Source organism: Urocampus carinirostris, unplaced genomic scaffold (genome assembly GCF_059441175.1).
Source record: "Urocampus carinirostris isolate Australia breed hairy pipefish unplaced genomic scaffold, RoL_Ucar_1.0 HiC_scaffold_39, whole genome shotgun sequence".
NCBI classification, from domain to species: domain Eukaryota; kingdom Metazoa; phylum Chordata; class Actinopteri; order Syngnathiformes; family Syngnathidae; genus Urocampus; species Urocampus carinirostris.
In genome coordinates this window covers 7,985-80,073 of record NW_028283146.1, presented here as the reverse complement: position 1 = coordinate 80,073, position 72,089 = coordinate 7,985, and the positions used below count along the sequence as shown (strand labels likewise).

Below are 72,089 nucleotides of genomic sequence, written 5' to 3'. Positions count from 1 at the left end.
CCGCAAAAACAAAACCGGAGGGCACTCATTAAATCGGCGGCCGTTCATTTCGAACGGCTGGATGTATTTCCAATGGTAGCTGCATTGCCGCAAAATACCACTATAGGGAACACATTGAATGGGCAGGTGTTCATTTCGAAAGGTTGGATGTATTTCCAATGGTAGCTGCATTGCCACAAAAACGCCACCGGAGGGCACTCATTAATTCGGCGGCCGTTCATTTCAAATGGCTAGATGTATTTCCAATGGTAGCTGCATATCCGCAAAAACGCCACCGCAGGGAGCTTATTAAATCGGCGGCCGTTCATTTCCAACGGCTCAATGTATTTTTAACGGTGGCTGCATTGCCCCAACAACGCCACCGGAAGGCAATCTTTTAGTCAGCAGCCATTCATTTCGAACGGCTGGATGTATTACCAATGGTAGCTGCATTGCCCCAAAAACGCCACCGGAGGGCACTCATTAAATCGGCAGACGTTCATTTCCAACAGCTCGATGTATTACCAATGGTAGTTGCATTGCCCCAAAAACGCCACCGGAGGGCACTCATTAAATCAGCAGCGATTCATTTCCAACTCCTCGATGTATTTCCAATGGTAGCTGCATTGCCGCAAAAACAAAACCGGAGGGCACTCATTAAATCGGCGGCCGTTCATTTCGAATGGCTGGATGTATTTCCAATGGTAGCTGCATTGCCGCAAAAACGCCACCGGAGGGAACTCACTAAATCGGTGGGCGTTGATTTCGAATGGCTGGATGTATTTCCAATGGTAGCTGCATTGCCGCAAAAACGCCACCGGATGGAACTCACTAAATCGGCGGGCGTTCATTTCCAACGTCTCAATGTATTTTCAATGGTAGCTGCATTGCAGGAAAAAGGCAACCGGGGGGCTCTCATTAAATTGGCGGCCGTTCATTTCCAACGGCTGGATGTATTTCCATTGGTAGCTGCATTGCCGCATAAACGCCACCCGAGGGCACTCATTTAATCGGCGGGCGTTCATTTCGAACGGCTGCATGTATTTCCAATGGTAGCTGCATTGCCGCAAAAACGCCACCGGATGGAACTCACTAAATCGGCGGGCGTTCATTTCCAACGTCTCAATGTATTTTCAATGGTAGCTGCATTGCAGGAAAAAGGCAACCGGGGGGCTCTCATTAAATTGGCGGCCGTTCATTTCCAACGGCTGGATGTATTTCCATTGGTAGCTGCATTGCTGCATAAACGCCACCCGAGGGCACTCATTTAATCGGCGGGCGTTCATTTCGAACGGCTGGATGTATTTCCGATGATAGCTGCATTGACGCAAAAACTCCACCGGGGGGGCAGTCATTAAATCGGCGGCCGTTATTTTCCAACTGAGGGGACTCATTAAACTGATGGCTGTTCATTTTGAATTGCTGGATGTATTTCAAACGGTAGCTGCAATGACGCAAAAACGCCACCTGAGGGCACTCATTAAATCGGCTGGCATTCATTTCCAACGGCTGGATGTATATCCAATGGTAGCTGCATTGCCACAAAAACGCCACCGGAGGGCAGTCATTAAATCGGCGGCCATTAATTTCCAACGGCTGGATGAATTTCCAATAGTAGCTGCATTGCCGCAAGAACGCCACCGGGGGGCACTCATTAAATCGGCGGCCGTTCATTTTGAACGGCTTGATGTATTTCCATATGTAGCTGCAATGCCGCAAAAACGCCACCGGAAGGCACTCTTTAAATCGGTGGCTGTTCATTTCCGACGGCTGGATGTATTTCCAATGGTAGCTGTTTTTGGGCAAAAATGCCAACGGATGGCACTCATTAAATGGCGGCCGTTCATTTCCATCGGCTCAATGTATTTTTAATGGTAGTTGCATTGCCCCAACAAAGCCACCGGAGGGCACTCATTAAATCGGCGGCTGTTCATTTCCGACGGCTGGATGTTTTCCAGTGGTAGCTGATTTGGGGCAAAAATGCCAACGGAGGGCAAACATTAAATGGGCGGTTGTTCATTTCCAAAGGCTGGTTGTTATTCCAATGGTAGCTGCATTGCCGCAAAACGCCACCGGAGGACACTCATTGAATTGGCGGTTGTTCATTTCGAACGGCGGGATGTACTTCCAATGGTAACTGCATTGCTGCAAAAACGCCACCTGAGGGAACTCATTAAATGGGCAGGCGTTCATTTCGAAAGATTGGATGTATTTCCAATGGTAGCTGCATTTCCCTAACAATGCCACAGAGGGCACTCATTATATAGGCGGCCATTTATTTCGAATGGCTGGATGTATTTCCAATGGTAGCTGCATTGCCGCAAAAACACCACGAAAAGGTCACTCATTAAATCAGCGGCCGTTCATTTCGAATGGCTAAGTGTATTTCCAATGGTAGCTGCATTGCCGCAAAAACGCCACCGGAGGGAGCTCATTAAATCGGCGGCCGTTCATTTCCAACAGCTCAATGTATTTTCAATGGTAGCTGCATTGCCCCAACAACACCACCGGAAGGCACTCTTTTAGTCGGCAGCCATCCATTTCGAACGGCTGGATGTATTTCCAATGGTAGCTGCATTGCCACAAAAACGCCAACTGAGGGGACTCATTAAATCGGTGGCCGTTCATTTTGAATGGCTGGATGTATTTCCAATGGTAGCTGCATTGCTGCGAAAACGCCACCGGAGGGAGTTCATTAAATCGGCGGCCGTTCATTTCCAACGGCTCTATGTATTTTCAATGGTAGCTGCATTGCCCAAACAACGCCACCAGAGGGCACTCTTTAAGTCAGCTGCCATTCATTTCGAACGGCTGGATGTATTTGCAATGGTTGCTGCATTGCCGCAAAAACGCCACCGGAGGGCACTCATTAAATTGGCGGCCGTTCAATTCCAACGGCTGGATGTATTTCAAATGGTTGCTGCATTTCCGCAAAAACGCCACCGGAGGATCCTCATTAAATCGGCGGCCGTTCATTTCGAACGGCTGGATGTTATTTCAATGGTAGCTGCATTGCCGCAAAACGCCATCGGAGGACACTCATTGAATTGGTGGTTGTTCATTTCGAACGGCGGGATGTACTTCCAATGGTAACTGCATTGCCGCAAAAATGCCACCTGAGGGAACTCATTAAATTGGCAGGCATTCATTTCCAACGGCTGGATGTATTTCCAATGGTAGTTCTATTTGGGCAAAAATGCCAACGGATGGCACTCATTAAATCGGAGCCGTTCATTTCCAACGGCTCAATGTATTTCCAATGGTAGCTGCATTGCCACAACAACGCCAACTAAGGGGACCCATTAAATCGGTGGCCGTTCATTTTGAATGACTGGATGTATTTCCAATGGTAGCTGCATTGCCGCAAAAAAGCCACTGGAGGGAGCTCATTAAATGGCGGCCATTCATTTCCAACGGCTCAATGTATTTTTAATGGTAGCTGCATCGCCCCAACAACGCCACCGGAGGGCACTCATTAATTCGGCTGCTGTTCATTTCCGACGGCTGGATGTATTTCCAATGGTAGCTGCATTGCCCTAACAACGCCACAGAGGTCAATCATGATATAGGCGGCCATTCATTTCGAATGGCTGGATGTATTCCCAATGGTAGCCACATTGCCGCAGAAACGCAACCGGAGGGCACTTATTAAATAAGCAGCCGTTCATTTCCAACGGCTGGATGTATTTTCAATGGTAGCTGCATTGCCCCAAAATACCACTGGAGGGAACACATTAAAAGGGCAGGCGTTCATTTCGAAAGGCTGGATGTTTTTCCAATGGTAGCTGCATTGCCGCAAAAACGCCACCGGAGGGCACTCATTAATTCGGCGGCTGTTCATTTCGAATGGCTAGATGTATTTCTAATGTTAGCTGCATTGCCGCAAAAACGCCACCGGAGGGAGCTCATTAAATCGGTGGCCATTCATTTCCAACGGCTCAATGTATTTTTAATGGTGGCTGCATTGCCCCAACAACGCCACCAGAGGGCACTCTTTAAGTCAGCTGCCATTCATTTCGAACGGCACGATGTAATTGCAATGGTTGCTGCATTGCCGCAAAAACGCCACCGGAGGGCACTCATTAAATTGGCGGCCGTTTAATTCCAACGGCTGGATGTATTTCAAATGGTTGCTGCATTTCCGCAAAAACGCCACCCGAGGGTACTCATTAAATTGGCGGCCGTTCATTTCGAACGGCTTGATATATTACCAATGGTAGCTGCATTGCCGAAAAACGCCACCGTAGGACACTCAAAAAATTGGCGGTGTTTCATTTCGAACGGCGGGATGTACTTCCAATGGACGCTGCATTGCTGCAAAAACGCCACCTGAGGGCGCTCATTAAATTGGCAGGCATTCATTTCCAACGGCTGGATGTATTTCCGATGATAGCTGCATTGCCGCAAAAACTCCACCGGAGGACAGTCATTAAATTGGCGGCCGTTAATTTCGAATGGCTAGATGTATTTCCAATGGTAGCTGCATTGCCGCAAAAACGCCACCGGAGGGAGCTCATTAAATCGGCGGCCGTTCATTTCCAATGGCTCATTGTATTTTCAATGGTAGCTGCATTGCCCCAACAACACCACCGGAAGGCACTCTTTTAGTCGGCAGCCATCCATTTCGAACGGCTGGATGTATTTCCAATGGTAGCTGCATTGCCACGAAAACGCCAACTGAGGGGACTCATTAAATCGGTGGCCGTTAATTTTGAATGGCTGGATATATTTCCAATGGTAGCTGCATTGCTGCGAAAACGCCACCGGAGGGAGCTCATTAAATCGACGGCCGTTCATTTCCAACGGCTCTATGTATTTTCAATGGTAGCTGCATTGCCCAAACAACACCTCCAGAGGGCACTCTAAGTCAGCTGCCATTCATTGTGAACGGCTGGATGTATTTGCAATGGTTGCTGCATTGCCGCAAAAACGCCACTGGAGGGCACTCATTGAATTGGCGGCCGTTCAATTCCAACGGCTGGATGTATTTCAAATGGTTGCTGCATTTCCACAGAAACGCCACCGGAGGGTACTCATTAAATTGGCGGCCGTTCATTTTGAACGGCTAAATGTATTACCAATGGTAACTGCATTGCCGCAAAACGCCACCGTAGGACACTCAAAAAATTGGCGGTTGTTCATTTCGAACGGCGGGATGTACTTCCAATGGACGCTGCATTGCCGCAAAAACACCACCTGAGGGCACTCATTAAATTGGCAGGCATTCATATCCAACGGTTGGATGTATTTCCGATGATAGCTGCATTGCCGCAAAAACTCCACCGGAGGACAGTCATTAAATCGGCGGCCGTTAATTTCCAAAGGCTGGATGAATTTCCATAGGTAGCTACATTGCCGCAAAAACGCCACCGGAGGGCACTCATTAAATCGTCGGCCGTTCATCTTGAACGGCTGGATGTTTTTCCAATGGTAGCTGCATTTCCTCAAACACGCCACCGAAGTGAACTCATTAAATCGGCAGCTGTTCATTTCCGACGGCTGGATGTATTTCCAATGGTACCTGTATTGGGGCAAATATGCCAACAGAGGGCACTCATTACATCGATGGCCGTTAATTTCCAACGGCTCAATGTATTTCCAATGGTAGCTGCATTGCCACAAAAACGCCAACTGAGGGGACTCATTAAACTGGTGGCCGTTCATTTTGAATGGCTGGATGTATTTCCGATGGTAGCTGCATTGCTGCAAAAACGCCACCTGAGGGCACTCATTAAATTGGCGAGCATTCATTTCCAACGGCTGGATGTATATAATAATAATAATAATAATAATAATTTCCTTGTATTGTCATTCTGTGTAACAATGTACACAGAACGAAATGTCGATTGCACCTGACCCGTTGTAGCGAGCCGATGCAGCCGCAGCCAACAGAGGGCGCCGCCGACCACGTTATCCAATGGTAGCTGCATTGCCACAAAAACGCCACCGGAGGAGACTCTTTAAATCGGCGGCAAAAATGCCAACGGATGGCACTCAATAAATCGGAACCGTTGATTTTCAACGGCTCAATGTAATTCCAATTGTAGCTGCATTGCCACAAAAACGCCAACTGAGGGGACTCATTAAATCGGTGGCCGTTCAATTCGAATGGCTGGATGTATTTGCAATGGTTGCTGCATTGCCGCAAAAACGCCACCGGAGGGCACTCATAAAAATGGCGGCCGTTTAATTCCAACGGCGGGATTATTTCAAATGGTTGCTGCATTTCCGCAAAAACGCCACCGAAGGGTACTCATTAAATCGGCGGCCGTTCATTTCGAACGGTTTGATATATTACCAATGGTAGCTGCATTGCCGCAAAACGCCACCGTAGGACACTCAAAAAATTGGCGGTTGTTCATTTCGAACGGCGGGATGTACTTCCAATGGACGCTGCATTGCCGCAAAAACGCCACCTGAGGGCACTCATTAAATTCGCAGGCATTCATTTCCAACGGCTGGATGTATTTACGATGATAGCTGCATTGCCGCAAAAACTCCACCGGAGGACAGTCATTAAATCGGCGGCCGTTAATTTTCAAAGGCTGGATGAATTTCCAAAGGTAGCTACATTGCCGCAAAAACGCCACCAAAAGGTCACTAATTAAATCAGCGGCCGTTCATTTCGAATGGCTAGATGTATTTTCAATGGTAGCTGCATTGCCCCAACAACACCACCGGAAGCCACTCTTTTAGTCGGCAGCCATCCATTTCGAACGGCTGGATGTATTTCCAATGGTAGCTGTATTGGGGCAAAAATGCCAACGGATGGCACTCATTAAATCGGAACCGTTGATTTTCAACGGCTCAATGTAATTCCAATGGTAACTGCATTGCCGCAAAACGCCACCGTAGGACACTCAAAAAATTGGCGGTTGTTCATTTCGAACGGCGGGATGTACTTCCAATGGACGCTGCATTGCCGCAAAAACGCCACCTGAGGGCACTCATTAAATTGGCAGGCATTCATTTCCAACGGCTGGAAGTATTTCCGATGATAGCTGCATTGCCGCAAAAACTCCACCGGAGGACAGTCATTAATTTGGCGGCCGTTAATTTCCAAAGGCTGGATGAATTTCCAAAGGTAGCTACATTGCCGCAAAAACGCCACCGGAGGGCATTCATTAAATCGGCGGCCGTTCATTTTGAACGGCTGGATGTATTTCCAATTGTAGCTGCATTTCCGCAAACACGCCACCAAAGTGCACTCATTAAATCGGCAGCTGTTCATTTCCGACGGCTGGATGTAATTCCAATGGTACCTGTATTGGGGCAAAAATGCCAACAGAGGGCACTCATTAAATCGGTTGCCGTTAATTTCCAACGGCTCAATGTATTTCCAATGGTAGCTGCATTGCCACAAAAACGCAACCGAAGGGCACTCATTAAATCGGCGGCCGTTCATTTTGAACTAATTAAATAAGCAGCCGTTTATTTCCAACGGCTGACTGTATTTCCAATGGTAGCTGCATTGCCCCAAAATACCACTGGAGGGAACACATTGAATGGGCAGGCGTTCATTTCCAACGGCTGGATGTATTTCCAATGGTAGCTGCATTGCTGCAAAAACTCCACCGGAGGGCACTCATTGAATTGGGCGCTGTTCATCTCCAAAGGATCGATTTATTTCCAATGGTAGCAGTGTGGCCGCAAAAACGCCACCAGAGGGCACTCATTAAATAGGCGGTTGTTCATTTCAAACGGCGGGATGTACTTCCAAGGGTAGCTGCACTGCCGCAAAAACGCCACCTGAGGGCACTCATTAAATTGGCGGGCGTTCATTTCCAACGGCTGGATGTATTTCCAATGGTAGCTGCATTGCCGCAAAAACGCCACCGGAGGGAGCTCATTAAATCGGCAGCCGTTCATTTCCAACGGTTCAATACAGGGAGTGCAGAATTATTAGGCAAATGAGTATTTTGACCACATCATCCTCTTTATGCATGTTGTCTTACTCCAAGCTGTATAGGCTCGAAAGCCTACTACCAATTAAGCATATCAGGTGATGTGCATCTCTGTAAAGAGAAGGGGTGTGGTCTAATGACATCAACACCCTATATCAGGTGTGCATAATTATTAGGCAACTTCCTTTCCTTTGGCAAAATGGGTCAGAAGAGGGACTTGACAGGCTCTGAAAAGTCAAAAATAGTGAGATATCTTGCAGAGGGATGCAGCACTCTTAAAATTGCCAAGCTTCTGAAGCGTGATCATCGAACAATCAAGCGTTACATTCAAAATAGTCAACAGGGTCGCAAGAAGCGTGTAGAAAAACCAAGGCGCAAAATAACTGCCGTGAACTGAGAAAAGTCAAGCGTACAGCTGCCAAGATGCCACTTGCCACCAGTTTTGCCATATTTCAGAGCTGCAACATCACTGGAGTGCCCAAAAGGTGTGCAATACTCAGAGACATGGCCAAGGTAAGTAAGGCTGAAAAACGACCACCACTGAACAAGACACATAAGCTGAAACGTCAAGACTGGACCAAGAAAAATCTCAAGACGGATTTTTCTAAGGTTTTATGGACTGATGAAATGAGAGTGAGTCTTGATGGGCCAGATGGATGGGCCCGTGGCTGGATCGGTAAAGGGCAGAGAGCTCCAGTCCGCCTCAGACGCCAGCAAGGTGGAGGTGGGGTACTGGTATGGGCTGGTATCATCAAAGATGAGCTTGTGGGGCCTTTTCGGGTTGAGGATGGACTCAAGCTCAACTCCCAGTCCTACTGCCAGTTTCTGGAAGACACCTTCTTCAAGCAGTGGTACAGGAAGAAGTCCGCATCCATCAAGAAAAACATGATTTTCATGCAGGACAACGCTCCATCACACGCATCCAAGTACTCCACAGCGTGGCTGGCAAGAAAGGGTCTAAAAGAAGAAAAACGAATGACATGGCCTCCTTGTTCACCTGATCTGAACCCCATAGAGAACCTGTGGTCCCTCATCAAATGTGAGATTTACAAGGAGGGAAAACAGTACACCTCTCTGAACAGTGTCTGGGAGGCTGTGGTTGCTGCTGCACGCAATGTTGATCGTGAACAGATCAAAGCACTGACAGAATCCATGGATGGCAGGCTTTTGAGTGTCCTTGCAAAGAGAGGTGGCTATATTGGTCACTGATTTGTTTTTGTTTTGTTTTTGAATGTCAGAAATGTATATTTGTGAATGTTGAGCTGTTATATTGGTTTCCCTGATGAAAATAAATAATTGAAATGGGTATACATTTGTTTTTTGTTAAGTTGCCTAATAATTATGCACAGTAATAGTCACCTGCACACACAGTATTATAAAATAGCTAAAACTAAAAAAGCCCCACTCCAACTTCCAAAATATTCAGCTTTGATATTAATGAGACTTTTGGGTTCATTAAGAACATGGTTGTTGTTCAATAATAAAATTAATCCTCAAAAATACAACTTGCCTAATAATTCTGCATTCCCTGTATATTTCCAATGGTAGCTGCATTGCCCCATCAACGCCAACAGAGGGAACTCTTTAAGTCAGCTGCCATTCATTTCGAAACGGCTGGATGTATTTGCAATGGTAGCTGCATTGCCACAAAAATGCCACCGGAGGGCACTCATTAAATTGGCGGTCGTTCAATTCCAACGGCTGGATGTTTTTCCAATGGTTGCTGCATTTCCGCAAAAACGCCATCAGAGGGCACACATTAAATGGGCGGGCGTTCATTTCGAAAGATTGGATGTATTTCCAATGGTAGCTGCATTGCCCCAACAACACCACAGAGGGCACTCATTATATGGGCGGCCATTCATTTCGAATGGCTGGATGTATTTCCAATGGTAGCTGCATTGCCCCAAAAACGTCACCGGAGGGCACTCATTAAATAAGCAGCCGTTCATTTCCAATGGATGGATGTATTTCCAATGGTAGCCTCATTGCCCCAAAATACCACTGGAGGGAACACATTAAATGGGTAGGCGTTCATTTCGAAAGGCTGGATGTATTTCCAATGGTAGCTGCATTGCCGCAAAAACGCCACCGAAAGGCACTCTTTTAGTCGGCAGCCATTCATTTCGAACGGCTGGATGTATTTCCAATGGTAGCTCTATTGCCACAAAAATGCCAACTGAGGGGACTCTTTAAATCGGCGGCTGTTCATTTCCGACGGTTGGATGTATTTCCAATGGTAGCTGTATTGGGGCAAAAATGCCAACGGATGGCACTCATTAAATCGGAACCGTTGATTTTCAACGGCTCAATGTAATTCCAAATGTAGCTGCATTGCCACAAAAACGCCAACTGAGGGGACTCATTAAATCGGTGGCCGTTCATTTCGAATGGCTGGATGTATTTGCAATGGTTGCTGCATTGCCGCAAAAACGCCACCGGAGGGCACTCATTAAAATGGCGGCCGATTAATTCCAACGGCTGGATGTATTTCAAATGGTTGCTGCATTTCCGCAAAAACGCCACCGGAGGGCACTCATTAAAATGGCGGCCGATTAATTCCAACGGCTGGATGTATTTCAAATGGTAGCTGCATTGCCGCAAAAACACCTCCGGAGGGCACACATTAAATGGGCGGGCGTTCATTTCCGAAGGCTGGATGTATTTCCAATGGTAGCTGCATTGCCGCAAAACGCCACCGTCGGACACTCAAAAAATTGGCGGTTGTTCATTTCGAACGGCGGGATGTACTTCCAATGGACGCTGCATTGCCGCAAAAATGCCACCTGAGGGCACTCATTAAATTGGCAGGCATTCATTTCCAACGGCTGGATGTATTTCCGATGATAGCTGCATTGCCGCAAAAACTCCACCGGAGGACAGTCATTAAATCGGCGGCCGTTAATTTCCAAAGGCTGGATGTATTTCCAAAGGTAGCTACATTGCCGCAAAAACGCCACCGGAGGGCATTCATTAAATCGGTGGCCGTTCATTTTGAACGGCTGGATGTATTTCCAATGGTAGCTGCATTTCCGCAAACACGCCGCCGAAGTGCACTCATTAAATCGGCAGCTGTTCATTTCCGACGGCTGGATATATTTCCAATGGTACCTGTATTGGGGCAAAAATGCCAACAGAGGGCACTCATTAAATCGGTTGCCGTTAATTTCAAACGGCTCAATGTATTTCCAATGGTAGCTGCATTGCCACAAAAACGCAACCGAAGGGCACTCATTAAATCGGCGGCCGTTCATTTTGAACGGCTTGATGTATTTCCAATGATAGCTGCATTGCCGCAAAAATGCCACTGGAGGAGACTCTTTAAATCGGCGGCTGTTCATTTCCGACGGCTGGATGTATTTCCAATGGTAGCTATATTGGGGCAAAAATGCCAACGGATGGCACTCATTAAATCGAAACCGTTGATTTTCAACGGCTCAATGTAATTCCAATTGTAGCTGCATTGCCACAAAAACGCCAACTGACTGGACTCATTAAATCGGTGGCCGTTCATTTCGAATGGCTGGATGTAATTCCAATGGTAGCTGCATTGCCGCAAACAGGCCACCGGAGGGAGCTCATTAAATGGCGGCCGTTCATTTCCATCGGCTCAATGTATTTTTAATGGTAGCTGCATTGCCCAAACAAAGCCACCGGAGGGCACTCATTTAATCGGCGGCTGTTCATTTCCGATGGCTGGATGTATTTCCAATGGTAGCTGTATTGGGGCAAAAATGCCAACGGAGGGCACTCATTAAATCGGTGGCCGTTACTTTCCAACGGCTCAATGTATTTCCAATGGTAGCTGCATTGCCACAAAAACGCCAACTGAGGGGATTCATTAAATCGGTGGCCGTTCATTTCGAATGGCTGGATGTATTTCCAATGGTAGCTGCATTGACCCAAAAACGCCACCTGAGAGCACTCATTAAATGGGCGGCTGTTCATTTCGAATGGCTGGATGTATTTCCAATGGTAGCTGCATTGCCGCAAAAACGCCACCGGGGGGGTATCATTCAATCGGCTGCCGTTCATTTCCAACGGCTGGATGTATTTCCAATGGTAGCTGCATTGCCCCAAAATACCACTGGAGGGAACACATTGAATGGGCAGGCGTTCATTTCCAACGGCTGGATGTATTTACGATGATAGCTGCATTGCCGCAAAAACTCCACCGGAGGACAGTCATTAAATCGGCGGCTGTTAATTTTCAAAGGCTGGATGAATTTCCAAAGGTAGCTACATTGCCGCAAAAACGCCACCAAAAGGTCACTCATTAAATCAGCGGCCGTTCATTTCGAATGGCTAGATGTATTTTCAATGGTAGCTGCATTGCCCCAACAACACCACCGGAAGGCACTCTTTTAGTCGGCAGCCATCCATTTCGAACGGCTGGATGTATTTCCAATGGTAGCTGTATTGGGGCAAAAATGCCAACGGATGGCACTCATTAAATCGGAACCGTTGATTTTCAACGGCTCAATGTAATTCCAATGGTAACTGCATTTCCGCAAAACGCCACCGTAGGACACTCAAAAAATTGGCGGTTGTTCATTTCGAACGGCGGGATGTACTTCCAATGGACGCTGCATTGCCGCAAAAACGCCACCTGAGGGCACTCATTAAATTGGCAGGCATTCATTTCCAACGGCTGGATGTATTTCCGATGATAGCTGCATTGCCGCAAAAACTCCACCGGAGGACAGTCATTAAATCGGCGGCCGTTAATTTCCAAAGGCTGGATGTATTTCCAAAGGTAGCTACATTGCCGCAAAAACGCCACCGGAGGGCATTCATTAAATCGGTGGCCGTTCATTTTGAACGGCTGGATGTATTTCCAATGGTAGCTGCATTTCCGCAAACACGCCGCCGAAGTGCACTCATTAAATCGGCAGCTGTTCATTTCCGACGGCTGGATATATTTCCAATGGTACCTGTATTGGGGCAAAAATGCCAACAGAGGGCACTCATTAAATCGGTTGCCGTTAATTTCAAACGGCTCAATGTATTTCCAATGGTAGCTGCATTGCCACAAAAACGCAACCGAAGGGCACTCATTAAATCGGCGGCCGTTCATTTTGAACGGCTTGATGTATTTCCAATGATAGCTGCATTGCCGCAAAAATGCCACTGGAGGAGACTCTTTAAATCGGCGGCTGTTCATTTCCGACGGCTGGATGTATTTCCAATGGTAGCTATATTGGGGCAAAAATGCCAACGGATGGCACTCATTAAATCGAAACCGTTGATTTTCAACGGCTCAATGTAATTCCAATTGTAGCTGCATTGCCACAAAAACGCCAACTGACTGGACTCATTAAATCGGTGGCCGTTCATTTCGAATGGCTGGATGTAATTCCAATGGTAGCTGCATTGCCGCAAACAGGCCACCGGAGGGAGCTCATTAAATGGCGGCCGTTCATTTCCATCGGCTCAATGTATTTTTAATGGTAGCTGCATTGCCCAAACAAAGCCACCGGAGGGCACTCATTTAATCGGCGGCTGTTCATTTCCGATGGCTGGATGTATTTCCAATGGTAGCTGTATTGGGGCAAAAATGCCAACGGAGGGCACTCATTAAATCGGTGGCCGTTACTTTCCAACGGCTCAATGTATTTCCAATGGTAGCTGCATTGCCACAAAAACGCCAACTGAGGGGATTCATTAAATCGGTGGCCGTTCATTTCGAATGGCTGGATGTATTTCCAATGGTAGCTGCATTGACCCAAAAACGCCACCTGAGAGCACTCATTAAATGGGCGGCTGTTCATTTCGAATGGCTGGATGTATTTCCAATGGTAGCTGCATTGCCGCAAAAACGCCACCGGGGGGGTATCATTCAATCGGCTGCCGTTCATTTCCAACGGCTGGATGTATTTCCAATGGTAGCTGCATTGCCCCAAAATACCACTGGAGGGAACACATTGAATGGGCAGGCGTTCATTTCCAACGGCTGGATGTATTTCCAATGGTAGCTGCATTGCCGCAAAAACTGCACCGGAGGGCACTCATTGAATTGGGCGCTGTTCATCTCCAAAGGCTCGATTTATTTCCAATGGTAGCAGTGTGGCCGCAAAAACGCCACCAGAGGGCACTCATTAAATAGGCGGTTGTTCATTTCAAACGGCGGGATGTACTTCCAAGGGTAGCTGCACTGCCGCAAAAACGCCACCTGAGGGCACTCATTAAATTGGCGGGCGTTCATTTCCAACGGCTGGATGTATTTCCAATGGTAGCTGCATTGCCGCAAAAACGCCACCGGAGGGAGCTCATTAAATCGGCGGCCGTTCATTTCGAATGGCTGGATGTATTTCCAATGGTAGCTGCATTGACCCAAAAACGCCACCTGAGAGCACTCATTAAATGGGCAGCTGTTCATTTCGAATGGCTGGATGTATTTCCAATGGTAGCTGCATTGCCGCAAAAACGCCACCGGGGGGGTATCATTCAATCGGCTGCCGTTCATTTCCAACGGCTGGATGTATTTCCAATGGTAGCTGCATTGCCCCAAAATACCACTGGAGGGAACACATTGAATGGGCAGGCGTTCATTTCCAACGGCTGGATGTATTTCCAATGGTAGCTGCATTGCCGCAAAAACTGCACCGGAGGGCACTCATTAAATAGGCGGTTGTTCATTTCAAACGGCGGGATGTACTTCCAAGGGTAGCTGCACTGCCGCAAAAACGCCACCTGAGGGCACTCATTAAATTGGCGGGCGTTCATTTCCAACGGCTGGATGTATTTCCAATGGTAGCTGCATTGCCGCAAAAACGCCACCGGAGGGAGCTCATTAAATCGGCGGCCGTTCATTTCCAACGGCTCAATATATTTCCAATGGTAGCTGCATTGCCCCATCAACGCCAACAGAGGGCACTCTTTAAGTCAGCTGCCATTCATTTCGAAACGGCTGGATGTATTTGCAATGGTAGCTGCATTGCCCCATCAACGCCAACAGAGGGCACTCTTTAAGTCAGCTGCCATTCATTTCGAAACGGCTGGATGTATTTGCAATGGTAGCTGCATTGCCGCAAAAACGCCACCGGAGGGCACTCATTAAATAAGCAGCCGTTCATTTCCAACGGATGGATGTATTTCCAATGGTAGCTGCATTGCCCCAAAATACCACTGGAGGGAACACATTAAATGGGCAGGCGTTCATTTCGAAAGGCTGGATGTATTTCCAATGGTAGCTGCATTGCCGCAAAAACGCCACCGAAAGGCACTCTTTTAGTCGGCAGCCATTCATTTCGAACGGCTGGATGTATTTCCAATGGTAGCTGCATTGCCACAAAAATGCCAACTGAGGGGACTCATTAAATCGGTGGCCGTTCATTTTGAATGGCTGGATGATTTCCAATGGTAGCTGCATTGCTGCGAAAACGCCACCGAAGGGAGTTCATTAAATCGGCGGCCGTTCATTTCCACCGGCTCAATGTATTTTCAATGGTAGCTGCATTGCCCCAACAACGCCACCAGAGGGCACTCTTTAAGTAGCTGCCATTCATTTCGAACGGCTGGATGTATTTGCAATGGTTGCTGCATTGCCGCAAAAACGCCACCGGAGGGCACTCATTAAATTGGCAGCCATTCAATTCTAACGGCTGGATGTATTTAAAATGGTTTCTGCATTTCCGCGAAAACGCCACCGGTGGGTCCTCATTAAATCGGCGGCCGTTAATTTCGAACGGCTGGATGTATTACCAATGGTAGCTGCATTGCCGCAAAAACGCCTCCGGAGGACACACATTAAATGGGCGGGCGTGTATTTCCAATGGCTGGATGCATTTCCAATTGTAGCTGCATTGCCGCAAAATGCCACCGGAGGGCACTCATTAAATTGGGGGTTGTTCATTTCGAACGGCGGGATGTACTTCCAATGTTAGCTGCATTGCCGCAAAAACGCCACCTGAGGGCACTCATTAAATTGGCGCGCAATAATTTCCAACGGCTGGATGTATTTCCAATGGTAGCTGCATTGCTAAAAACGCCACCGGAGGGCAGTCATTAAATCGGCGGCCGTTAAATTCCAACGGCTGGATATATTTCCAATGGTAGCTACATTACCAGAAAATACGCCACCGGAGGGCACTCATTAAATCGGCGGCTGTTCATTTCCGACGGCTGGATGTATTTCCAATGAAGCTGTATTGGGGCAAAAATGCTAACGGAGGGCACTCATTAAATCGGTGGCTTATAATTTCCAACGGCTCAATATATTTCCAATGGTAGCTGCATTGCCACAAAAACGCCAACTGAGGGCACTGATTAAATCGGTGGCCGTTCATTTCGAACGGCTGGATGTATGCTAATGGTAGCTGCATTGCCGCAAAAACGCCACCGGAGGGCACTCATTAAATCGGCGGCCGTTCATTTTGAATGGCTGGATGTCTTTCCAATGGTAGCTGCATTGCCGCAAAAACGCCACCGGAGGGAACTCATTGGTGGCCGTTGTTTGCCCAATTCCGACTCCCGTACAGAATCCCACCTCTCGCGTGAACGCACATTCTGCTCCGCTTCCAACAAAAGCGATCGTATTCTATATAAAACGCTTATTAAAACAATAAAGCGAGCTATTCATAACAATGGGGGTTGTCTAGATAACGCGTTTATTTAAACATTAAAGCGTGATCGTATTCTACAAAATGCGTTTGTTCATGCGGATGAAAAAGTCACCAACGTCAATGGACGCTTCCGACAAATGCAATCGTATTCTATATAATACGCTTTTTAAAAAAATAAAGCGAGCTAATTGTAATAATTGGGAGAACCTAGTCTATATAACGCGTGTATTCAAATAATAAAGTGCGATCGTATTCTACAAAATGCGATTGTTATCGTGGATGAAAAATTCACCAACGTCAATGTACGCTATGATTTCCGCAATCACAACTAATTGTACACAAATAGCATTTATTTGATGTACTATAATAGCCTTATGTAATGTCTTTTTTATTGTGAATGAAACCGTGGTTGCATTGGATCCCGCGGTGTAAACAAATGGTTGTTGTTTTTTTCATTTAAAATTGGACTTCCCTGCCTATACTGTTTGCAAAATAAGACACGCTTTAAACCTTATGTTTTGGGGTTTTGGGATCCAACTACAGAGGAATACCTCCACTTTGCGATGTGTTACTGAATAGGTGTTCGACAGATCTAGTTTGTTTTTATTACTACTATTAATAATAATAATAGTAGTATTATGAGAAACGTCTGAAAGTTTTCAAATTCACTGTGCTGACATATTGATGCCACAGAAGGTTACTCTACAAGTTACAAGTCTGTATCTCCAACAGAGTCTATTTTAGCAAGGTAGTCAGATTTTTGCCTGCCCAAATTCCCCCCGCTAACTCCTGAATAAAAACTCCAAATGACCACAAATTCACTGTGATGACTTATTGATGCCACAGGAGGTTGCTCTTGAAAGTACAAGTCTGTATCTCCAACAGAGTCTATTTTAGCAGGGGAGTCAGATTTTGGTGGGTATGATGCCTGCCCATCCCCCCCCCCTGCTAACTCCTGAATTAAAACTCCAAATGACCCCAAATTCACTGTGCTGACTTATTGATGCCACAGAAGGTTACTCTAGAAATTACAAGTCTGTATCTCCAACAGAGTCTATTTTAGCAGGGGAGTCAGATTTTGGTAGGTAAGATGCCTGCCCATCCCCCCCCCCTGCTAACTCCTGAATTAAAACTCAAAATGACCCCAAATTCACTGTGCTGACTTATTGATGCCACAGAAGGTTACTCTAGAACAGGGGTCGGGAACCTATGGCTGGCGAGCCATATATGGCTCTTTCTATGAGTATCTGTGGCTCAGAGACCAATTTGATTGCATGCAAAATTTCTCCATCTTGTTCAAAACCGGAGTTGTCTATCCTATTCAGGTACACGTAGACCAAATCAAAACTAAATCCGAAGGTAACACTTCACAGTATATATAGGGCACGTTTTTCACTACAATTTACAGTCAAAGTGTCACACAAAAAAAGGGGGAAAAAAAACTCGTTTTGGCTGTACAACGCTAAAGAATCCTTTATTTAAAAGTTCACAATACAATCTGTGTTCAGTGTTCAGATACTTTATGATGAATCCACAGAACTGTAAATACGCCAAAACACCGGAAGAGAACTTAGTCATTTGATTGGGTGAGTGGGAGGGATGGGTGGAGCTATGCAAAAAGTACAAGCATTCCCTCCCATCTCTCGCCAAAGGTAAGCACATAAGGCTCCCTATTCTCAGAATGTTGTGACGTTTTTACAAAATAAATGCTTGCATCTGGTTTTGAAACCAATATGTATGAAAAAAAAAGGTCAAAAGGAGTTGAACCGATCTTGAGTAATTGCAAGAAAGAGACAAGTTTAAAGTGGTCTGTTTGTTGAATTTGGGACAGGGGCTCTGGCATTATTCTCTTTTCATAATTTTTATCAAATCATCAAAAATAAATGTGCTGAAGACTAAGCTTTTGTCTGGGGCGCCGGTTTAGCAATTTAGTAAATTTGTCTTATAATATATGGTGTGGCTCTTTCCCAAAATAAAATTAATATTTTTTGCTTTTATGGCTCTTTGAGTCAAAAAGGTTCCCGACCCCTGCTCTAGAAGTTACAAGTTTGTATCTCCAACAGAGTCTATTTTAGCAGGGGAGTCAGATTTTTTTGCCTGCCCAAATCCTACCACCAATGCTAACTCCTGACTAAAAACTCCAAATGACCCCAAATTCACTGTGCTTACTTATTTATGCCACAGAAGGTTACTCTTCAAGTCACAAGTCTGTATCTCAAACAGGATCTATTTTAGCAGGGGAGTCAGATTTTGGCAGGTAAAATGCCTGCCCAATTTCTCCCCCCCCATGCTAACTCCTGAATTAAACCTCGGAATGACCCCAAGTGTGGTGTCGTGTAATACACTTCCTTTCCTGCGGTGTCGCTGTATACTAATGTGCAGCCTTGTACTTGTGCTTGAGAACTACCGAGGAAGAAGTTAAGTAGACACTCTATGAATGTACCGTCCGTGCCTGTCCTGAATCTATTACTACAATCCTACTACATAAACAACATATCGGCGACGAAGATGACTTGGATCAGAATCTCACAACAACTTGCTTTGCTTGAAACCCCAGGTGAGCGTACAATGTTGTACATCACGTGGATTTAGATGTTCGAAAATTAGCTGCTAGCATTGACTGCAAACAACATACCGGACAAACGAAAACGTGAACTACTGCTGCACTGTTCAGGCACAGAAGGTCAGAGAATTTTTCTTTCCCTTCCCGACACTGGCACTTCTTACAAATCCGCCTGTGATGCGCCAGAAAACTTTCTTTGTACCGAAGATGAATGTCGTGGCTGAGAGTAGCAAGTTCCGTCAGCGTGCTCAGAGACCGGGCGAGACGACTGGTCAGTTCATTGCTGCATTGAGGGAATTAATTACAAACTGTGACTTGGCACGTTTGCTGATGATATGATTAGGGATCAATTCATTGATCGAGGATCAGAGAACGCTTGCATTGCAGCAAAAACGCCACCGGAGGGCACTCATTAAATCGGCAGCCATTCATTTCCAACGGCTGGATCTATTTCCAATGGTAGCTGCATAGCAGCATAAACGCCACCGGAGGGATCTCATTAAATCGGTGGCCATTCATTTCAAACGGCTGGATGTATTTCCAATGGTAGCTGGCATGCCGCAAAAACGCCACCAGAAGGCACTCATCAAATTGGGCGCCATTGATTTCCAGAGGCTCGATGTATTTCGAATGGTAGCTGCATTGCCGCAAAACGCCACCGAAGGGCACTCATTAAATCCGCGGTTGTTCATTTCGAACGGCGGGATGTACTTTCAATGGTAGCTGCATTGTAGCAAAAACGCCACCTGAGGGCACTCATTAAATCAGCGGTTGTTCATTTCCAGCGGCTGGATGTAATTCCAATGGTAGCTGCATTGCCGCAAAAACGCCACCGGAGGGCACTCATTAAATCGGCGGTTGTTCATTTCGAACGGCGGGATGTACTTCCAATGGTAGCTGCATTGCCGCAAAAACGCCACCTGAGGGCACTCATTAAATTGGCGGGCATTTATTTCCAACGGCTGGATGTATTTCCAATGGTAGCTGCATTGCCGCAAAAACGCCACCGGAGGGCAGTCATTAAATCGGAGGCCGTTAATTTCCAACGGCTGGTTGAATTTCCAATTGTAGCTGCATTGCCGCAAAAACACCACCGGAGGGTACTCATTAAATTGGTGGCCATTCATTTCCAACGGCTGGATCTATTTCCAATGGTAGCTGCATAGCAGCATAAACGCCACCGGAGGGATCTCATTAAATCGGTGGCCATTCATTTCGAATGGCTGGATCTATTTCCAATGGCAGCTGCATTGCCGCAAAAACGTTACCGGAGGGCATTCATTAAATCGGCGGCCGTTCATTTCGAACGGCTGGATCTATTTCCAATGGTAGTTGCATTGCCGCAAAGACGCCACCGGAGGGCATACATTACATGGGCGGGCGTTCATTTCGAAAGATTGGATGTATTTCCAATGGTAGCTGCATTGCCCCAAAAATGCCACCGGAGGTACCTCATTATAGAGGCGGCCGTTCATTTCGAATCGCTGGATGTATTTCCAATGGTAGCTGTATTGCCAAAAAACGCCACCGGAGGGCACTCATTAAATAGGCGGCCGTTCATTTCGAAAGCCTGGATGTATTTCCAATGGTAGCTGCATTGCCTCAAAAACGTCACCGGAGGGCACTCATTAAATTGGTGGGTGTTCATTTCCAACAGCTCAATGTAGTTCCAAAGGTAGCTGCATTGCTGCAAAAACGCCACCGGGGGGTCTCATTCAATCGGTTGCTGTTAGTTTCCAACGGCTTGATGTATTTCCAACTGTAGCTGCATTGCAACAAAAACGCCACCGGAGGGAACTCATTAAAACGGCAGCTGTTCATTTCCAACGGCTGGATGTATTTCCAATGGTTGCACAGCATTGCCGCAAAAACTCCACCGGAGGGAACACATTAAATAGGCGGGCGTTCATTTCGAATCGCTGCATGCATTTCCAATGGTAGCTGCATTATCGCAAAAACGCCCCCGAAGGGCACTCATTAAATCGGCGGCCGTTCATTTCGAATGGCTGGATGTATTTCCAATGGTAGCTGCATTGCTGCAAAAATGCCACCGGAGGGCACTCATTAAATCGGCTGCCGTTCATTTCCAACGGATGGATGTATTTCCAATGGTAGCTGCATTGCCGCAAAAATGCCACCGGAGGAAACTGATTAAATTGACGGCCGTTCATTTCGAACGGCTGGATGTATTTCCAATGGTATCTGCATTGCTTCAAAAACGCCAACAGAGGGCACTCATAAAATCGACGGCTGTTTATTTCCAACGGCTGGATGTATTTCCAATGGTCGTTGTATTGCCACAAAACGCCACCGGAGGGCACTCATTAAATCGGCGGTTGTTCATTTCGAACGGCGGGATGTACTTCCAATGGTAGCTGCATTGCCGCAAAAACGCCACCTGAGGGCACTCATTAAATTGGCGGTTGTTCATTTCCAACGGCTGGATGTATTTCCAATGGTAGCTGCATTGCCGCAAAAACACCACCGGGGGCACTAATTAAATCGGCGGCAGTTCATTTTGAATGGCTGGATGTATTTCCAATGGTGGCTGAATTGACGCAAAAACGCCACCTGAGGGCATTCATTAAATCGACGGTTGTTCATTTCCAACGGCTCAATGTGTTTCCAATGGTAGCTGCATTGCCGCAAAAACGCCACCGGAGGGTTATCATTAAATCGGTGGGCATTCATTTCCAAATTCTGAATGTATTTCCAATGTTAACTGCATTGCCGCAAAAACGCCACTGAGGGCATTCATTAAATTGGCGGCCGTTCATTTCCAACGGCTCAATGTATTTCCAATGGTAGCTGCATTGGCGCAAAAATGCCACCGGAGGGGACTCATTAAATCGGCAGCCTTTCATTTCCAAAGGTTAGATATATTTTCAATGGTAGCCTCATTGCAACAAAAACGCCACCGGAGGCACTATTAAATCGGCAGCCGTTCATTTCGAACGGCTGGATGTATTTCCAATGGTAGCTGCATTGCCGCAACAACGCCACCGGGGGCACTCATTAAATCGGCGGCAGTTCATTTTGAATAGCTGGATGTATTTCCAATGGTGGCTAAATTGCCACGAAAACGTCACCGGAGGGCACTCGTTAAATCGGCAGCCGTTCATTTCGAACGGCTGAATGTATTTCCAATGGTAGCTGCATTGCCGCAAAAACACCACCAGAGAGCACTCATTAAATCGGTGGGCGTTCATTTCCAACGGCTCAATGAATTTCCAATGGTAACTGCATTGCCACAAAAATGCCACCAGGGGGCACTCATTCAATTGGCTGCCGTTCATTCCGAACGGCTGGAGGTATTTCAGTTGGTAGCTGCATTGCCGCATAATGCCACCGGAGGGCACTCATTAAATCGGCGGTTGTTCATTTCGAACGGCGGGATGTACTTCCAATAATAATAATAATAATAATAATTTCCTTGTATTGTCATTCTGTGTAACAATGTACACAGAACGAAATGTCGATTGCACCTGACCCGTTGTAGCGAGCCGATGCAGCCGCAGCCAACAGAGGGCGCCGCCGACCACTTTTTAAGTCTTAGGAATGACTCGGCCGGGGCGCGAACCACCGACCTCCCAGTCTCAAAGCGGGCGCCTTACCATCTAGGCTACTGAGCTGGTATAGCTGCATTGCCGCAAAAACGCCACGGGAGGGCACTCATTAAATCGGCGGGCGTTCATTTCAAGCGGCGGGATGTACTTCCAATGGTAGCTGCATTGCCGCAAAAACGCCACCGGAGGGCACTCATTAAATTGGTGGGTGTTCATTTCCAACAGCTCAATGTAGTTCCAAAGGTAGCTGCATTGCTGCAAAAACGCCACCGGGGGGTCTCAATCAATCGGTTGCTGTTAGTTTCCAACGGCTTGATGTATTTCCAATTGTAGCTGCATTGCAACAAAAACGCCACCGGAGGGAACTCATTAAAACGGCAGCTGTTCATTTCCAACGGCTGGATGTATTTCCAATGGTTGCACAGCATTGCCGCAAAAACTCCACCGGAGGGAACACATTAAATAGGCGGGCGTTCATTTCGAATCGCTGCATGCATTTCCAATGGTAGCTGCATTATCGCAAAAACGCCCCCGAAGGGCACTCATTAAATCGGCGGCCGTTCATTTCGAATGGCTGGATGTATTTCCAATGGTAGCTGCATTGCTGCAAAAATGCCACCGGAGGGCACTCATTAAATCGGCTGCCGTTCATTTCCAACGGATGGATGTATTTCCAATGGTAGCTGCATTGCCGCAAAAATGCCACCGGAGGAAACTGATTAAATTGACGGCCGTTCATTTCGAACGGCTGGATGTATTTCCAATGGTATCTGCATTGCTTCAAAAACGCCAACAGAGGGCACTCATAAAATCGACGGCTGTTTATTTCCAACGGCTGGATGTATTTCCAATGGTCGCTGTATTGCCACAAAACGCCACCGGAGGGCACTCATTAAATCGGCGGTTGTTCATTTCGAACGGCGGGATGTACTTCCAATGGTAGCTGCATTGCCGCAAAAACGCCACCTGAGGGCACTCATTAAATTGGCGGTTGTTCATTTCCAACGGCTGGATGTATTTCCAATGGTAGCTGCATTGCCGCAAAAACACCACCGGGGGCACTAATTAAATCGGCGGCAGTTCATTTTGAATGGCTGGATGTATTTCTAATGGTGGCTGAATTGACGCAAAAACGCCACCTGAGGGCATTCATTAAATCGACGGTTGTTCATTTCCAACGGCTCAATGTGTTTCCAATGGTAGCTGCATTGCCGCAAAAACGCCACCGGAGGGTTATCATTAAATCGGTGGGCATTCATTTCCAAATTCTGAATGTATTTCCAATGTTAACTGCATTGCCGCAAAAACGCCACTGAGGGCATTCATTAAATTGGCGGCCGTTCATTTCCAACGGCTCAATGTATTTCCAATGGTAGCTGCATTGGCGCAAAAATGCCACCGGAGGGGACTCATTAAATCGGCAGCCTTTCATTTCCAAAGGTTAGATATATTTTCAATGGTAGCCTCATTGCAACAAAAACGCCACCGGAGGCACTATTAAATCGGCAGCCGTTCATTTCGAACGGCTGGATGTATTTCCAATGGTAGCTGCATTGCCGCAACAACGCCACCGGGGGCACTCATTAAATCGGCGGCAGTTCATTTTGAATAGCTGGATGTATTTCCAATGGTGGCTAAATTGCCACGAAAACGTCACCGGAGGGCACTCGTTAAATCGGCAGCCGTTCATTTCGAACGGCTGAATGTATTTCCAATGGTAGCTGCATTGCCGCAAAAACACCACCAGAGAGCACTCATTAAATCGGTGGGCGTTCATTTCCAACGGCTCAATGAATTTCCAATGGTAACTGCATTGCCACAAAATGCCACCAGGGGGCACTCATTCAATTGGCTGCCGTTCATTCCGAACGGCTGGAGGTATTTCAGTTGGTAGCTGCATTGCCGCATAATGCCACCGGAGGGCACTCATTAAATCGGCGGTTGTTCATTTCGAACGGCGGGATGTACTTCCAATAATAATAATAATAATAATAATTTCCTTGTATTGTCATTCTGTGTAACAATGTACACAGAACGAAATGTCGATTGCACCTGACCCGTTGTAGCGAGCCGATGCAGCCGCAGCCAACAGAGGGCGCCGCCGACCACTTTTTAAGTCTTAGGAATGACTCGGCCGGGGCGCGAACCACCGACCTCCCAGTCTCAAAGCGGGCGCCTTACCATCTAGGCTACTGAGCTGGTATAGCTGCATTGCCGCAAAAACGCCACGGGAGGGCACTCATTAAATCGGCGGGCGTTCATTTCAAGCGGCGGGATGTACTTCCAATGGTAGCTGCATTGCCGCAAAAACGCCACCGGAGGGCACTCATTAAATCGGTGGCCGTTAATTTCCAACGGCTCAATGTATTTCCAATGGTAGCTGCATTGCCGCAAAAACGCAAATTGAGGGCACTCATTAAATTGGTGGCCGTTCATTTCGAATGGCTGGATGTATTTCCATGGTAGCTGCATTGCCGCAAAGACACCACCGAGGGCACTCATTAAATAGGCAGGCGTTCATTTCCAACAATTCAATGTATTTCCAATGGTATCTGCATTGCCGCAAAAACGCCACCGGAGGGAACTCATTAAATCGGCGGCCGGTCATTTCCAACGACTCAATGTATTTCCAACGGTAGCTGCATTGCCGCAAAGACGCCACCTGAGGGCACTCATTAAATCGGTCGCCGTTCTTTTCGAACGGCTCAATGTGTTTCCAAACGTAGCTGCATTGCCGCAAAAACGCCACCTAAGGGCACTCATTAAATCGGCGGTTGTTCATTTCCAACGGCAGGATGTATTTCCAATGGTAGCTGCATTGCCGCAAAAACGCCAATGGAGGGCAGTCATTAAATCGGCAGCCGTTCATTTCCAACGGCTCAATGTATTTCCAATGGTTGCTGCATTGCCCCAAAAACGCCAACTGAGGGAACTCATTAAATCGGCAGACGTTCATTTCGAATGGCTGGATGTATTTCAGATGGTAGCTACATTGCCGCAAAAACGCCACCTGAGGGAGCTCATAAGTCGGCAGATGTTCATTTCCTACGGCTCAATGTATTTTCAATGGTAGCTGCATTGCCTCAAAAACGCCATCGGAGGGCACTCATTAAATAGGCGGCTGTTCGGTTTCAAACGGCTGGATGTATTTCCAATGGTAGCTGCATTGCTGCAAAAATGCCACCGGAGAGCACTCATTAAATCAGTGGGCGTTCATTTCCAACAGTTCAATGTATTTCCATTGGTAGCTGCATTGCCACAAAAACTTCACCGGGGGGCACTCATTCAATTGGCTGCCGTTCATTTCGAACGGCTGGAGGTATATCAGTTGGTAGCTTCATTGCCGCAAAATGCCACCGGAGGGCACTCATTAAATCGGCGGTTGTTCATTTCGAACGGCGGGATGTACTTCCAATGGTAGCTGCATTGCCGCAAAAACGCCACCTGAGGGCACTCATTAAATTGTCGGTTGTTCATTTCCAGCGGCTGGATGTATTTCCAATGGTAGCTGCATTGCCGCAAAAACGCAACGGAGGGCATTTATTTAATTGGCTGTCATTGATTTCCAACGGCTCAATGTGTTTCCAATGATAGCTGCATTGCCGCAACAAGGCCACCGGGGGGCACTCATTAAATCGGCGGCCGTTCATTTCCAACGGCTCAATGTATTTCCAATGGTAGCTGCATTGCCACAAAAACGCCACCGGAGGGCACTTATTAAATCGGCCGCCCTTCATTTCCAAAGGCTCGATATATTTCCAATGGTAGCTGCATTGCAACAAAAACACCACCGGAGGCACTATTAAATCGGCAGACGTTCATTTCAAACGGCTGGATGTATTTCCAATGGTAGCTGCATTGCCGCAAAAACGCCAATGGAGGGCAGTCATTAAATCGGCAGCCGTTCATTTCCAACGGCTCAATGTATTTCCAATGGTAGCTGCATTGCCCCAAAAACGCCAACTGAGGGAACTCATTAAATCGGCAGACGTTCATTTCGAATGGCTGGATGTATTTCAGATGGTAGCTACATTGCCGCAAAAACGCCACCTGAGGGAGCTCATAAGTCGGCAGACGTTCATTTCCTACGGGTCAATGTATTTTCAATGGTAGCTGCATTGCCTCAAAAACGCCATCGGAGGGCACTCATTAAATAGGCGGCTGTTCGGTTTCAAACGGCTAGATGTATTTCCAATGGTAGCTGCATTGCTGCAAAAATGCCACCGAGAGCACTCATTAAATCAGTGGGCGTTCATTTCCAACGGTTCAATGTATTTCCAACGGTAGCTGCATTGCCACAAAAACTTCACCGGGGGGCACTCATTCAATTGGCTGCCGTTCATTTCGAACGGCTGGAGGTATATCAGTTGGTAGCTGCATTGCCGCAAAATGCCACCGGAGGGCATTTATTTAATTGGCTGTCATTGATTTCCAACGGCTCAATGTGTTTCCAATGATAGCTGCATTGCCGCAACAAGGCCACCGGGGGGCACTCATTAAATCGGCGGCCGTTCATTTCCAACGGCTCAATGTATTTCCAATGGTAGCTGCATTGCCACAAAAACGCCACCGGAGGGCACTTATTAAATCGGCCGCCTTTCATTTCCAAAGGCTCGATATATATCCAATGGTAGCTGCATTGCAACAAAAACACCACCGGAGGCACTATTAAATCGGCAGCCGTTCATTTCAAACGGCTGGATGTATTTCCAATGGTAGCTGCATTGCTGCAAAAACGCCACCGGGGGCTCTCATTAAATCGGCGGCAGTTCATTTTCAATGGCTGGATGTGTTTCCAATGGTAGCTGCATTGCCTCAAAAACGCCACCGGAGGGTTCTCATTAAATCGGTGGGCATTCATTTCCAAAAGCTGAATGTATTTCCGATGTTAGCTGCATTGCCGCAAAAACGCCACCGAGGGCATCTATTAAATTGGCGGCCGTTCATTTCCAACGGCTCAATGTATTTCCAATGGTAGCTGCATTGCCGCAAAAATGCCACCGGAGGGCACTGATTAAATCGGCCGCCTTTCATTTCCAAAGGTTAGATATATTTCCAATGGTAGCAGCATTGCCCCAACAACGCCACCGGAGGGCACTCTTTAGGTCAGCGGCTATTCATTTCGAGCGGCTGGATGTATTTCCAATGGTAGCTGCATTGCCGCAAAAACACCACCGGAGATTAATCATTAAATCGGCAGCCGTTCATTTCGAATGGCTGAATGTATTTCAAATGGTAGCTGCATTAGCGCAAAAACGCCACCAGAGAGCACTCATTAAATCGGTGGGCGTTCATTTCCAACGGCTCAATGTATTTCCAATGGTAGCTGCATTGCCACAAAAATGCCACCAGGGGGCTCTCATTCAATTGGCTGCCGTTCATTTCGAACGGCTGGAGGTATTTCAGTTGGTAGCTGCATTGCCGCTTAATGCCACCGGAGGGCACTCATTAAATCGGCGGTTGTTCATTTCGAACGGCGGGATGTACTTCCAATGGTAGCTGCATTGCCGCAAAAACGCCACCGGAGGGCACTCATTAAATCGGCGGGCGTTCATTTCAAGCGGCGGGATGTACTTCCAATGGTAGCTGCATTGCCGCAAAAACTTCACCGGAGGGCACTCATTAAATCGGTGGCCGTTAATTTCCAACGGCTCAATGTATTTCCAATGGTAGCTGCATTGCCGCAAAAACGCAAACTGAGGGCACTCATTAAATTGGCGGCCGTTCATTTCGAATGGCTGGATGTATTTCCAATGGTAGCTGCATTGCCGCAAAGACGCCACCTGAGGGCACTCATTAAATCGGTCGCCATTCTTTTCGAACGGCTCAATGTGTTTCCAATGGTAGCTGCATTGCCGCAACAACGCCACCGGGGGGCACTCATTAAATCGGCGGCCGTTTATTTTGAATGGCTGGATGTATTTCCAATGGTGGCTGAATTGCCGCAAAAACGCCACCAGGGGCACTCATTAAATAGGCAGGCGTTCATTTCCAACAATTCAATGTATTTCCAATGGTATCTGCATTGCCGCAAAAACGCCACCGGAGGGAACTCATTAAATCGGCGGCCGGTCATTTTGAATGGCTGGATGTATTTCAGATGGTAGCTACATTGCCGCAAAAACGCCACCTGAGGGAGCTAATAAGTCGGCAGACGTTCATTTCCTACGGCTCAATGTATTTTCAATGGTAGCTGCATCGCCGCAAAAACGCCATCGGAGGGCACTCATTAAATAGGCGGCTGTTCGGTTTCAAACGGCTGGATGTATTTCCAATGGTAGCTGCATTGCTGCAAAAATGCCACCGGAGAGCACTCATTAAATCAGTGGGCGTTCATTTCCAACGGTTCAATGTATTTCCAATGGTAGCTGCATTGCCACAAAAACTTCACCGGGGGGCACTCATTCAATTGGCTGCCGTTCATTTCGAACGGCTGGAGGTATATCAGTTGTTAGCTGCATTGCCGCAAAATGCCACCGGAGGGCACTCTTAAATCGGCGGTTGTTCATTTCGAACGGCGGGATGTACTTCCAATGGTAGCTGCATTGCCGCAAAAACGCCACCTGAGGGCACTCATTAAATTGGCGGTTGTTCATTTCCAACGGCTGGATGTATTTCCAATGGTAGCTGCATTGCCGCAAAAACGCCACCTGAGGGTACTCATTAAATCGACGGTTGTTCATTTCCGACGGCTGGATGTATTTCCAATGGTAGCTGAATTGCCGCAAAAACGCAACCGGAGGGCACTCATTAAATTTGCGGCCGTTCATTTCGAAAGGCTGGATGTATTTCCAATGGTAGCTGCATTGCAGCAAAAACGCAACGGAGGGCATTTATTTAATTGGCTGTCATTGATTTCCAACGGCTCAATGTGTTTCCAATGATAGCTGCATTGCCGCAACAAGGCCACCGGGGGGCACTCATTAAATCGGCGGCCGTTCATTTCCAACGGCTCAATGTATTTCCAATGGTAGCTGCATTGCCGCAAAAACGCCACCTGAGGGCACTCATTAAATTGGCGGTTGTTCATTTCCAACGGCTGGATGTATTTCCAATGGTAGCTGCATTGCCGCAAAAACGCCACCTGAGGGTACTCATTAAATCGACGGTTGTTCATTTCCGACGGCTGGATGTATTTCCAATGGTAGCTGAATTGCCGCAAAAACGCAACCGGAGGGCACTCATTAAATTGGCGGCCGTTCATTCCGAACGGCTGGAGGTATTTCAGTTGGTAGCTGCATTGCCGCATAATGCCACCGGAGGGCACTCATTAAATCGGCGGTTGTTCATTTCGAACGGCGGGATGTACTTCCAACAATAATAATAATAATAATAATTTCCTTGTATTGTCATTCTGTGTAACAATGTACACAGAACGAAATGTCGATTGCACCTGACCCGTTGTAGCGAGCCGATGCAGCCGCAGCCAACAGAGGGCGCCGCCGACCACTTTTTAAGTCTTAGGAATGACTCGGCCGGGGCGCGAACCACCGACCTCCCAGTCTCAAAGCGGGCGCCTTACCATCTAGGCTACTGAGCTGCTATAGCTGCATTGCCGCAAAAACGCCACGGGAGGGCACTCATTAAATCGGCGGGCGTTCATTTCAAGCGGCGGGATGTACTTCCAATGGTAGCTGCATTGCCGCAAAAACGCCACCGGAGGGCACTCATTAAATCGGTGGCCGTTAATTTCCAACGGCTCAATGTATTTCCAATGGTAGCTGCATTGCCGCAAAAACGCAAATTGAGGGCACTCATTAAATTGGTGGCCGTTCATTTCGAATGGCTGGATGTATTTCCATGGTAGCTGCATTGCCGCAAAGACACCACCGAGGGCACTCATTAAATAGGCAGGCGTTCATTTCCAACAATTCAATGTATTTCCAATGGTATCTGCATTGCCGCAAAAACGCCACCGGAGGGAACTCATTAAATCGGCGGCCGGTCATTTCCAACGACTCAATGTATTTCCAACGGTAGCTGCATTGCCGCAAAGACGCCACCTGAGGGCACTCATTAAATCGGTCGCCGTTCTTTTCGAACGGCTCAATGTGTTTCCAAACGTAGCTGCATTGCCGCAAAAACGCCACCTAAGGGCACTCATTAAATCGGCGGTTGTTCATTTCCAACGGCAGGATGTATTTCCAATGGTAGCTGCATTGCCGCAAAAACGCCAATGGAGGGCAGTCATTAAATCGGCAGCCGTTCATTTCCAACGGCTCAATGTATTTCCAATGGTTGCTGCATTGCCCCAAAAACGCCAACTGAGGGAACTCATTAAATCGGCAGACGTTCATTTCGAATGGCTGGATGTATTTCAGATGGTAGCTACATTGCCGCAAAAACGCCACCTGAGGGAGCTCATAAGTCGGCAGACGTTCATTTCCTACGGCTCAATGTATTTTCAATGGTAGCTGCATTGCCTCAAAAACGCCATCGGAGGGCACTCATTAAATAGGCGGCTGTTCGGTTTCAAACGGCTGGATGTATTTCCAATGGTAGCTGCATTGCTGCAAAAATGCCACCGGAGAGCACTCATTAAATCAGTGGGCGTTCATTTCCAACAGTTCAATGTATTTCCAATGGTAGCTGCATTGCCACAAAAACTTCACCGGGGGGCACTCATTCAATTGGCTGCCGTTCATTTCGAACGGCTGGAGGTATATCAGTTGGTAGCTTCATTGCCGCAAAATGCCACCGGAGGGCACTCATTAAATCGGCGGTTGTTCATTTCGAACGGCGGGATGTACTTCCAATGGTAGCTGCATTGCCGCAAAAACGCCACCTGAGGGCACTCATTAAATTGTCGGTTGTTCATTTCCAGCGGCTGGATGTATTTCCAATGGTAGCTGCATTGCCGCAAAAACGCAACGGAGGGCATTTATTTAATTGGCTGTCATTGATTTCCAACGGCTCAATGTGTTTCCAATGATAGCTGCATTGCCGCAACAAGGCCACCGGGGGGCACTCATTAAATCGGCGGCCGTTCATTTCCAACGGCTCAATGTATTTCCAATGGTAGCTGCATTGCCACAAAAACGCCACCGGAGGGCACTTATTAAATCGGCCGCCCTTCATTTCCAAAGGCTCGATATATTTCCAATGGTAGCTGCATTGCAACAAAAACACCACCGGAGGCACTATTAAATCGGCAGCCGTTCATTTCAAACGGCTGGATGTATTTCCAATGGTAGCTGCATTGCCGCAAAAACGCCAATGGAGGGCAGTCATTAAATCGGCAGCCGTTCATTTCCAACGGCTCAATGTATTTCCAATGGTAGCTGCATTGCCCCAAAAACGCCAACTGAGGGAACTCATTAAATCGGCAGACGTTCATTTCGAATGGCTGGATGTATTTCAGATGGTAGCTACATTGCCGCAAAAACGCCACCTGAGGGAGCTCATAAGTCGGCAGACGTTCATTTCCTACGGGTCAATGTATTTTCAATGGTAGCTGCATTGCCTCAAAAACGCCATCGGAGGGCACTCATTAAATAGGCGGCTGTTCGGTTTCAAACGGCTAGATGTATTTCCAATGGTAGCTGCATTGCTGCAAAAATGCCACCGAGAGCACTCATTAAATCAGTGGGCGTTCATTTCCAACGGTTCAATGTATTTCCAATGGTAGCTGCATTGCCACAAAAACTTCACCGGGGGGCACTCATTCAATTGGCTGCCGTTCATTTCGAACGGCTGGAGGTATATCAGTTGGTAGCTGCATTGCCGCAAAATGCCACCGGAGGGCATTTATTTAATTGGCTGTCATTGATTTCCAACGGCTCAATGTGTTTCCAATGATAGCTGCATTGCCGCAACACGGCCACCGGGGGGCACTCATTAATTCGGCGGCCGTTCATTTCCAACGGCTCAATGTATTTCCAATGGTAGCTGCATTGCCACAAAAACGCCACCGGAGGGCACTTATTAAATCGGCCGCCTTTCATTTCCAAAGGCTCGATATATATCCAATGGTAGCTGCATTGCAACAAAAACACCACCGGAGGCACTATTAAATCGGCAGCCGTTCATTTCAAACGGCTGGATGTATTTCCAATGGTAGCTGCATTGCCGCAAAAACGCCACCGGGGGCTCTCATTAAATCGGCGGCAGTTCATTTTCAATGGCTGGATGTGTTTCCAATGGTAGCTGCATTGCCTCAAAAACGCCACCGGAGGGTTCTCATTAAATCGGTGGGCATTCATTTCCAAAAGCTGAATGTATTTCCGATGTTAGCTGCATTGCCGCAAAAACGCCACCGAGGGCATCTAAATGTGAATTTCCCTTCGGGGATGAACAAAGTATCTATCTATCTATCTATCTATTAAATTGGCGGCCGTTCATTTCCAACGGCTCAATGTATTTCCAATGGTAGCTGCATTGCCGCAAAAATGCCACCGGAGGCACTATTAAATCGGCAGCCGTTCATTTCAAACGGCTGGATGTATTTCCAATGGTAGCTGCATTGCCGCAAAAACGCCACCGGGGGCACTCATTAAATCGGCGGCAGTTCATTTTGAATGGCTGGATGTGTTTCCAATGGTAGCTGCATTGCCGCAAAAACGCCACCGGAGGGTTCTCATTAAATTGGTGGGCATTCATTTCCAAAAGCTGAATGTATTTCCAATGTTAGCTGCATTGCCGCAAAAACGCCACCGAGGGCATCTATTAAATTGGCGGCCGTTCATTTCCAACGGCTCAATGTATTTCCAATGTTAGCTGCATTGCCGCAAAAACGCCACCGAGGGCATCTATTAAATTCTCGGCCGTTCATTTCCAACGGCTCAATGTATTTCCAATGGTAGCAGCATTGCCCCAACAACGCCACCGGAGGGCACTCTTTAGGTCAGCGGCTATATTCATTTCGAGCGGCTTGATGTATTTCCAATGGTAGCTGCATTAGCGCAAAAACGCCACCAGAGAGCACTCATTAAATCGGTGGGCGTTCATTTCCAACGGCTCAATGTATTTCCAATGGTAGCTGCTTTGCCACAAAAATGCCACCAGGGGGCTCTCATTCAATTGGCTGCCGTTCATTTCGAACGGCTCGAGGTATTTCAGTTGGTAGCTGCATTGCCGCTTAATGCCACCGGAGGGCACTCATTAAATCGGCGGTTGTTCATTTCGAACGGCGTGATGTACTTCCAGTGCTAGCTGCATTGCCGCAAAAACGCCACCGGAGGGCACTCATTAAATCGGCGGGCGTTCATTTCAAGCGGCGGGATGTATTTCCAATGGTAGCTGCATTGCCGCAAAAACTTCACCGGAGGGCACTCATTAAATCGGTCGCCTTTCTTTTCGAACGGCTCAATGTGTTTCCAATGGTAGCTGCATTGCCACAAAAATGCCACCAGGGGGCTCTCATTCAATTGGCTGCCGTTCATTTAAACGGCTGGAGGTATTTCAGTTGGTAGCTGCATTGCCGCTTAATGCCACCGGAGGGCACTCATTAAATCGGCGGTTGTTCATTTCGAACGGCAGGATGTACTTCCAATGGTAGCTGCATTGCCGCAAAAACGCCACCGGAGGGCACTCATTAAATCGGCGGGCGTTCATTTCAAGCGGCGGGATGTACTTCCAATGGTAGCTGCATTGCCGCAAAAAACGTCACCGGAGGGCACTCATTAAATCGGTGGCCGGTAATTTCCAACGGCTCAATGTATTTCCAATGGTAGCTGCATTGCTGCAAAAAACGCAAACTGAGGGCACTCATTAAATTGGCGGCCGTTCATTTCGAATGGCTGGATGTATTTCCAATGGTAGCTGCATTGCCGCAAAGACGCCACCGGGGGACACTCATTAAATCGGCGGCCGTTTATTTTGAATGGCTGGATGTATTTCCAATGGTGGCTGAATTGCCGCAAAAACGCCACTGAGGGCACTCATTAAATAGGCAGGCGATCATTTCCAACAATTCAATGTATTTCCAATGGTATCTGCATTGCCGCAAAAACGCCACCGGAGGGAACTCATTAAATCGGCGGCCGGTCATTTCCAACGACTCAATGTATTTCCAATGGTAGCTGCATTGCCACAAAAACGCCACCGGGGGGCACTCATTCAATTGGCTGCCGTTCATTTCGAACGGCTGGATGTATTTCAGTTGGTAGCTGCATTGCCGCAAAATGCCACCGGAGGGCACTCATTAAATTGGAGGTTGTTCATTTCCAATGGCTGGATGTATTTCCAATGGTAGCTGCATTGCCGCAAAAACGCCACCAGAGAGCAGTCATTAAATCGGTGGGCGTTCATTTCCAACGGCTCAATGTATTTCCAATGGTAACTGCATTGCCACAAAAATGCCACCAGGGGGCACTCATTCAATTGGCTGCCGTTCATTCCGAACGGCTGGAGGTATTTCAGTTGGTAGCTGCATTGCCGCATAATGCCACCGGAGGGCACTCATTAAATCGGCGGTTGTTCATTTCGAACGGCTGGATGTACTTCCAATCGTAGCTGCATTGCCGCAAAAACGCCACCGGAGGGCACTCATTAAATCGGCGGGCGTTCATTTCAAGCGGCGGGATGTACTTCCAATGGTAGCTGCATTGCCGCAAAAACGCCACCGGAGGGCACTCATTAAATCGGTGGCCGTTGATTTCCGACGGCTCAATGTATTTCCAAGGGTAGCTGCATTGCCGCAAAAACGCAAACTGAGGGCACTCATTAAATTGGTGGCCGTTCATTTCGAATGGCTGGATGTATTTCCATGGTAGCTGCATTGCCGCAAAGACGCCACCTGAGGGCACTCATTAAATCGGTCGCCTTTCTTTTCGAACGGCTCAATGTGTTTCCAATGGTAGCTGCATTGCCACAAAAATGCCACCAGGGGGCTCTCATTCAATTGGCTGCCGTTCATTTAAACGGCTGGAGGTATTTCAGTTGATAGCTGCATTGCCGCTTAATGCCACCGGAGGGCACTCATTAAATCGGCGGTTGTTCATTTCGAACGGCGGGATGTACTTCCAATGGTAGCTGCATTGCCGCAAAAACGCCACCGGAGGGCACTCATTAAATCGGCGGGCGTTCATTTCAAGCAGCGGGATGTACTTCCAATGGTAGCTGCATTGCCGCAAAAACTTCACCGGAGGGCACTCATTAAATCGGTGGCCGGTAATTTCCAACGGCTCAATGTATTTCCAATGGTAGCTGCATTGCTGCAAAAACGCAAACTGAGGGCACTCATTAAATTGGCGGCCGTTCATTTCGAATGGCTGGATGTATTTCCAATGGTAGCTGCATTGCCGCAAAGACGCCACCGGGGGACACTCATTAAATCGGCGGCCGTTTATTTTGAATGGCTGGATGTATTTCCAATGGTGGCTGAATTGCCGCAAAAACGCCACTGAGGGCACTCATTAAATAGGCAGGCGTTCATTTCCAACAATTCAATGTATTTCCAATGGTATCTGCATTGCCGCAAAAACGCCACCGGAGGGAACTCATTAAATCGGCGGCCGGTCATTTCCAACGACTCAATGTATTTCCAATGGTAGTTGCATTGCCACAAAAACGCCACCGGGGGGCACTCATTCAATTGGCTGCCGTTCATTTCGAACGGCTGGATGTATTTCAGTTGGTAGCTGCATTGCCGCAAAATGCCACCGGAGGGCACTCATTAAATTGGAGGTTGTTCATTTCCAATGGCTGGATGTATTTCCAATGGTAGCTGCATTGCCGCAAAAACGCCACCAGAGAGCAGTCATTAAATCGGTGGGCGTTCATTTCCAACGGCTCAATGTATTTCCAATGGTAACTGCATTGCCACAAAAATGCCACCAGGGGGCACTCATTCAATTGGCTGCCGTTCATTCCGAACGGCTGGAGGTATTTCAGTTGGTAGCTGCATTGCCGCATAATGCCACCGGAGGGCACTCATTAAATCGGCGGTTGTTCATTTCGAACGGCGGGATGTACTTCCAATGGTAGCTGCATTGCCGCAAAAACGCCACCGGAGGGCACTCATTAAATCGGCGGGCATTCATTTCAAGCGGCGGGATGTACTTCCAATGGTAGCTGCATTGCCGCAAAAACGCCACCGGAGGGCACTCATTAAATCGGTGGCCGTTGATTTCCAACGGCTCAATGTATTTCCAAGGGTAGCTGCATTGCCGCAGAAACGCAAACTGAGGGCACTCATTAAATTGGTGGCCGTTCATTTCGAATGGCTGGATGTATTTCCATGGTAGCTGCATTGCCGCAAAGACGCCACCTGAGGGCACTCATTAAATCGGTCGCCTTTCTTTTCGAACGGCTCAATGTGTTTCCAATGGTAGCTGCATTGCCACAAAAATGCCACCAGGGGGCTCTCATTCAATTGGCTGCCGTTCATTTAAACGGCTGGAGGTATTTCAGTTGGTAGCTGCATTGCCGCTTAATGCCACCGGAGGGCACTCATTAAATCGGTGGTTGTTCATTTCGAACGGCGGGATGTACTTCCAATGGTAGCTGCATTGCCGCCAAAACGCCACCAGAGGGAGCTCATTAAATCGGCGGGCGTTCATTTCAAGCGGCGGGATGTACTTCCAATGGTAGCTGCATTGCCGCAAAAACTTCACCGGAGGGCACTCATTAAATCGGTGGCCGGTAATTTCCAACGGCTCAATGTATTTCCAATGGTAGCTGCATTGCTGCAAAAACGCAAACTGAGGGCACTCATTAAATTGGCGGCCGTTTATTTTGAATGGCTGGATGTATTTCCAATGGTGGCATAATTGCCGCAAAAACGCCACCGAGGGCACTCATTAAATAGGCAGGCGTTCATTTCAACAATTCAATGTTTTTCCAATGGTATCTGCATTGCCGCAAAAACGCCACCGGAGGGAACTCATTAAATCGGCGGCCGGTCATTTCCAACGACTCAATGTATTTCCAATGGTAGCTGCATTGCCACAAAAACGCCACCGGGGGGCACTCATTCAATTGGCTGCCGTTCATTTCGAACGGCTGGATGTATTTCAGTTGGTAGCTGCATTGCCGCAAAATGCCACCGGAGGGCACTCATTAAATTGGAGGTTGTTCATTTCCAATGGCTGGATGCAATTCCAATGGTAGCTGCATTGCTGCAAAACGCCACCGGATTGCACTCATTAAATCGGCGGTTGTTCATTTCGAACGGCGGGATGTACTTCCAATGGTAGCTGCATAGCCGCAAAAACGCCACCTAAGGGCACTCATTAAATCGGCGGTTGTTTATTTCCAACGGCAGGATCTATTTCCAATGGTAGCTGCATTGCCGCAAAAACGCCACCGGAGGGCACTCATTAAATCGGCGGGCGATCATTTCGAGCGGCGGGATGTACTTCCAATGGTAGCTGCATTGCCGCAAAAACGCCACCGGAGGGCATTCATTAAATCGGTGGCCGTTAATTTCCAACAGCTCAATGTATATCCAATGGTAGCTGCATTGCCGCAAAAACGCAAACCGAGGGCACTCATTAAATTGGCGGCCGTTCATTTCGAATGGCCTGATGTATTTCCAATGGTAGCTGCATTGCCGCAAAGACGCCACCCGAGGGCACTCATTAAATCGGTCGCCGTTCATTTAGAACGGCTCAATGTGTTTCCAATGGTAGCTGCATTGCCGCAAAGACGCCACCTGAGGGCACTCATTAAATCGGTCGCCGTTCATTTAGAGCGGCTCAATGTATTTCCAATGGTGGCTGAATTGCCGCAAAAACGCCACCGAGGGCACTCATTAAATAGGCAGGCGTTCATTTCCAACAATTCAATGTATTTCCAATGGTATCTGCATTGCCGCAAAAACGCCACCGGAGGGAACTCATTAAATCGGCGGCCGTTTATTTCCAACGACTCAATGAATTTCCAATGGTAGCTGCATTGCCACAAAAACGCCACCGGGGGGCACTCATTCAATTGGCTGCCGTTCATTTCGAACGGCTGGATGTATTTCAGTTGGTAGCTGCATTGCCGCAAAATGCCACCGGAGGGCACTCATTAAATTTGAGGTTGTTCATTTCCAATGGCTGGATGCAATTCCAATGGTAGCTGCAATGCCGCAAAACGCCACCGGATTGCACTCATTAAATCGGCGGTTGTTCATTTCGAACGGCGGGATGTACTTCCAGTCGTAGCTGCATTGCCGCAAAAACACCACCTAAGGGCACTCATTAAATCAGCGGTTGTTCACTTCCAACGGCAGGATGTATTTCCGATGGTAGCTGCATTGCCGCAAAACGCCACCGGAGGGCACTCATTAAATCGGCGGGCGATCATTTTGAGCGGCGGGATGTACTTCCAATGGTAGCTGCATTGCCGCAAAAACGCCACCGGAGGGAACTCATTAAATCGGTGGCCGTTAATTTCCAACGGCTGAATGTATTTCCAATGGTAGCTGCATTGCCGCAAAAACGCCAACTGAGGGAACTCATTAAATCGGTGGCCCTTCATTTCGAATGGCTGGATGTTTTTCCAATGGTAGCTGCATTGCCGCTAAAACGCCACCTGAGGGAGCTCATAAGTCGGCGGCCGTTCATTTCCAACGGCTCAATGTATTTTTTAATGGTAGCTTCATTGCCGCAAAAACGCCACCGGAGGGCACTCATTAAATCGTCGGCCGTTAATTTCCAACAGCTGGATGTATTTCCAATGGTAGCTGTATTGCCGCAAAAACGCCATCGGAGGGCACTCATTAAATAGGCGGCTGTTCGGTTTCAAACGGCTGGATGTATTTCCAATGGTAGCTGCATTGCTGCAAAAATGCCACCGGAGGGCATTCATTAAATCGGTGGCCGTTAATTTCCAACGGCTCAATGTATTTCCAATGGCAGTTGCAGTGCCGAAAATCCCCAACTGAGTGCACTCATTAAATCGGCGGCTGTTCATTACCAACGGCTCAATGTATTTTCAATGGTAGCTGCATTGCCCCAACAATGCCACCGGAGGGCACTCTTTAGGTCAGATGCCATTCATTTCGAACGGCTGGATGTATTTTCAATGGTAGCTGCATTGCCGCAAAAACGCCACCGGAGGGTTCTCATTAAATCGGCGGCCGTTCATTTCGAACGGCTGGATGGATTTCCAATGCTAGCTGCATTGCCGCAAAAACGCCACCGGAGGGCACTCATAAATCGGTGGCCGTTCATTTCCAACGGCTGAATGTATTTCCAATGTTAGCTGCATTGCCGCAAAAACGCCACCAAGGGCATTTCTAAATTGGCAGCCGTTCATTTCCAACGGCTCAATGTGTTTCCAACGGTAGCTGCATTGCCGCAAAAAACGCCACCGAGGGGCACTCATTAAATTGGCGGCCGTTCATTTTGAATGGCTGGATATATTTCCTATGGTGGCTGAATTGCTGCAAAAACGCCACCGAGGGCACTCATTGAATTGGCAGGCGTTCATTTCCAACAATTCAATGTATTCCCAATCGTAGCAGCATTGCCGCAAAAACGCCACCGGAGGGAACTCATTAAATTGGCGGCCGTTCATTTCCAACGGCTCAATGTATTTTCAATGGTAGCTGCATTTCCCCAACAACGCCACTGGAGGGCACTCTTTAAGTCAGCGGCCATTCATTTCGAACGGCTGGATGTATTTCCAATGGTAGCTGCATTGCCCCAACAACGCCACCGGAGGGCACTCTTTAAGTCAGCGGCCATTCATTTCGAACAGCTGGATGTATTTCCAATGGTAGATGCATTGCGGCAAAAACGCCACCGAAGGGCATTCATTAAATCGGCAGGCGTTCATTTCGATTGGCTGGATGTATTTTCAATGGTAGCTGCATTGCCGCAAAAACGCCACCGGAGGGTTCTCATTAAATCGGTGGGCCTTCATTTCCAACGGCTGAATGTATTTCCAATGTTAGCTGCATTCCCGCAAAAACGCCACCGAGGGCATTCATTAAATTGGCGGCCGTTCATTTCCAACGGCTCAATGTTTTTCCAATGGTAGCTGCATTGCCGCAAAAACGCCACCAGAGGGGACTCATTAAATCGGCCGCCTTTCATTTCCAAAGGTTCGATGTATTTCCAATGGTAGCTGCATTGCCGCTAAAACGCCACCGGGGGGCAGTCATTAAATCGGCGGCCCTTCATTTTGAATGGCTCGATGTATTTCCAATGCTGGCTGAATTGCCGCAAAAACGCCACCGGAGGGCACTCATTGAATTGGCAGGCGTTCATTTCCAACAATTCAATGTATTTCCGATGGGTAGCTGCATTGCCGCAAAAACGCCACCGGAGGGAACTCATTAAATCGGTGGCCGTTCATTTCCAACGGCTCAATGTATTTTCAATGGTAGCTGCATTGCCCCAACAACGCCACTGGAGGGCACTCTTTAAGTCAGCGGCCATTCATTTCGAACGGCTGGATGTATTTCCAATGGTAGCTGCATTGCCGCAAAAACGCCACCGGAGGGCATTCGTTAAATCGGCAGCCGTTCATTTCGAACGGCTGGATGTATTACCAATGCTAGCTTCATTGCCGCTGTAGGAGAAAATGTAGGTTCGATAATCTTTTAAGTCTTCTTTCGTGATTGAATTAAGTACATCGGAAACCAGCCATGAGGGGGAGCCTTTTATTTCGTCATCCCAAAAGAACTCAGAGAACTCCAGACATAACAATGCTTTTATAGCTTCAGTTTGAGTACAACCCATAAGCGGCCCTAGTCCTCAGTAATCAACAAGGAAGATGCTGTCGTACCCTTATTAGGACATGTTGTTCGCCTCAGTTTGCTCAGAGAGTCCTTGAAGAAGGGCCTTGCAGGTCTCATGCCCTTTTAGGGAAACTCAACTGTCTTGCCAAGGATCTTCTCGAATGATGTCAACATTCCCTCACTACTGTAAGCAATGTAAGCAAGTCTTTCTACATTTCTAAATGTAAGCAACTCTATTCTACAAATGCAAGTCTATTTTCCACAACACCGCAAAAATGCCACCGGAGGGCACTCATTAAATCGGCGGCTGTTCATTTCCAACGGCTGGATGTATTTCCAATGGTAGCTGCATTGCCGCAAAAATGCCACCGGAGGGCACTCATTAAATCGGTGGCCGTTAATTTCCAACGGCTCAATGTCTTTCCAATGGTAGATGCATTGCCACAAAAACGCCAACTGAGGGGACACATTAAATCGGTTGCCGTTCATTTCCAACGGCTGGATGTATTTCCAATGGTAGTTGCATTGCCGCAAAAACGCCACCTGGGCGCTGTTCATTTCGAACGGCTTGATGTATTTCCAATGGTAGCTGCATTGCTGCAAAAACGCCACCGGAGGGTACTCATTAAATCGGCGGCTGTTCATTTCCAATGGGCGGATGTATTTCCAATGGTAGCTGCCTTGCTGCAAAAACGCCATCGAGGGCATTCATTAAATAGGCGGCCGTTCATTTCCAACTTCTCATTGTATTTCCAATGGTAGCTGCATTGCTGCAAACACGCAACCGGAGACACTCATTAAATCGGCTGCCGTTCATTTCCAACGGCTCGATGTAGTTCCAATGGGTGCTGCATTGCCCCAAAAACGCCACTGGAGGGAACTCGTTAAATTGGCGACCGTTCATTTCCAATGACTCATTGTATTTCCAATGGTAGCTGCATTGCTGCAAAAACGCAACCGGAGACACTCATTAAATCGGCTGCTGTTCATTTCCAACAGCTTGATGTATTTGTTAGCCCATTTGTAGCAATGACAATAAAGGTATGTTCTATTCTATTCTATTCTATTTCCAATGGTAGTTGCATTGCCGCAAAAAGCGACCGGAGGGATCTCATTAAATCGGCGGCCGTTCATTTCCAACGGCTCGATGTATTTCCAATGCTAAGTGCATTGCTGCAAGAATGCCACCGGAGGGCACTCATTAAATCGGCGGCTGTTCATTTCGAACAGCTGGATGTATTTTAGCTGCATTGCCGCAAAAACGCCACCGGAGGGCACTCATTAAATCAGCGGCCGTTCATTTCGAATGGCTGGATGTATTTCCAACGGTAGCTGCATTGCCGCAAAAATGCCACTGGAGGGCACACCTTTTAATCGGCGGCCGTTCATTTCCAACGGCTGGATGTAGTTCCAATGGTAGTTGCATTGCCGCAAATACGCCACCTGGGCGCTCATTAAATCTGCGGCTGTTCATTTCGAACGGCTTGATGTATTTCCAATGGTAGCTGCATTGCTGCAAAAACGCCACCGGAGGGTACTCATTAAATCGGCGGCTGTTCATTTCCAATGGGCGGATGTATTTCCAATGGTAGCTGCCTTGCTGCAAAAACGCCATCGAGGGCATTCATTAAATAGGCGGCCGTTCATTTCCAACTGCTCATTGTATTTCCAATGGTAGCTGCATTGCTGCAAAAACGCAACCGGAGACACTCATTAAATCGGCTGCCGTTCATTTCCAACGGCTCGATGTAGTTCCAATGGGTGCTGCATTGCCCCAAAAACGCTACTGGAGGGAACTCATTAAATTGGTGACCGTTCATTTCCAATGATTCATTGTATTTCCAATGGTAGCTGCATTGCTGCAAAAACGCAAGCGGAGACATTCATTAAATCGGCTGCCGTTCATTTCCAACAGCTTGATGTATTTCCAATGGTTGTTGCATTGCCGCAAAAAGCGACCGGAGGGATCTCATTAAATCGGCGGCTATTCATTTCCAACGGCTCGATGTATTTCCAATGCTAAGTGCATTGCTGCAAGAATGCCACCGGAGGGCACTCATTAAATCGGCGGCTGTTCATTTCGAACAGCTTGACGTATTTCCAATGGTGGCTTCATTGCCCCAAAAACGCCACCGGAGGGATTTCATTAAATCGGCGGACGTTCATTTCCAACAGCTCATTGTATTTCCATTGGTAGCTGCATTTCCTCAAAAACGCCACCGAGGGCACACATTTATTCGGCGGCCGTTCATTTCCAACGGCACGAAGTATTTCCAATGGTAGTTGCATTGCCCCAAAGACGCCACCGGAGGGCATTCATTAAATCGGTGGCTGTTCATATCCAACGGCTCATTGTATTTCCAATGGTAGCTGCATTGCCGCAAAAACGCCACCGGAGACAGTCATTAAATCGGCTTCCGTTCATTTTCAACGGCTGGATGTATTTCCAATGGTAGCTGCATTGCCGCAAAAACGCCACCGGAGGGAACTCATTAAATCGGCAGCTGTTCATTTCGAACAGCTTGACGTATTTCCAATGGTGACTTAATTGCCGCAAAAACGCCACCGGTGGGCACTCATTAAATCGGCGGCCGTTCATTTCCAACGGCTCGATGTATTTCCAATGGTAAGTGCATTGCCGCATGAACGCCACCGGAGGGCACTCATTAAATCGGGGGCTGTTCATTTCGAACAGCTCGATGTATTTCCAATGGTAGCTAAATTGCCGCAAGAACGCCACCGGAGGGCACTCATTAAATCGGCGGCTGTTCATTTCGAACAGCTTGACATATTTCCAATGGTGGCTTCATTGCCCCCAAAACGCCACCGGAGAGCACTCATTAAATCGGCGGCGGTTCATTTCCAACGGCACGAAGTATTTCCAATGGTAGTTGCATTCTCCCAAAAACGCCACCGGAGGGCACTCATTAAATCGGTGGCTGTTCATATCCAACGGCTCATTGTATTTCCAATGGTAGCTGCATTGCCGCAAAAACGCCACTGGAGACAGTCATTAAATCGGCTTCCGTTCATTTTCAACTGCTGGATGTATTTCCAATGGTAGCTGCATTGCCGAAAAAACGCCACCGGAGGGCACTCATTAAGTAGGCGGCAGTTGTTGTGCCCAAATCCGACTCCTGTGCAAATTCCTCCCCCCCTTCGCGTGAACGCGCATTCTGCTGCGCTTCCAACAAAAGCGATCGTATTCTATATAAAACGCTTATTAAAACAATAAAGCGAGCTAATTATAACAATTGGGAGATCCTTGTCAATATAACGCGTTTATTTAAACAATAAAGCGCTATTGTATTCTACAAATTGCGTCCGTCAACGCGGATGCAAAAGTTACAATTGTAAATGTACACTTCCGACAAAAGCGATCGTATTCTATATAATACGCTATTTTAAAAAATAAAGTGAGCTAATCATAACAATTGGGAGATCCTAGTCTATATAACGTGTTTATTCAAACAATAAAGTGCGATCGTATTCTACAAAATGCGTTTGTTAACGCAGATGAAAAATTCACCAACGTCAATGTACGCCAGACCTGGGCACTCCGGTCCTGGAGGGCCATATGTTCTGCATGATTTTTGAGGTTTCTCTGATCCAATACAGGGGATTCCAATCACCAGTATCGTTAACGAGCACTTGCTAGCTTGCTAACGAGGTTATAATTTGTATCACCTGAGTTAAAGAAGAGCAAACTTCAAAATCTGGCAGGACGTATGCCCCTCCAGGACCGGAGTGCCCAGGTCTGATATACGCTCACATTTAGGCCAATCCCCTAAAATAGTTTAAAAAAACTGTAGGAGCTAAGAATCACACTATCACAGCAAAGACACTCCGCAATCATTTTGTCTCGGGCTTAAAATGACACAAAGATTTCCCTTTCCATTTCTGAGTTCCGTCCAAAATGTTCCCTTTTTTTTTTGTCCAAGCAATTTGTACTGAAAAAATATTTGACCAAAAAGACCAACATTTAGCACTTTTGAGGTAAAATATTTTATTTAAGTTTATAAGTGCTCCATATGTGTATGTAGATAGATGGATAGACTGGCTGGCTGGCTGGCTGGCTGGCTGGCTGATAGACAGACAGATAGAAAGACAGACAGATAGAAAGACAGATGGACAGACGGACAGACGGACGGACGGATGGACAGGCACATAGATTGACAGACATATACAAAGATTGACGGACAGACAGACACAAAATAGCCCTTCTAGAGGGACGTGTCCCTGAGCTAGAGCAGTTTAAAAGGAAAATGTTAGGTGCCGCGGACACCACTGCTAGCGTGGGTTGTAGCGAACCTGCTAGTCCGGTTAGCATTAGCCCTAAACGGCATGCTAATCGAGGTTAGCCAATCCAGTCACATAATAAGTTCAGCCCCCTAGCTAGTCCCACTCCACCCCGGTCTACTGGAGCCCGCACCCTAGTTATAGGTGACTCCATCACCCGTAACATAAAGATTAGCACCCCAGCCACAATTATGTGTATATCTGGGGCCAGAGCACCCGACATTGAGGCTAATTTGAGGGAGCTGACATGCAAATCTAGACACCAGGACAGGGCTAGCTACACCGATATAGTCATTCACGTCGGCTCTAATGATACTAAAATGAGGCAATCTGAGATTACAAAGGAAAATATTGCTAGGACCTGTAATCTCGCCAGAAAGATGACTCTGCATCTGTAATTGTCTCTGGCCCCTTGCCTGCGAGAGGCAATGATGAGAGGTTTAGCAGACTAGTCTCACTAAACCGGTGGCTGGCAAGTTTCTGTTGTCAGCAGGGATTTAGGTATGTGGATAACTGGCCTGCTTTCTGGGGCCGACCTGACCTGCTTAGGAGAAACGGCCTTCACCCTAACTGGGAAGGTGCTCTCACTCTTTCTAAAAATATATTACTGTTTAAGCCTTCCATGACAGGGTACACTAGTGCAGGCCAGGTCACAGGTGATGAACCTGAGTGAACCTGTGATCACGGGTGTGGAGTCTGTATTGCTAGGGCTAACTAGCGCTATGCTAGATTCACATAGTTTTTGTAGTTTAGAGCGTTCCATTGCCTGCACCACACACCCTGAACTGTACTGTGTTCAATAGCATCTTCTTCTGTGCTTCTTACCTCTGATTTTCCCTTGTTAGGTGAGGAGGGAGAAGAAATAACATTATTTTCTACCACTAGTCATCCTGCTACTCCACCTGTCAACAATATTCCTGTGGTATGGAATTCGGGCCGCATCTGCCGCCATGCAAAGCACAAGACGCAGGACTGGCAGTATAATCCTGTGGAGGTTACCACCAAGGTAACCATAAGGTTCAAAACTCGGGAAAGTGCTCAGCTCAGTCCACAGTGCTGAAGCTTGGCCTTCTGAATATTAGATCACTAGCCTCCAAAGCTTTACTTGTCAACGACCTTATTAATGAAAACAATCATAAACTTGTTGGCCCTTGTGAGACCTGGTTAAAACCAAATGAGTTTGTAGTGTTAAATGAGGCTTCTCCCTCTAACTTTGTCGGAAAGTAAGTTGAAATTTACTCCTGGTACCCCTACTGTTATTAAAACGTTTTAAGCACTTGTTATGAGGTCTTTTATGTCAACACCAATTTATGTAGTTGTTGTGTATCGCCCACCCTGACCATACTTAAATTTTTTGGATGAATTTTCGGAACTGTTAGTAACTTATGCGGACAATGTTGTAATTATTGGTGATTTTAATGTTCACATAAAATCAAATTCACTTGCAAATTCTTTTAAGTCACTGATTGATACATTTGGTTTCAATCAAATAGTTGATGTGCCCACTCATAAAGATGGGAACACTCTAGATCTTGTTCTGACCCGGGGCGTAGTAGCCTCAAATGTTACAGTGTTACCTTATCCTAATGCCATCTCTGATCACGATCTTGTTAAGTGAGAGGTGCTGTTCAATGTTTACAGTAATAAGGAAAATTTAGGTTTTAGCAGTCGCAATATCCGCCCTGCAATGGGATTAACTTTAAAAGAACTATTACCTACGGTAACTGCAGCCTTCCCTTCGTACACTGGGTCTGTTGACTCACTCACAAACAACTTTAATACTGCTTTGGTTAATGTTCTTGTTTCTGTGGCGCCCCTAAGGCATACATTTCGACCTAAGAAGCATACACCTTGGTTTACTGAAGAAACCAGGTCACTCAAACAAGGTTGCAGGAAACTTAAACGAAATTGACGCACTACAAAGCTGGAGGTCTTCCGACTGGCCTGGTGTGACAGCTTGCTGAAATGTAAAGTAGCTCTTGCCTCAGCTAAAGCATCGTTTTTCTCTAAGATTATCGTTATACATAAGAGTAATCTGAAATTTTTGTTTGTCACAATTGCGAAACCTTCCAGACAACAACTTAACCCAAATAGCTCTACTTATTCTGCTGATGACTTTATGGAATGTTTTAATAGAAATATTCAACTCATTAGGAATGAAATTTTAAATGTACGCTCTACAACCTCATCCTACCTCAAAAATGTGGAGGTGTTAAGAAAGGAATGTGTCGGCGGTTGTTTAGAAACATTCTCCAGTTTCAATGATTTGTCCTTTGATAGTCTAACACAGATGGTTAGTAGGGCCAAACAAACTACTTGCCTGCTTGATCCGTTTCCAGTTTCATTGGTGAAGGATCTGTTTGGGATCTTAGGACCATCAGTTTAAAATATTATTAATATATCGCTATCCTTGGGTATTATTCCTTTAGCTTTCAAGTCTGCCGTCATTAAACCCTTGCTTAAGCAACCTAACCTTGATCCAGAAAGCCTAGGTAATTATAGGCCAGTGTCAAATCTGCCATTTTTACTTGAAAAGGTCGTTGCACAGCAGCTAAATGACTTTGTGTCAGAAAATACCCTCTTTTGAACTGGCCAGTCAGCATTTAGGGCAAATCACTCTTCTGAGACAGCCCTGGCTAAAGTAACCAATGATCTCCTTTTAGCAATATATTCCGGTGCCTCATCAATGTTACTGCTACTGGATCTCAGTGCTGCTTTTGATACTGTCGACCACAACATATTGCTTGTTCGTCTGGAATGCATTGGTATCTCAGGAACTGTACTCTGGTGTTTTAGGTCCGACCTGTCAGACAGGATGCAACGTGTTAACTAAGGCAATCTGACCTCTAAACACTCTGATGTCCCCTGTGGAACACCACTTGGTGACATTATCTGCAAGTATAATCTTAGTTTCCATTTCTATGCAGATGGCACTCAACTGTATGTGCCACTGGAGACAACTGGACAGTTAAATTTTCAAAATCTGGAGGCTTGCCTTACTGAGATTCAAAGATGGATGTCACTTATTTTTTTGCGCCTTAACCGAGAAAAAAACTGAAATGTCGATTATTGGTCCAGCTCACTGTTGTGAGTTTTTTTTTCAAACACTGCCCTGAACCTAGACAAATGTAATATCACCCATAGTGACTCGGGTCAAAAATCTAGGTGTTATATTTGATCCTAATCCGTCGTTTCAGTCACACGTGAAAAATATTACTAGAATAGTTTTCTACCACCTCCGTAATATTGCGAAGATTCGTTTGATGCTGTCCAAATCAGATGCAGAGGTTTTAATTCATGCTTTTATTACTTCTCGGCTTGATGACTGTAATGCAGGGGTCGGGAACCTTTTTGACTCAAAGAGCCATAAAAGCAAAAAATATTAATTTTATTTTGGGAAAGAGCCACGCCATATATTATGAGACAAATGTACTAAATTGCTAAACCCGCACCCCAGACAAAAGCTTAGTCTTCAGCACATTTATTTTTGATGATTTGATAAAAATTATGAAAAGAGAATAATGCCAGAGCCCCTGTCCCAAAATCAACAAACATACCACTTGTCTCTTTCTTGCAATTACTCAAGATCGGTTAAACTCCTTTTGACCCTTTTTTTCATATATATTGGTTTCAAAACCAGATGCAAGCAGTTATTGTGTAAAAACGTCACAACATTCTGCAAATAGGGAGCCTGATGAGCTCACTTTTGGCGCAGACAGCGTAGGGCGAGAGATGGGAGGGAGTGCTTGCACTTTTTGCATAGCTCCACCCATCCCTCCCACTCACCCAATCAAATGACTAAGTTCTCTTCCGGTGTTTTAGCGTATTTACAGTTCTGTGGATTCATCATAAGGTATCTGAACACTGAACACAGATTATATAGTGAACTTTTATATAAAGGATTCTTTAGCGTTGTAAAACCAAAACGAGTTTTTTTTCCCCCTTTTTTTGTGTGTTACTTGACTGTAAATTGTAGTGAAAAACGTGCCCTATATATACTGCAAAGTAATATCCTGTTATTTAGCTTTGGTTTGGCTTTGCGTGTATCAGAATAGGATAGACAACTCAAGTTTTAAGCAAGATGGAGAAATTTTGCATGCAATCAAATTTGTCTCTGAGCCACAGATACTCATAGAAAGAGCCATATATGGCTCGTGAGCCATAGGTTCCCGACCCCTGCTGTAATGTATTGCTTTCTGGTCTCCCCATGTCTAGGTTCAGAATGCGGCAGCTAGACTTTTGACTAAGACGAAAAAGTTTGAGCATATTACTCCTGTATTGGCCAACTTACACTGGCTCCCAGTCCACTTAAGATGTGACTTTAAGGTTCTCTTATTAACATACAAATGTTTGCATGGACTTGCACCCTCTTATCTGATTTGATTTCCCCCTATGTTCCTGCACGGAGTCTCCTCTCGGAAAATGCCGGTTTACTTGTGACTCCGAGAGCCAAGAAGTCTGCAGGCTTGAGAGCGTTCTCCATCCGGGCCTCGGTGCTATTGAATGCCCTGCCTCCGGAGATAAGATCTGCAACCTCAATGGAAGTTTTTAAATCAAGGCTTAAGACACACTTCTTTTCCAAAGCTTATGATTGATGCCCACCTCATATTCTGTACTGTCCTGTCTTTTTCCGACTGCCTGGCTGGTGGTGATACGAAGGAGAAGGACGATTTGAGATGAGTCAGTGGACCAGCGTTTGACCTGAAGCATGTCAACGCCTGCATTGACCAGCTGGCAGAGATGGGAAGCTGCGTCGTGGCCGTCATAGACTTTCTGGACTAATTTACAGGCTGGGGGCGTCGTTGCTGTCATGCACTTTCCGGACAAATTTTCAACATGTTACCTAGTGTTTACTATGTTTGTGTACTGTAATGCTAAATCTAATTCACCCTGGTCATCCTGAAAGGGGGATTACCACTTGTGAGGTCCCATCTCAAGGTTTCTCTTTTTCCTCACGCTGAGGTTTTGAGTTGTTCCTTGCCCGCATGTTGGTTTAAGATCAGGTAATTAGTTTTGATTGCTTCAGCAAGGCACGATTACATTGCCAAGTGCTGTAAGCACAGGGCAATGTAGTTGTGCTTGCAACTATTATAATCCTCCGAGATATTATTATTATATCTATCTTCTTCCGCCGACTTTTAACGGGGAACTCCTCCCAGAGCTTTTAGAATACCCCATCGATTCATATATCAAAAATTTCGGCCCGACCGGGACTCTTGTTGTGTGTCTATTCACAGCGATAGGAGTCCCCATCCGGAATAATGGGTTTTGAAATTCTCCCATCCGTAATACATGGGCCCATTCATTTCTATGGGTAGTCATGGAAACGAGGGCTTTTCCAGACGGTAGTCATAGTAAGCAGGGACTGTCCAGGGTGGCCCGACCCAAATTTCCTTTAACCATGGGTAAATGGTGAATTCCAAAGAGTGGATGCTAGCGAGAGGATGCTAACTATGTGCGCCGCTAGCAAAGTGTTGGGCTGGCATAGCCAGCCACAACATTAGCGCAAGCTAGCTGTAAACACTGTTGGTGATCAGTTGCCAGCCCAAGTATTAGCGATGAGAGGTTGATGCTATGCTTACTAATGCTAGCAGTAAAAACTGTTGGTGACAAGTTGGGCTGGCTAAGCCAGCCCAAGTATTCGCTCAAGCTAGCTGTAAACACTGCCAGCAATGGGTTAGGCTGGCACAGCCAGCCCAAGTATTAGCGCAAGCTAGCTGTAAACACTGTCGGCAATGCTAACTTCTTCATAGTAAAATTTTTTGGTAATTTTGGCTACATTTTAACGACTTCATATTTACAACTTATGCTAATGGCCTCATGTTAATGAGTTATGCTAACAGGTACATTTTAAAAAGTGATGCTAACGGCTAAATGCTAACTTTTTCATGCTAAAATTTTTTGGTAAAGGCAATATTTTAATGACTTCATATTTACAAATTATGCCAATGGTCTCATGTTCACTGCAAAAATTGAAAGTATGGACTAGTGTAATTTACTTGAATTCAGTGTATTTATCTGATCACAATTTTTTGGGACTTATTTACTTATTCAGGCTGAAGATAGTTAAGATACTATCACTTGTTTCAAGAAAATTAATATTGTGCCAACTAACTTATATTATTCAAGTAATTGTAAGCAAATGTATCTTAAATTGTCGAAGAGATAGCCTAGAGGCATATTAACAACTCAGCTTAAGGATATTTTTTACTTGTTTCAAGACTCACATCAACTTGTTTTAAGAATGGAACCCAACTCATTGAGATAATGTAAGAATTGATTTTATGAATCATCATATGTATTCATTTACTCAGGTACAATTCAGTGTCGCAGTGTGAATGGTTGTTTGTCTGTTTGTGTTAGCCATGTGATGAGGTGGCGACTCAACCAGGGTGTACCCTGCCTTACGCCCGAGGTAAATGGGATAGGCTCCAGCCCTCCCACCCGTGACCCCGAAAGGGACAAAGCGGTAGAAGATGGGTGGATGGATGGACAATTTAGTGTTCAATATTAAACCTTTTACTCTTGGTACGATGTTTTAAGAATAGACATTAGCCAGTTAAGGTAGCAGGTGTAGCCTTAACTATAAAGCAATGTGGGAAACAATGTCTAGTCTGTAAATGTCACTAAACTTAAACATGATTTTATCAATTTAGTCGACCATTAACAATAACAAAGCATGAACTTTTCTCAAAACACTGTGGGGAATACCTCAACTACTTTAAGTTATAGCTATGGTTACATGTTTGGTAGACGCCTTCATCCAACATGACATACCCATCAAAACACCAATATAATGTTAAAAAAAAAATAATCAGGAGATTTGTGTAAGAGGTCCTTAAGTTTGATTGGCTTGTAGGCACAACAGCACTCATGCAGTTTCCATCTTAATCCCCAGCTCTGCATTTCACCACATGGTTTTTTCACATATTTACATTGTATCCGCTTGGCAGGGGCTAAACACACACAAATATCTTGCCAATCACATGCACAAAGTGGCAACATAGAACGAACATGTTAAAATTGCATAGAATCACATTTAATTCTGCGTCCAAAGTCCGGAGCCAGCTAGGCCTTGCTCATACAGATAGCCCCCACAAACCTCAGTCCAAATATCAAATATATTTAGTGTTTGTCAAAATGTAAACTCATGCATAAATGAGCAATATTTCTGCCGTTCATAATGTGTCATTTTAAACACTCGAATTCAAGAGCACACCAGTTAAGTCATATTTTCTAAAAACGTATATCTTTTCATTAAATGGTGCAAAGTGGTATGCAGTGTAATCAGCTAATTTCTCCAAATCTATGAACTCTGTTGCCAGGGCAGCATTTGGTACAGCGATTTCATAAGACAATAAATCTCGAATGAAATCCAATGTATCATATATTTGATATTCGCAACAAAATAAAGATGAATCTACAACAAAAATATTATTTATCAAACCTAAAAGTAAGAAGCGTGTCTTTTGAATCCGTGATGATGAAAGTATTATTATTTAGTTATTGCGGTTAATGGGGACCAAAACCACCCCCAAAAATTGAAAATCCGCGAAGTAGCGACGCCCCTTCCAAAATGCTTGAAAAAATAAAAATAAAATAATATATATATTTTTTTATTATTTTATTTTATTATTATTTTTTAGACCTGCAAAGCTCTGAACCTGCGAACGTGGAACCACGAAGTAGCGACGCCCCTTCAAAAATGCTTTAAAAAAAAAATATATATATATATATACATATATATATATATATATATATATATATATATATATATATATATATATATATATATATAGATATACACGGGGGGACAGACATCTCACTCGCTCATTCACACCTAGGGACAATTTGGACTGGCCAATTCACCTGAAATGCATGTTTTTGGAATGTGGGAGGAAACCGGAGTGCCCGGAGGAAACCCACGCAAGCAGTGGGAGAATATACAAACTCCGCACAGGAAGTCTGGAGCTGGATTTGAACCCACGCAGGAGGTTCCCATGACTTGCCGCGCATATATATATATATATATATATATATATATATATATATATATATATATATATATATATATATATATATATATGTATATATATGTATACCGTATTTTCCGCACTATAAGGCACGATGTGTTAAGAATAGACATTTAAGCCTTTATTTTTTTTTAAAGCTGACCATGCGCCTTATAATACAGTGCGCCTTATTTATTGATCAATATTAGTTCGCAAAGTCTTGCAACTAATTTGCAGCCGCCAACTAGTTTTCCCCCGAACATCAAGTAGTCCGCGGTGTATGCTGAGATTTATTTACCGGCGTTTCATTGGCTAACCAATGTGTCAATCGTCATTTGAATCGATCACTATTGGCCAAAGTTATTCGGAGGTCTAGGGGCGGATCCTTTTTATCATTTACAGGCTAGCATTGGCTTAAACGGCAAAACAAAGCCTGCAATTGGCCAAAAAAGATGCGTCAATCATCAGTTGAATCGATCACTATTGGCTAAAGTTATTCGGAGGTCAAGAGGCGGATCCTTTTTATCATTTACAGGCTGGCATTGGCTTTCACGGCTGAACAAAGCCTGCATTTGGCCGAAAAAGATGAATTTGTATAGCACGTGGCTGACGGCATACAGAAAGCATTTTTTACTATACTGTATTTGTAAATATTTTATTCTGGATTTACTACATTCACGGATATAAGAGGACCACGGCTGCACATTATCATGAACACAACGACTTCGGTGAGCTACTCCGGCTATATATCTTGTTTCAGACTGAACTAGATTTTTCTGTGATAAGCGGTGCAGATAATGGATGGAATAGAGTGTCTATTTTTAAATTAAACTCAATTCCAAGTGTTTATTGTCATATGCACAGTAAAGTTGCGAGTGAAAAAGAAAATATAAACTAGGGAATGGTTGGCATTTCTTGAATCCCAAGACTTTAACCTTCTGAATGATGGAACGATGCATTTGAGTGACATCGTACGGACACAGCATCCGCACGTGTTCTCGACACGTATTTGCGTCTTTGCAAGCTTTGGGAATATTAAGGGGGTAATAAGTTGGACTGAACTATCTGACTGTTTTGTCCACGTTCCCATTGTAGCGCCTTATAATCGGGTGCGTCTTATGTATCTCAAAAATAGGACCAAAAACTATTTTTTCGGGGTGCACCCTATAACCCGGTGCGCCTTATAGTGCGGAAAATACGGTATATATAAATACAGTGCATCCGGAAAGTATGCACAACGCTTCACTTTTTCCACATTTTGTTATGTTACAGCCTCATTCCAAATTGTATTAATTTAATCTCTTATCTAAAAATTCTACACAAAACTTTTTTTTTAAACTTTTTTTGAATTTTTTAAAAATAGAAATCTCAGAAATCACATTTACATAAGTATTTACAGCCTTTGCCATGAAGCTCAAAATTGAGCTCAGGTGCATCTTTTTTCGACTGATCATCCTTGAGATCTTTCTACAGCTTAATTGGAGTCCACCTGCAGTAAATTCAGTTGATTGGACATGATTTGGAAAGGCACACACCTGTCTATATAAGGTCCCACAGTTGAGTGTGCATGTCAGAGCACAAACACCAAGCATGAAGTCAAAAGAACTGTCTGTAGACCTGCGAGACAGGATTGTCCTGAGGCACAAATCTGGGGAGGGATACAAAAAAAATTCTGATGCTTTGAAGGTCCCAATGAGCACAGTGGCCTCCATTTTTTGTAAATGAAAGACATTTGGAACCACCAGGACTCTTCCTAGAGCTGGCCGGCCTTTCTAAACTGAGCGATCGGGGAAGAAGGGCCTTAGTCAGGGAGGTGACCAAGAACCCGATGGTCACTCTGTCAGAGCTCCAGCGTTCCTCTGTGGAGAGAGGAGAGCCTTCCAGATGGACAACCATCTCTGCAGCAATCCACCAATCAGGCCTGTATGGTAGAGTTGCCAGACGAAAGCCACTCTTTAGTAAAAGAAACATGGAAGCCCGTCTGGAATTTGCCAAAAAGCACCTGAATGACTCTCGGACCATGGGAAACAAAATTGTCTGGTCTGATGAGACAAAGATTGAACTCTTTGGTGTGAATGCCAGGCGCCATGTTTGGAGGAAACCAGGCACCGCTCATCACCAGGCCAATACCATCCCTACAGTGAAGCATGGTGGTGGCAGCATCATGCTGTGGGGATGTTTTTCAGCAGCAGGAACTGGCAGACTAGTCAGGGTAGAAGGAAAAATGAATGCATATAGAGATATTCTGGATGAAAACCTGCTCCAGAGCGCTCTTGACCTCAGGCTGGGGCGAAGGTTCATTTTTCAGCAGGACAACGACCCAAAGCACACAGCCAAGATCTCAAAAGATTGGCTTCAGAACCACTCCGTGAATGTCCTGGAGTGGCCCAGCCAGAGTCCAGACTTGAATCCGATCGAACATCTCTGGAGAGATCTGATAATGGCTGTGCACAAACGTCTCCCATCCAACCTGACTGAGCTTGAGACTGTATTTGCTGCCAAAGGTGGATCAACAAAGTATTAAGCAAAGGCTGTGAATACTTATGTAAATATGATTTCTTAGTTTTTCTATTTTTAATAAATTCAAAAAAAAACTTTTTCACATTGTCATAATGGAGTATTTTGTGTAGAATTTTGAGATAAGAGATTAAATTAATACAATTTGGAATGAGGCTGTAACATAACAAAATGTGGAAAAAGTGAAGCACTGTGAATACTTTCCGGATGCACTGTACATATATGCTTTATATATATAAAGCACGGTGGGGCAGTGGTTAGCGCATGTGCGGCACAGTTCAAGTCATGGGAACCTCCTGCGTGGGTTCAAATCCAGCTCCAGACTTCCTGTGCGGAGTTTGTATGTTCTCCCCCTGCTTGCGTGGGTTTCCTCTGGGGACTCCGTTTTCCTCCCACATTCTAAAAACATGCATTTCATGTGAATTGGTCCAAATTGTCCCTAGGTGTGAAAAGAGCGAGTGAGATGTCTGTCCCCGTGTGCCCTGCGATTGGCTGGCAACCAGTTCAGGGTGACCCCTGCCCACTGCCCGGAGATGGCTGGGATGGGCTCCAGCCCCCCCGCGACCCTAATGAGGATAAGCGGTACGGCTAATGAGATGAGATATATATATATATATATATATATATATATACAAATATAATTTGTATTATTTTTTTAGACCCGCGAAGCTCTGAACCCGCGAACGTCAAACCGCGAGTAGTAGTAAGTAAGTAGCGAGGTCCCACTGTACTCTAATCAAATCGAGTTTGGTTGTGTTGATGGTGTCGTCGTCGTTAAGTCACTCAAGGCGCATAAGGTAATCCATAGTAGCGCCAGACTCGCTCGTGGGAGGCTCCGTAGTTCTCCGAAGGAGAGGGGGCTGCAACTGTCCTGTGCCGCCAGGCCTGACGGGGTGCGACCCAAGCAAACCAAGCAGACGAAGCCTCTAAAGTCCTTAGTACGTTCGGACAGGGCGGTGCATGATTTATGGAAGCCCCTTGGGCAGATAGCACAGGTGATTGGGGTGTGGTCGGAGTGAATGGTTCGAAAGCACCACTGGCATTTGGACTGGAGGCCAGGATTGCTCTCGAAGTCGCCCGCCCTAAGAAGAACAGAGAGAGGAGAGTAGAAGAGAGAGAAAGAGAGGGACAGATAGAAAGAGAGAAAGACAGACAGAGTAAAACGCAAAAAGGGGGAAAAGAGAGTGAGAGAGGTGGGGAGAGAGTAGGAAAGAGAGGGATAGAGAAAATGAGAGACAAGAGTGTAAAGGGGGAAGAGAGAAAAGGAGAGACAAAGAAGGAGAGAGGACCAAGAAAGAAAGAAAGAGCGAGTCTGAGTGGACTGAGTTGGATTCATAAGGCTCCCCCTGGAGAGAGCCCTTCGCAGGACACCACGGGAAGGTTCCTAGTCTTTGTCCTCTGTTGATGGTGTTGCACACGTTAGGTGCTAGTTTCCGCCTTTTTCGCGCTGGAGAATTTTATATCAAAACAATAGGGATGCCATTTTCAATGCAAGTGACTGACCCGTACAGTGTTCTAACTAAAACTGGATAGTCTTTACTTCGAAACACAAATGTAATATTTATAAATGAGAACACTATATTTTTCCCCTGAGATAGTTCATAGATTTTGTTTAATAATTGTATATTGCGTTCCTTTATATGGTTCCGCCCATTTATTCAGACCTACTTGGACTCGCTTATACAACCCCAACGTTCGACGAACTCCATTCGGTATTTTGACTTCGAGAGAAGTGAAAACACTTTTACAATTAAAAGGTTTGTATTGTCTTAACATTTAACAAGAAACAATGTGATTAAAAATAAAATATTATACTTAACGGTATTTATGCAAAGTTAACGGTTTAAATCAATGATCGTTTTGTAAGGGGTTAGCTCGAGTTTTAAGCTAACCCCTTAAAAAACGGTCGTTGATTTAAACCGTTAACTATGGAATTGAGCTAACCCCTTACAAAATGGTCGTTGATTTAAACTGTTAACTATAATATATAACGTTAAAACTAGTCCACATTACGACAAGAGCCTGTACTAATCTAAGCGACCAGGATTACATGTTACACAGTTTCTCTCTTTGTTCAGCATGAATATAAATTCATATACAGTATCCAGACATGCATATTCTGATTTTGCAAAACATCAGGACTCCACGCAAAACGCAGGGGGCTACACCGGCAAGGGGAAAAAAAGAGACGCCTTGAGTTTGGCATCACAGAGAAAGAAGATGAGGGGGATTTTGACTCCAGCATTTTCACTGTCATTGTCTCCCCAATCTGAAGTAGCACCATCAGCAGCCCAGAAAGTGAAGGGGACCCCCAAGTCATAACCAGCACTCCAGCAAAACAAGCTGATGCTCTCTGTAATTTTATAAAACAAAATGTAGCATTCACAATGGAGTAGACCCATTCATTGAAATTACACAAAATACAAGATAAATCAGCACTGCACATAGTTCTACTTCTTTTAGGAGGGCACAGACAACATCTCCAGCTTTTATTGAAATTTTCAACTGGTGGGCTGAACAGAAACAAGAAAAAGCAGAAAAGGACAAGGCCAGGCACCACAAAACTCTCATAAATACTATTGTTTTACAGGGGGGTGAAAATGTTGACCTTGTAATGTTTGCCTTTTCCTGTTTCTAATCAAGTAATATTAATGAATGTCTTCATTAGCTGTAGTGGACATTTTGTCTTTGTTCCAGTAGAAACAATAGCATGAATAACATTAGCAAGAAGCAAATAATTTTGACCTCAACTGTGTTGTGATATTTTCTTTTACCTTTTTAGAATGTAGGCAGGACAGCCGCATGGCCATATCGCAATACCAAACAGAACAGAGCTGATGTGGCACAACTTCTTGACCTTGAGTTTGAGGGGAAGAGGGCCTTCATTGATTCGGACACAATAAGGGAACAAGACAGACCGGCAAAAATATTGAAGGCATATCCATGCTTTCGAGATATTGATCATGTAAGTATGATCACAATTCACACTTTGATTCAGTTGAACAGTGAAATTGTTCTTTTGAACATTGGGTGCATACTGCTTTGATACATTAAATAGCTGTTTCAGACCCCATTTCCATGCAGGAAAACCTTTCATGTATTTTCTCTGAAAAATGAAAATGAGCAATCTGGTTTTATTTCTGCATGGAGACAGGGAAAACAGCATTTATGCATTGTGGTGTGATTTTTCCTTCTTTAGAATATCTGATAGTCCATCTGTTTCGCATGTTATTTGCAACACACCTGTCTATTAGCGTTTTATCATCAGTGTGAATAGAATTATTTTCACAAATGGAGGAGGGGAAGGGGAACATAGTTTTTCAGAATACCTCTCTACATATAATTGTTGTTTTCAAGTGATGCTTTAACTACTATGTGTTGGATATTTCCATACAACACTTCTTTGTGTCTTCCCCACCAAAGGTTCTTGATGAACTAAGACGAATAATAGACAACAACAACTCCAACTACGTGCAAGAGCTGAGGGAGCGGTGGCTCGAATTCAAATCTAGATTATGCCTCTATGGGGTTTACAAGAGGGCAATGAAACCTCCAATGTCACTTTCAGCTGGTAAGAACAGCCAACATAATACCAATAGAATCTGTATCCTTGTTTGTTTCTGTATACTGAGAGACAAATATTTGATTTGATTTTTTTTTTTTTTAGAAGAGCAAGCAATAAACCTCTTGACCATGCTGCTCATTCATGTTCTTCTGGTAAGTCACAAACTTTTACATAAGTGCATACTAAACTTTCTCAAATATGGCTGCTCCTTTTGTTGGTCCTCTATTCTGTTCATACTAAATTGTCATGTTTAGTCGGGGAATGGAGGGATGTGATTGCTGTCCTACTGATGTTGTGTTTTTCTGTTAAGCCCACAGAGGACCCCGAGACGTTCCTGAACAGAAGGCCACTCACCACACCACTCCTTTTGGTGGATGAAAATCTCGACTCCTTTCTCTGCCTTGGAACCGAAGCAATCCCATCACCCAAAAGGTACCTAGGGGATGCAGTATTCTACATAATTGCATACTATTATGTATTAAATATGACCTACCCTAAATGTGTGGCCTCTGTTCTTTCCCTTCTACAAACTGAGGTCCTGGGGGACTCAATCCATGACAAAGATGCCACACCAGCTTTCAAACGAGCAAGAAGTGATTGGATGGCCTTTTTTGCATAACTTTGTATAATGCTGCCTCCCCTCGGGAACACACCCACACACACATCCATGGACGTACTTTGAGAACTTTTTCTGTTATAAACATTTGTGACCCCTTACGCTTTGGCCTCTCAGTCTCCCTGTAAGTGTGTGTTTTAATTGCCTTGTTTTGAGTTTAAGCATTGATTTAAAAAAAACAACCCAACTGATGTTCTTAAAATTAGACAAAAAAGAATGTTTGCAGTTCTCTTTTAGAAATTGGTAACTTGCACTCTATATTCTGTAGGCAAAAAAATGTGTTGTCTGTTTGACAGTTCACTGATACATGTGTAAGTGATAACTTTGATTTAGATTCAGATTCAGATCTACTTTATTGTCATTCTAGTACACGTGTATACAGAACGAAATGTCGATGCATCTGACCCCCACAGATTTACAGTTCGCCAACAAACGTTTCAAGATCTTGTCAAGAAAATGAGTATTTTTGTTACTGGTATGTCAATTGTGTTTTGTGATAATGACAAAGGTTTGTGGTTTGCCAATAAAATGGTAATTTTCACATTAAAACTATTTTTGCATTTGTATAGTATATCGAAACGTAGAGAATTTCTTGAAACAAGACTTCCTCGCCTAAGATTTTTATTACTTATTACAAGCAAATGTATCTTGTTTTTGACCCATTTTCTAATTTATTTTCAACTTAATACAAGAATATTGATCTTGTTGTAACCTTCATGCTAACTACTTTTGAGCAATCCTGGCTTAAACCCAGTTTGTTTCTAAACAATAATTCTCCAAAACAAGCACAAATATCTTAAAATGAGACAAAAAAAAAACTTGACAAGTACACTTAATAGTATTACTGCATATAATAACATTTTTAGGTATCTTATTTTCTTTTTTTTTTTTTCTTGTTTCAAGAAAACTTTATGAGTCGGATTTTCTTGCTGCACTGGCAGATAATTTTGCTTGAAACAAGTAAATTTCCTGCAATAGTGGCTAGATTTTCTTGTTTTTTTAGAGGCAGTTTTTGCAGTGTTGACGAGTTATGTTAATGGGTAACTGCTAAAGAGTGATTCTAACGGCTAAATGCTAACTTCATGCAAAAAGATTTTGGTAATGGCAATATTGTAACGAATTAATATTTAAAAATTATGCTAATGGCCTCATTTGATGAGTTATGTTAACGGATACATGCTAAAAAGTGATGCTAAAGGCTAAATGCTAACTTCTTCATGCTGCAAAATTATTCTAATGCTAACATGCTAACGACTCAGCAAATTGAATGGGCTCAATGCATTCCGGATGGGCCAATTAAAATCGAACGGCCCATTCTATTTGAACATGTATATTTCAAAAGTTTTTAAAGTGTAATAACAGTGTTATTACTATGGTTTTTACCATGAATGTGTTTTTTAGACCTCCACAAGGCATATCCTTGTTGCTAACGGTTGTGGGCCCATCTCAAATGAACTTGCCAGTACCGGTGTGGGGGGGCAGAGTCCCCCCACATAACCAAGTAAAAAATAACAGAAACATCTCTCTGAGCTAAAAACTTTATGCTAACTCATAATGCTAACAACCGGGGTTATATATACATACCGGGATCATCTTCCAGATCAATCACAACTCTTACAATTGCCGCGGGAATTGTCTAGTTGTGTAATTGTAATCCTGTGCAGTCCTTGTCATGATTGCCGAAGTGAAGACACCTGTGGCAATCGTTTGGCACGCCGGAGCGCGCTCTCTAATTTGCCGACGTTCACTTCTTAACCAGTCAGCGTCCAGACAAGGACGTCCGATTGTACTCCTGTGTTCCTGTGTGTTTCGCCAGATTAGCAAGTACCAAAGACTACTCTCCTGTTTTGATTCCTGCCTTCGGTTCCGACCTGTTTCTGCCCCATGTTTACGAGCTACTCTCCTGCCCTGGCCATCGACCTCCCCGCTAAGACGTATTGATTCTGCCTACCTGTCACGGGACTGCCGTCCGTCCAATCGCTGCGAGCCTTCAGCTCCCGCTAAGAGAAGTGCGACTTCCGCATCACGAAGCGACCTGCTCCCCACAATCAACGATCACTGGATCGTGGGTGCCAGCTTACATCTCTTTTCAAATAAAACTTAGAAACTAACGCAATTGGGTTCCCGTCTCCGTTCCTGGTTCCTGACAGTCCTTTGAGACATTTTTGTGATTAAGGGCTTTATAAATGAATCTGACTTGACTCGACAAGGCTTAAAACACACTTATATTATAAATTATAAGAATGACCTATATACCATTTTGACAGTATCTGTGTACTGTTTGTTAATGCTACATCCATTGCAACCCGGTCAACCTTTTTATTTTAAATTTTTATTCTTCATTATATATTGTACTTTTCTTTTTTTAAATAAAAAAAAATTAACGTGACAATTTGTTAATGCAACATCCATTACAGCCTCGTCATTCTGGAAGGGGGATTACCTCATTTGCGGTACCTTCTCAAGGTTTCTTCATTTTCCTCATGCTGAGATATTTGAGTTTTTCCTTGCCCTAATGGATGTTTAAATCAGATGGTGCAATGATAGTCTGTATTTTGCAATAGTCTGATCTCTGCAGCCCTTTGAGACTACTTATGATTAAGGGATATACAAAAAACATTACTTGGCCAGCCATCTCCGGGCAGTGGGCAGGAGACACCCTGAACTGGTTGCCAGCCAATCACAGGGCACACAGGGACAGACAACTCATTCGCTCATTCACACCTAGGGACAATTTGGACCGGCCAATTCACCTGAAATGCATGTTTGGGTGTAAATTACTGTTCGATTACATTCCCAACAAATACAAAGACTGAATGGTTTAAGTTGTATTACATTCCCAAAAAATGAAGACGAAGTGGTTTTGGTAAATCGAAATGACGGTTAAACCCGGAGCAGTCGAGGCGACGTAGGTACACCCCCATTTCATGTTTTCCCTTTATTTTTTAGATTTGTTGGGTTGGTGATCGTTTATATGTGATTTATTGATCGAATCATATGACAGATGTATCGCAAAATAGTCAGTAGAACAACGCAGACACATCTGGGTCATGCTCAGACCTGAGTCTCATAGGAGCAGTGTCATTTGGGTGCCCTAAGCACAAATGCTTTATGGTGCCCCCCATCACCACCACACAAAAAAATTGAAATTGAAGTTCTCAGTGCAATTTTTTTATTCACAAAACACCGCAACAAACACGAGAATTAAATGAGAAATGTTCCTTGTGTTTCTTTTGGATTAATAGGGTGAGGACGTTTTCATTTGTTATTTTTAAAATATTGTTTTAACATGCTTTGTATGTGATTTGTGTTGGTAATTTAGTGCTGTTAAAATAACGCCCAACTATCTGAGTTTGAGAGCTTTGTTTAGAAAAATGTGATTACCAAACTGTTTAATCTTTTTTTAAATTTCTGTTTTGTTTTTACAATTCGGTTGTATTCTTGCTTTAAAAAAAAAAATCTAATACGCAGAATAGTTTTCATATTATAGGGCGGTCGCGTGAGACCCGCATCTAAGAGGCCAGTGCGCCGGAGCGGTCACATCTAATAGGCCATATGAGCCAGTGTTATGCCGAGAAATGCATCCCTGCCGAGATTTGCATCCTCTCGCTACCATATCCATTTTTACCTCGTTTTATCTCACTTTTATATCACTTTTCGGGAATGTAGTGGCGAATATATAACCAAAACCTCTTTGTCTTGCATTTGTTGGGAATGTAATACAACTTAAAGCATTCCGTCTTTGTGTTTGTTGTGAATGTAATCGAACGGTAATGCACACCGTATACAATACACTTTTGAGCAGGTAACATGTTTATTTTGCCTTTTTCTATTCAAATCGCTTGTATTTAAACTGTTATGCCCTCTATTATGAAGCTTATTTCAGCATAATAAGCTTTACTGTAGAGTGCATAACAGTTCTCAAAAGTGACTCAAAAGTACCAGGGTTGCTGGGGTGCTCGAACCCCCCCCAACTATCTTTTAGTAGTGGGCAGAGAAAACTATGAACTGATGGCTAGCCAAATTGCATGTCACAGAATCAAGAAACTCACTCACTCATTTACATCTAGGGACAATTTGGACCGGCGAACTAACTATGCATGCATGTCTTTGGAATATGGGAAACCAGAGTGCCTAGGGAGAATATGCAAACCCCGCGGCACCTGGACTTGAACCCTAAATCTCCGCACTGTGGGTTGTACGCTAACCGCCCACTTGCTGTGCCGCCTCTAAAAAAAAAAAAACTGCGCTGATTAAACATTCCACTTGTCATGGTCGCCTTGGCGACCGGTCTGCCCCGCCCCCTGGGCCCAGCTGAAGCAGTTCAACTAATCGAGTGTCTGCTATTTAAGGCTGGATTGTGGGCTTTGCGGGTGCGGGCTCATTACATATACACACTCCCGGTCTGTTATGCCTTGTCCTGTTTTAGTTTAAAACATTGTCCGTTCTGTTATGCCTTGTCCTGTTTAGTTGGGTTGGAAGAATCAACTGTTTTTTTCGTCATGTCCCAGAGTTTTGGACAACTTTTATTTTGTTAGATAAAACTTTTGGATCGTTACGCAATTGAGTTCTCCCTTCCTGCCTCCTGCCTCCGTTCTGGTCCGATCATTCCTTCCACTCCACTCCGTCTCGTGACAGAATGAGCCCGCCAACATTTGAACTCAGCGAACGATCCCTGCGCGATTTGGGGAGAGCTGGAGGACGCCGTTTGGCAAGCAGAGGTAACCTTCCCTGCCCGTTCGAACCACGGCCCGCCCGTCGTGGCCATTGCTGTGCCTCGAATGGGGTCCCGGGAAGAATTGACGCCTGCCTGTTCGATTCTCATTGCTGCCTGCCCGACTCCCGTGCCGATTGCCTGCTATTCCGTCTCCCCTGCGTGCCAGTCCGACTCCGACTCCGCGGCCTGCCAGTCCGACTCCGACTCCGTGGCCTGCCAGTCCGACTCCGACTCCGCGGCCTGCCAGTCCAACTCCGACTCCGCGGCCTGCCAGTCCGACTCCGACTCCGCGGCCTGCCAGTCCGACTCCGACGCCTGCCAGTCCGACTCCGACTCTGCCGCCTGCCAGTCCGACTCCGACTCTGCCGCCTGCCAGTCCGACTCCGACTCTGCCGCCTGCCAGTCCGACTCCGACTCTGCTGCCTGCCAGTCCGACTCCGACTCTGCTGCCTGCCAGTCCGACTCCGTCTCTGCTGCCTGCCAGTCCGACTCCGACTCCGCGGCCTGCCTGCCTGTTCGACTCTCCGGTCTGCCTGCCTGTTCGACTCTCCGGCCTGCCTGCCTGTTCGACTCCCTTGTTTGTCTGTCTGTTTTCGCCTGTCCAGTTTGCCCGCCGGACCCCCCCTGCCGAGCGCCGATTCCGATCCGCCCGACGCAGATGGCGCCTGCCTCTCCCCGTTCCTGCGTGTTCGGAGGAGGGAGCGGGGTTGCCCCAATCGTGAGCGTCGAACCATTCCGGGGCGCGAGGTAGTAATTTTTTTTTTCTTTTTGGGACCTCGGGAGCTGTCCCTTAAAGGGGGGGCTCTGTCATGGTCGCCTTGGCGACCGGTCTGCCCCGCCCCCTGGGCCCAGCTGAAGCAGTTCAACTAATCGAGTGTCTGCTATTTAAGGCTTGATTGTGGGCTTTGCGGGTGCGGGCTCATTACATATACACACTCCCGGTCTGTTATGCCTTGTCCTGTTTTAGTTTAAAACATTGTCCGTTCTGTTATGCCTTGTCCTGTTTAGTTGAGTTGGAAGAATCAACTGTTTTTTTCGTCATGTCCCAGAGTTTTGCACAACTTTTATTTTGTTAAATAAAACTTTTGGATCGTTACGCAATTGAGTTCTCCCTTCCTGCCTCCTGCCTCCGTTCTGGTCCGATCATTCCTTCCACTCCACTCCGTCTCGTGACACCACTGGTCCTGTCCCCTAGATGTTGCTGTCATGTGTAGTGCAGACAGAAATGAGTCCCAGGAAGACTACAAACTACGTAGAAGGAATGGGAGCAAAAAAACACCTATTTTCTTTCAGCATTTCTCAAGGAAAGTCAAAAAGTAGGGAATATATATATTAGACATATTTTTTGTACCACTCGTTTGGTGAGTGAGTCCCTTAAGCACACCATTGCATCATTTCCTGAGATTCGGCCTGCAACCTCAGTGGAACTGTTTAAATCTAGTTTTAAACACACAATTCTATTCTCTAGTTTATGAATGACCTTTTTATCCTGTTGACAACTTCAGTGTATTATTTGTTATTGCAACATCCATTGCGGCCTGGTCATCCTGGAAGGGGGATTACCTCATGTGCAGTATCTTCTCAAGGTTTCTTTATTTTTGAGTTTTTCCTTGCCCTCATGTAGGTTTTAGATCAGGGGATGGTGTCGTAATAGTCTGGTTTGCAATAATCGGTGGTCTGTGCAGCTCTTTGAGACTCCTTATCATCATAGATCAAGGGTTATACAAACAAACATGACTTGAGTTGACTATGTTCTGTCTTGGGTAAGTACAGCCTGAGCGCGCCCGTCCATCTCTCTCCAGACCAACAGGTGTTTCCACCAAGCAGTAAATATTACACACTGTCCCTTTAAAATATTTCAAAAAGGTAATCACCTTTTGGCTGACAAAGCATTGACTTTTCTGTACTTTCGGGTTGAGTGCCATCTTGTGGGATTTTTCCCGTACTGCAGGTCTGATTGTAAATACATTGAGCCTTTGAAATGGATGGGCGTCTTAACGAGTGCCCTCCGGTGGCGTTTTTGCGGTACTGCCGCTCACAGAAACACTTTAAGACAATGGAGTTGAATGTGTCTCAAGTTTTTTCACACTGTCCCTTTAAGTTCTGACTAAACGTGACTGTTTTCAACGGTTCCGAGGGCTGCAATTAAAAATGCTTAGAGTCAATTTACGTAAAATTACTTCTTTTTATTTACAGATTGTCCCTTTATGTCCGAGGCAAGCAGGGGCATTTCTGAGGCACTGCAACCTGAAATTTGAAAAAACGCTTTGAGCCAAAGTCATTAAATGGGTTTCACGTTTTTCCACTCACTGTGCCTTTAATTTTTGACAAAACTTGGCTGTTTCAACTGTTCTGCAGGCAGTAATAAAAACAAAACCCTATGAGTCAATTTAAATAAAAATACTTTTTTCAATTTAAACATTGTCTCTTTATGGCTGACAAAGCATTGACTTTTCTGATACAAATTCTCCCATACAAATGAATTGGCACCTATTTAACAGTGTTGCACTTTTGGGTTGAGTGCCATCTTGTGGGATTTTTGCCGTACTGCAGCTCCCGTTGTAAATACATTGAGCCGTTGGAAAAGAATGGGCGCCTATTTAACGAGGGCCTTCCGGTGGCGATATTGCGGTGCTGCAGCTCACATTAGAAAAATGCTTTGAGACAATGGAGTTGAATGTGTCTCAAGTTTTTTCACACACTGTCCCTTTAAATTCTGACAAAACTTGGCTGCTTTTAAGGGTTCTGTGGGCACAAATTAAATACAATTTGAGTCAATATAATTTCATGGGACTCAGGTTTGTTCACACGGTGTCCCTTTATGGATAACACCCTTGTGCCCGCCAATAGTGGATGTTCCCGGCTTGTGTTTGGGAACTTGTCGGCCGAACTCCGGAGCTTGTGTTTGCGGACTTGTGCCCGCCACTAGTGAATGTAGACCTGGCTTGTGTTTGGGGACGAGTGGGCCGAGCACCGGGTCTTGAGTTTGGGGACTGGTGCCCGCCACCAGTGGATGTTTTCCCGGCTTGTGTTTGGGGACTAGTGGGCCGAACCCCAGGCTGGTGTTTGCCCGCCACTTGTGGATGTTTTATTATGCATTTCTCAGCCTGAAACGCTCAAAGAAACAATAATTTAATAATGACAATAACTTTGTAACCATACATACTAAAATCATAAATCTTGCTTTCCCGGAAAACTTGTGAATTGTATGTATTTAGTGCAGGGATGGTGGAAAATTTCAACTCTTTTCCTTATGCAAACTTTTAAAAAAGTGTGTCTGGCATCCTAAATACCGCTTTATTATGCGTTTCTCAGCTTGAAACTTCGAAAATAACATCATTTAATAATGACAACAACTTTGTAACCATACATGCCAGAATCATAAAACTTGCTTTCCTGGGTAGGAAAACCTGAAAATGGTATATATTTAGTGCAGGAATTTTTTTGGTTTGAACAAATTTATTGACACTAAAAACAGAAAACAATCATGACAATCTCAACAGCAATTAAGCACATTCACAATATTATATTCCAATATTACGTTTTTAACAGCAAACACAAAGTGAGGTTTGAACAAACCTTCTCGAAAATCAAACATATTCACAATTTCATTATACAACATCTTTGTTAGTGTCAATAGATCCGTCCAGGCCAAAGTCGATTGTCCTCGGTCTGAACAAATCCACTGACACCAACAGCAGCAAAACACAGCCATCAAGCATATTCACAATTTAGTGCAGGAATGGTGGAAAATTTTAACTTTTTTCGTTATGCAAACTTTTAATAATGTGTGACTGGCATCCTAAATACCTCTTTATAATGCATTTTTCAGCTTGAATCTCCAAAAATAACATCATTTATAATGACAATAACTTTGTAACCGTACAAGCTAGAATCATTGAACTTGCTTTCCCGGGTTGGAAAACTTGTGAATTTTATATATTCTGTGCAGGAATGGTGTAAAAAGTTCAACTTTTTAGTTATGCAACTTTTAAAAAAATGTGACTGGCAAACTAAATACTGCTTTATTATGCGTTTCTCAGCCTAAAATGTTTTAAAATATCATCATTTAATAATGACGATAACTTTGTAACCGTTGTGACTTTTTTTCAAAATCCCCCGATAGAAATGAATTGGCACCTTAACGGTGTTGTACTTTCGGGTTGATTGCCATCTTGTGGGATTTTTCCCGTACTGCAGGTCCTATTGTAAATACATTGTGCCTTTGGAAATGAATGGGTGTCTATTTAACGAGTTCCCTCCGGTGGCGTTTTTGCGGTACTGCAGCTCACAGAAACACTTTAAGAAAATTGAGTTGAATGTTTCTCAAGTTTTTTTGGACTGTCCCTTTAAGTTCTGATTAAACTTGACTGTTTTCAACGGATCTGAGGGCTATAATTAAAAATGCTCAGAGTCAATTTACGTAAAATTACTTCTTTTTATATAAACATTGTCCCTTTATGTCGAGGCAAGCAGGGGCATTTCTGAGGCACTGCAACCTGAAATTTGAAAAAACGCTTTGAGCCAAAGTCATTAAATGGGTTTCACGTTTTTTCACTCACTGTGCCTTTAATTTTTGACAAAACGTGGCTGTTTCAACTGTTCTTCATGCAATAGTAAAAACAAAACCTTATGATTCAATGTAAATAAAAAGACTTTTTTTTAAAATTTAAACACTGTCTCTTTATGGCTGACAAAGCATTGACTTTTCTGATACAAATGCTCCGATACATATGAATTGGCACCTATTTGACGGTGTTGTCTTTTTGAGTTGAGTGCCATCTTGTGGGATTTTTGCCGTACTGCAGCTCCCGTTGTAAATACATTGAGCCATTGGAAATGAATGGGCGCCTATTTAACGAGGGCCCTCCGGTGGCGATATTGTGGTACTGCAGCTCACATTAGAAAAATGCTTTGAGACAATGGAGTTGAATGTGTCTCAAGTTTTTTCACACTCTGTCCCTTTAAATTCTGTCAAAACTTGGCTGCTTTTAAGGGTTCTGTGGGCACAAATTAAATACAATTTGAGTCATTATAATTAATATAACTTTTTGAGTTATGCAAGTTTTCATACAAGTGTGACTTGCAAGCTGAAAAGCTCTCTTTTAAGCTTATCTGCGCCTGAAACGTCCGAAAAAGCAATCATTTAATAATGACAATAACTTTTGAACCATGCATGCTAGAATCATAATTCTTGCTTTCCTGGGTTGGAAATCTTCTGAATTTTCTATATTTAGTGCAGATTTGGTGAAAAAAGCTCAACTTTTCGAGTTATGCAAGTTTTCATACAAGTGTGACTTGCAGGCTGAAAAGCTCTCTTTTAAGCTTATCTGCGCCTGAAACGTCCGAAAAAGCAATCATTTAATAATGACAATAACTTTTGAACCATGCATGCTAGAATCATAATTCTTGCTTTCCTGGGTTGGAAATCTTCAGAATTTTCTGTATTTAGTGCAGATTTGGTGAAAAAAGCTCAACTTTTTGAGTTATGCAAGTTTTCATACAAGTGTGACTTGCAGGCTGAAAAGCTCTCTTTTAAGCTTATCTGCGCCTGAAACGTCCGAAAAAGCAATCATTTAATAATGACAATAACTTTTGAACCATGCATGCTGGAATCATAATTCTTGCTTTCCTGGGTTGGAAATCTTCTGAATTTTTTATATTTATTACAGATTTGGTGAAAAAAGCTCATCTTTTTGAGTTATGTTAGTTTTCCTACAAGTGTGACTTGCAGGCTGAAAAGCTCTCTTTTAAGCTTATCTGTGTCTGAAACGTCCGAAAAAGCAATCATTTAATAATGACAATAACCTTTGAACCATGCATGCTAGAATCATAATTCTTGCTTTCCTGGGTTGGAAATCTTCTGAATTTTCTATATTTAGTGCAGATTATGTGAAAAAAGCTCAACTTTTTGAGTTATGTAAGTTTTCATACAAGTGCGACTTGCTGGCTGAAAAGCTCTCTTTTAAGCTTATCTGCGCCTGAAACGTCCGAAATAGCAATCATTTAATAATGACAATAACTTTTGAACCATGCATGCTAGAATCATAAATCTTGCTTTCCTGGGTTGGAAATCTTCTGAATTTTCCATATTTAGTGCAGATTTCGTGAAAAAAGCTCAACTTTTTGAGTTATGCAAGTTTTCATACAAGTGTGACTTGCAGGCTGAAAAGCTCTCTTTTAAGCTTATCAGCGCCTGAAACGTCCGATAAAGCAATCATTTGATAACGACAATAACTTTTGAACCATGCATGCTAAAATCATAATTCTTGCTTTCCTGGGTTAGAAATCTTCTGAATTTTCTATATTTAGTGCAGATTTGGTGAAAAAAGCTCAACTTTTTGAGTTATGCAAGTTTTCATACAAGTGTGACTTGCAGACTGAAAAGTTCTCTTTTACGCGTACCTGCACCTGTAACGTCCAAAAAAGCAATCATTTAATAATGACAATAACTTTTGAACCATGCATGCTAGAATCATAATTCTTGCTTTCCTGGGTTGGAAATCATCTGAATTTTCTATATTTAGTGCAGATTCGGTGAAAAAAAGCTCAACTTTTTGAGTTATGCAAGTTTTCATACAAGTGTGACTTGCAGGCTGAAAAGCTCTCTTTTACGCGTATCTGCGCCTGAAACGTCCGAAAAAGCATTATTATTATTTTTATTATTATTATTTAATAATGACAATAACTTTTGAACCATGCATGCTAGAATCATAATTCTTGCTTTCCTGGGTTGGAAATGTTCTGAATTTTCTATATTTAGTGCAGATTTGGTGAAAAAAGCTCAACTTTTTGAATTATGTAAGTTTTCATACAAGTGTGACTTGCAGGCTGAAAAGCTCTCTTTTACACGTATCTGCGCCTGAAACGTCCGAAAAAGCAATCATTTAAAAATGACAATAACTTTTGAACCATGCATGCTAGAATCATATTTCTTGCTTTCCTGGGTTGGAAATCTTCTGAATTTTCTATATTTAGTGCAGATTTGGTGAAAAAGCTCAACTTTTTGAGTTATGCAAGTTTTCATACAAGTGTGACTTGCAGTCTGAAAAGCTCTCTTTTAAGCTTATCTGCGCCTGAAACGTCCGAAAAAGCAATCATTTAATAATGACAATAACTTTTGAACCATGCATGCTAGAATCATAATTCTTGCTTTCCTGGGTTGGAAATC

At 45.0% G+C, this 72,089-nt stretch overlaps 1 protein-coding gene across 1 annotated transcript; it reads left to right on the top strand.

The window, feature by feature from the left end:
* The first annotated feature begins 18,955 nt into the window (after positions 1 to 18,955).
* Positions 18,956 to 60,750, top strand: LOC148345623 (uncharacterized). Its single transcript, XM_088325879.1, has 6 exons — positions 18,956 to 19,004; positions 46,337 to 46,497; positions 58,803 to 58,985; positions 59,444 to 59,591; positions 59,688 to 59,737; positions 59,896 to 60,750. Exons 1-6 carry the CDS (start codon positions 18,956 to 18,958, stop codon positions 60,202 to 60,204), a joined length of 900 nt encoding a protein of 299 aa, XP_088182005.1. The 3' UTR covers positions 60,205 to 60,750.
* Positions 60,751 to 72,089: the final 11,339 nt, after the last annotated feature.

Excerpts from the sequence above, each read along its gene's own strand:
- LOC148345623 (XM_088325879.1), top strand. The coding sequence starts at position 18,956 with ATGACTTGGATCAGAATCTCACAACAACTTGCTTTGCTTGAAACCCCA. Across the intron at positions 19,005-46,336 it reads TGCTTTGCTTGAAACCCCAG|GTGAGGAGGGAGAAGAAATA; the intron begins GTGAGCGTACAA and ends TTCCCTTGTTAG. Across the intron at positions 59,738-59,895 it reads TGCTCATTCATGTTCTTCTG|CCCACAGAGGACCCCGAGAC; the intron begins GTAAGTCACAAA and ends TTTTCTGTTAAG.